Here is a 72,089-nt window from a genome sequence, read left to right as displayed (position 1 = left end):
TGCACAACAACAAAACTTTATCCAGTGCCGTATTCTCCTGGTCACAAGCTCACACTTTAGGACACCTGCTTGTGTAAAACCCTGCAAGACGTCACCACCGACTGACATCCAACTACACGTGATTCGTATGAAAACAACGGAGCACAATTGAAAAAGTCACTTGGAAAGGAGATTGTGAAGCGATGGATAAAAGAGGTGAGAACTTAGCTGTAAATCGATCTGTATATGTGTACGGTACGTCTACAGAGACATCGACATATTATAAGCAAGAAGGCAATCCGAGCCCTTGGTGTTCATGAAATCATTGTTTAATGGTCTCAATAGGGAATCGTGTAATGTGGGCCCTTGCAGTAGAACTGTAATTCTAAAATCACGAGATGTTTTTGTGCTCGACTATGTTGTAGGTGGTTGTTGTACCGTAGCCTAAATGGTGCACAGTTCACACACTCGATTCGTGAACAGCCATTCAAGGTGTGCGCGTATTGCTGCCGCAACGAGAGTGACGAATTGGACTTCACACCCACGCGCATGCTGCCTGAACACTGCAACCGCGAGACAATGAATCCGAGGCTTTTCTTTCGGGTCGAATCCTTGCAGCTCCAGGTAACAAGTCAGGACGACAGATGGTGACCACCAGCACCAGCAGCAGCAACAGCGGCGTCGGCAGGAAACAACCCCAGAGGTCATCTGACCTCGTACACGGCACGCTGTCTCCAGCGCGCCTGACCCGCGTGTGTCGCTGGCTCGTGGATGTGGAGAGGAGCCGGGGTCAGAGAGAAGGGCACGAAAAGATCACCGACTCCCGTGCGTCGTCCACATTCAGGGGTGCTGGAGAGACGCTCGCAGTGGCCGCAGCACTGACCCACAGGCAGTTCGCAGCACGTGCCAGCTCAATGCACGTGCCCACGGCTCGTGGAGCCACAACAACAACAACAATAATGCAGGGGTGCTTGGAGTTTTTGCCCCCCTCCCACGTTCTCATCACCGGCGGCAATCGCGTGGAGGGCTCGCACGAGGCGAAGGCACCGTCGTCGGTGCGCGGACGCGGTGCCGATCTGCTGTCATCCGCACGTGCGAACGCGCGCCCTGTCGTGTCGGGCGTCGTGGGCAGACGGGCCCAGAGTGTCAGAGCCAAGCCCGGCGAGGTGAAACGTGAGGCCACAGAGGGCAATTGAGGACACGCGAGAAATGGACTTGGCCTGGCTGCGTCCGCGTCTTGCACAGCACATCACCTCGACTCCTCCGTGCGTGTAATTCAATCGTCGTAACATGCCCCACTTTATATATTAAGTGAAAATGCAATTCAGCTTCCACCTGTGCTCTTGGCAGATATCTAACCACCCTATCTCCATTAAAATAACATATGAAGTGTTGCGCTGGGCGTGTTGTCTTTACGTATTGCATGTTTTCCATCTTTGATGTACTAATGTATATAGACATAACTGTGCCGTGTTGTCATGAATTGGTTGGTAATGACCGATTTCCCTGATCAATATTGATGTTTTATGGCGATGCCTACTTGCTGGACTGCTTATGTGCTGATCAATGCACTGTTTGCCCATGACGATGTCAGCAGGCTCCATGTGCCTAATCTCCAGTTTTTGAAGCTCAGAAGCAGATCGATGTGCAAGATGTTCACCTGCAGGAGCCCAGCGTACTCCCTGTGTGTGCAAGTAGTACAGCAAGTGGGTCTCGTACAGACTGTGTGCACAGTTTGAGTGTGATCATTTCCTTCGTGTTGATTTCCTCAGAGTCCTCTAGTTTTTGTCAACATGAAGGATCCCTGTAAGATTGTTGTTTAGATTTCTCCAGAAGGAATTTGCTGGATAAGGTACAGTACAGGGTGCTTAAATATGTGTTAACACTTATATGGGACTATCGTTTTTAATGGAAAAAAGAACGGATGATACACTTTAACATTGATAACAAATGTATGTTAATAGCTTCAAAGAGTCTCCATTTGTTCGCCATCATTGTCAACACATGCCTGGAATCTTCCCCAGGTGGTCTCCAGAGCCAGGAGGCACATTTATTGTGGTATTGTTGCAATGTCTCAAAAGTGTTAAGATTTTTTTAAGCATCCTGTATAGGAGATTCAGTGAGGCTTTCTTGGATGAAGACAAAATATGTCACAATACCGTTAAAATTATCCTTAAAGACTCTGCCGTACGTCCAACATCTGAATGTGATTGTGACTCAAAGAGGCAGAGTGATTACGAGCCCTCGTCATTATCCCGTGTAATTATGATTCACTGCAGCTGCGCACAAGAGCAACCCAATTATCATTAACGAGCCTACAGCATTGTGTCGAGAAGACTGATGAATGACGATTCTAATGCAGAAGGCCTAACCCGGACATGAATAATTTTAAAAGTATGTTGGGTGATGAAGAATTTTGAATCTACGTTTATCAGATCACTGAAATATTCACTGACATGCATGAAACGCCCGTTGTCTGAAACCCCATGATAAATAGGAGACTGCAGAGCTTGGAGAATTTTTGGTGCCAACTCACCTCCTGGCTGCCTTCCAGTTTGTCAGTGGTTCCTCTGCGATTCTGAGATGCAATGTGCATGGACGCTACATTAAACTATACATTATTGTACTTTGGTTGTCAGTAGATAATACCTAACATTTAAGTATTCTAAATGATTAGCAGTTGCTTTGGATTTTCTAAACATTCGAGTTTTGGGTTTCGTGTGACTCAAGTGTGATTATTGCAAGTTATTGTTTATACAATAATACATGTGCCCGCAATGAAGTGCTCCCCGTCCATGTCTCCAATTTCACGGAGAGGTTTCTGAAGAACATGCCAATGGAAATCATGGGATGTTTGACGTGAGAAGTCTTCGGTTTCGTACGGAACATGGCGGGGTGGTACTTTTACGTTCCACATCGTGCTTCCTGATGCTGACATCTGACGCCAGCCACCCATCTTTGGTTGAATCAATGTAGGGGAAGCCCTGGATATCAACACATATTACCTTGCCACAGATGAAGATGGGCTGAAGGTGGAAGGTATCGCAAACTTAGCGGTGCGCTAATTCCAGCACAGCGTGGAGGACTTTATCAGGCTGATAGGTACTATGGTTCAAGGCCGTAATTATAATACATATTAGGGGGGACACATCCCCCCCAATAATCAAATATGCTCGAAATGTCCCCCCCAATATATTGCTATAAACAATATAAAAAAATTGCTATGCTATGTAAATAAAAACAACAATTTGCTAAACCTTGGCCACAATATCTGGACTTGTCTTCATATAACAATGCATAGATTTATGTTTATATGATTGTGGTTATGGTTGTACTTAATCCCTAATCTTTGCCATTACATACAATGAAGCAAGAAATGGTAAAAAAGAAAAGAAAAAAAACAGCAGTGTAATACAATACACTATTAGACATTATTAAAAAAATAATAAAAAGTCCATCCCACGTGTTTGTGATTTTTTATATTTTAGGCAGGAAATCCGTTTTCAAATTTAGATTTTTTTTTGTTTTCTGGGGGGGGACCCCTAGACCCCTTGGAAGATTTGGTCCCCCCCAATGTTGATTCCATGGCTACAGCCTTGCTATGGTTAGCACCTTCAACTCAAAATTACACGGTTTAAAGCTTATATTCCAGTTGGTGGTCAAACAAGCCCAACACTCCTCTGGGAAGATTTAAACGATTACCGCTGTGCTCGTCGATTAATAGACTGGCTTCTGCTAACGGAGTGGTGGGGTTTTTACCACTGGCGGAAGGCCATCTAGAGATGAATGCCACCTCAATGCCCATGTGGACAAGGATACATTTTAACTTTTTGAAATGATCAGAGTCCGCTACTCTGAAGGCCAGAGTTCAAGTTGAGTTGCACATGTTCTTTAAATTGTTGCTTTTGACATTTAGTTGCGTCGTCCAGTCCCTCTGTGGAAATGCCTCTGACCCTCTCCAGCCCACCTCTAAAATTGCCTTTCATTACAGGCCTCCGTCTCCCTGCGAAGGACTAAATTGCTATTCATTGTAAATAATTGCACGCCATTACATCAAATTTTCTTGTAAACAGTTACGCTAACAATGTAGACGAAGGTGCATTTGATGCAGGCAGGGCATTATGGAGCTTTGCATCCTGCGCGCAACAGGTTGTGGCCATTTGCTACTATTGTAGCGTAGCGTTATATCTTTATTATTAAATTGCTCCACGCACTTACCAAAATGTCAATTTGTGAGTGCCTAGTTATTTTTTGGTCTCTTACAATTGCACTCATTATACCGCTCTTGTTACACCTTCAAAATATGAATCATCCATTTGTGCAATTTGGTCTGTTGCTTATGTAAATGTTGTGCAAATGTATAATACGTGTTGTGTACAGTTGGCGGTATCGGTTGCACTATTGTAGAGAGTGGCTCCCACCAATGAAGATGGTATTTTCACCGCGGGCTCCACCATAATTACTTAAGTGGGGAGACTGACTTTTACGCTTTACTATAAACTTTTTTTTAACCAGGTAAGGCCCACTGAGCTACATAGCTCTTTTTCAGAAGCGACCTGGTCACAAATGATAGTTCAATGAAGTGGCTTATCATGTGGAAATGTATAGCAGCCAAACACTCGAAAACGCATGTTTGTAAATGTGGAGGGGAAAACCCTGAGAAAAAAATCCATGCGACCACGACAAGAACATGCAAACTCCACATATACAGGCGTCAGGGTCGGGATCGAATCCAAGAACCTCCTGTATACCAGGTGAGATGTTATATTCCCTCTTCCAGATGCCGTAGCTGCTGCACAGTAGACACGCGATCTCCATGACCTGTCCGAACAGCTGTGGTCAGGCGATCACCTTGGTCGCCTGACCACAGTCTTAAAAAACAATGTTTATTCAGGAAAGCTTCACTGAGTCTCAAGACTATTTTTAATGGAGGATCCTGCTTGGGAAGTGTGAACAACAACTAATTTAGATTGTTTTAATTGCTGCTTCAGTCGTCACCGGGAAAATAAGCCAATGAAAAATACCTCTGACACGAATGCTTGGATTGAACACCACAACTGAGTGACACGCGGAGGTGACTTGAAACTGCGTAGGCTGCGGATAATGAGAAGCCATGTCACACGTGCAGCTCTTGACGTCAGTGCCGCACAAACAGCGCGCGTGTGCGTACTGCTTGAGGAAGTTCAAGGACTTTATTTGAAGCGGCTCCACACTCACGAACCTACGGTCCCGAATATGAAACAACAGAAACTGCCCAGAACTGCAAAACGTTGTGTTCTACAAAACACCTCGACGCACTTAGGAGCTAGTGAGAAACACTGGGTGCATCTCACTGCTGCCCACGTGCACTTTAATTAGCCTTGTATTGTCATAACATTTGGGCTGAATATGAATGTGTATGCACTAGAACATTGTCACATTCTCAAACGCACAACTGACAATCTAAAGCAATTTGGTTAAATAAGGACATCAAATGAATTGCAGCTTCGAGGAGAGGCTCGGGATTATTAGTCATCATGAATCCACCGCTGGATGAAGGCCTCTCCAAAGCATCACTATTTCTCATGGTCTTGCGATGCACCAATCCGTCAAACACCTGCGAAATGAGCGGATGTGATTACTTCATCACAACGGGGGATGCCCTCGTAGACTTGTTTTCTGCCACTCCACGTTCATCTCAACCACCAGCCACGATCCCTTCTCGTGATGTGTCCTTCCCAAGCAGTCAACATGATGTCTCTAACTTATGTCCTATTCTCTTTGCCAATGTCCAAATTGATGATTACATATGCCATAGGTAATAGAATGTAAAGCGATTAGTTTGTTGTCCTTCCCACGCACCTTCAAATAGCACGGTTGGCTATGCACGGTGTGAAAAAAGTAAAAAAGAAATTTAAAGTAAAGTTTTCAAAAATCGCTCTTATCTGCTCCTGTATGCCTCTATTTCCCATGATTTTGAATCCTGACCTCCATTAATAAATGTCTTAAGGTTACATCATTTTACATGTCTCCGTGTTTCTCTTGAACAGATATTTTCAATTATTTAGCAAATTTGTTCATGATGAGATATTATTATTCCTATTTTTCTTCAGCCCCAGTTTTCAGCCTCCTTTCTTATGTCATGTCGTTCAATTCCATTGTTTGCTATTACGACTAATCATCACATCTGAGATGGGTAATATTTTCTCCATTTAAAGTAAATGTATCCCTTTATTTCTGTAGCTGTTCCCATTTTGTAAACTGTTTAAAAACATGTTTTATTCAGGGCTGTGCTTATGAGAAATGACTGAATCAATTTCCACTGATTAAAATGTCCTTTTTAAAGAATAATTTACAGAGGTTAGGCAATAATAGCATTTGATATTCATTAGCCTTTCCCAGAATATGATTGATGGTGTTTGTTCGTTGCGAGAGAAACATTTCTTTAATGCATCTTGCTCATGCGGTGTGGATGGCTTATACATTTTAATTACTCTGTTTCTAGCGATCTCCATAAACAATCATTTATCTACGTGTAATAAGAGGCGAATAAGTATAATTGTATTAAGTCAGTTGTATTAAATTTCTGAATACACGTATTGTAGAGGTCCGCTGATATTGTTGAGTGTTAACACGTGGAAAGCGTAATTAAATACATGTATAAACGCGCAACGCTTACAACCCAGCTTACCACGAGTGTAAGCTCTAATAAACAGTCCTGTCTCGTATTTTCTACTGAACTGGTTAAATGTCTGTAAACAGCCTCGAACATCGCGCAGTGGCAGTGAGTTCCATGCCAATGGACTGCCGCACACGAAGCTGCAAGGTGCAAGTGCGTGGAATTATAACTATTTTCATTTTGCCAGGTAAGGTCCACTGAGCTACATTGCTCTTTTTCAGAAGCGACCTGGCCACAAATGATAGCTCAACGAAGTGGCTTATCACGTGGAAATGTATAGCAGCCACATACTTGACAATGCACGTTGATTCTAAATGTGGAGAGAAAACCCGGAGGACCCAGATAAAAAATCCTCGTGACTACGAGGAGAAAATGCAAACTCCAAATATTCAGGCATCGTCAGGGTCTGGATCAAACCCACGACCTCCTGTATACCAGGCGAGGTAATTAACATCTAATCCTTGCGGCGCCCTGCATGATCGGGGTCACCATAAACTGCCGAACGAAGATGGCGATGATTGACAATGTCGTGAACCGGCACACACATGTTCATCAGATAATGGGGAGTGGATTGGTGTACACGGCAGTATACGAATGTGCACATCTTGTAAGCAATCCTTTGTTTAATTGGCAGCCAGTGCAGGTCATCATACGGCTGAGTTCAAGACAGACTGGAGTGAACGTAGATCGACGGCACTGGCGCAGATGAAGACACTATCAGAATTCGTTTTCATGACTGGTGATGAATGCGTGGACTAGTGTCTTAGCTCCATCAAGTCAATGAACGGCGCATTGTACGCAGCTGCTGTCCTTAGTAATAGCACTTTCCCGCCAGACGTTGTGTGTAGAGAATGTCAGTGCAGGATCAAAGTTAACATCCCAGGCAATTGACATCAGCAGACAAGTGGGATGTCTGTGCCTGCTAGGGTGGTGATCCGACACTAAACCTTGGCGAGTTGCTGCCTGGTACCAAGCCAAACTAATTGGCTCGAGGAAACTGTAAAATGGAGCAGATGCAGAAATACATACGTGTGAGGGGGCAACACTCTATCCCATGCAGATTGAACAGGTGGAGTCCTCATTTTTGCTGTATCGCCTTCTCCTGGCAAGCTAGGGGATGACACCTCAACATCCACGGGAACGTTTGTGTGATCCAACAACCTCCGCCTCCACAGTGGTCGATTACAGGCACGTGGCATTGCCGGCATAGCTGGATGTTAGAGTATAGATTTGAATTAGTGTAACTTTTAGTGGTTTGAGAGCATAAATGTTAGCCGGGCAACTCTATCCAATGTACCCTGAAATCCTAAAACTTATATACAACACCACGTGAGTTTGTGAGTCACCCAAGGACATGAAAGGGTGACAATAAAAGCCTGGTTACATTAATATTGGACAGATAAAAGAGTAGTACAAGCAGCAAAACATATATATATACTCCCCTCCAGAGCCCATTGAAGGCAGAAGCACAAACAGCCAGGCTTGTGAGTCTACTCACAAGACACAAGACGGTAACAATAAAAGCCTGGGGACATCAATAAAGGACAGATAAAATAGTAGCAGAAATAGCAGTAATAAATAAATTTCCTCCGTAGCCTCTTGAGTGTAGGGGCACCTGCAGCCGGGCTGGGCAGAACGGGGTTGGTCACGCATGCGCCTCTTCTCCCTTATATAAAGAACGTCGGCTCAGCGAGCAGAGAAGTCCCCCTCCCAGCCCTCGTCCCAGTCCTCGTCCCATCCCTCGGTCGGTGGCCGCTCTGCTCGTCCACACGCAAGGCTGCCCCAGGATGAAGAGCACACGGGTCCTTCTGCTGCTGGTGGCGCTCGGCTCGTGTGCGTGCGGAGCGTCTGTCAACTGGAAGTCCCTGGAGGACCCCATGGCGAGGGAGATGGTATGGATCGCTTAACAACACTATTTTGAAGTGTGTATCCCCAGTCATTGGTTGCATGCAATCGCGGATGTGTTTGACACAGCTTCTACCTGGTCAGGTGTACAGCCATTGTTTGGAGCGCTTGACTCACACAATTTACGGTGAAGAACACAATTTTGGTGGGGTTGTCATAATCGTTACTACTATGTGGGACACAGGCGGAATATTTTAAACTCCATTCCAGGTTTCAACAATTTAACAATCAAAATAAGTGTGCAGTGTGTTATTGTTATTCAATGTATATCCGTATTGAGATTGGTAAACCTGTGAAGGTGGACCACGGGGAGATGTGTCGACTAAAATTTAAGGGCGGTCTTGACTTAATCCGCGGTGGCTGGGAGACTGAATGGAGTCAGTGTGGCTGGACCCTCAGTTGGTTCGTGCTCCGGTCTAAAATGTGAATATTAGTTAGGGATACCATAATCAGTGTGAATTATATTTGCAGCACCCATTGTGGAAAATCTGCATCCACTGACCCTCCTTGCACTATATCCATGCTGCTAGATTCCAGATGCTTCTTTGAGGTGTGGTAATGGTTATTTCAGGAGGACCATTAACTTTTACGCCTTTTGGCGTCCTCTGGTCTAACACCATTTGCGACGAGGTTCAACAGAAAGCTGTCTCTGGTGTGGACCAATCAGTTTCAAAGACAATGCATATAAGTGTTTTTTTTTTGCATTTTGACCACAAGTATTGTGGTTAATGCAGACATGATTCCTTGTGAAAGGTTTCAGTTTGGTGTTTTAACAACTTAACGCCTGCTTTGTTGCCAGATAAAAGGGGAAACCCTATTCTCAACACCCATTCTTAGGATATTTTATGGAAAATTAAGATGTTAACAGGATTTCATGCTAGATTTGAAGCTTTCGTGACTGCAAGGATTCATATTCTTAGGTTTTTTCGGTAAAGTCACGTAGGTAAAACATCAAAATTAATGAAAATAAATAAAAATAAAAATCACGACGTTTCGAAACGTCGTGATTTTTATTTTATTTTCATTAATTTTGATGTTTTACCTACGTGACTTTACCGAAAAAACCTAAGAATAGGATTTCATGCATTATACTGGTCTCATCATTTCCTCATGTACTGTGATGCTCTCAATAACGTGCTCAAAAGCAGGATTTTTCTCCTTTGATACGTCATGCTAATTGGTGTATTCATATGTGTGTAAATCTATTGTGGCAGCAATGTTATACTGCTAAAGCAGACCGAGTTCAGATCCTGGTGACTTAGATAAAATTTGAATCAAGGAAAATAAACAAATGGCAAGCTGTGCATGAAACTGTCCTGGACTTCACGGTTTCCAGTATTAAATGAATGCACGGTGGAATATAAGAGCATCAGTAATGGGAAGATATAGGCAGCAATGCTAGTGCTGACCATATCACCTCATCCTGTGCAGTGCTGGCCTTGATAGGTCACCAACAGAATTTGAACTCGGGTCTTTATAAGGCTAAAACTGTATTTGTCTGTTATGTGTGCCTGTGCAGTTTCTACGGACAATGCAAGCATTTCTTTATGGCCAAGCCAAGGACGGTGAGACAGGTGGACCACCGGTGTTCCCATCAGTCTGGCAGCCCCGACGCCCACCCCTCACCTTCCCCCCGCAGTCTTATATGGTGAGCACCAGACACTCAGGGCAAGCCGTGGGTCTATTTTATGGGACCAAGGTTTCCATTGAGAAAGGGAAGCGGCAAGGAATGATTGGTTTTGAATGAGTCACCGGTGGCTAACAATATATATAACGGCGCAGCTCTGCAATTACTTGCTCACACCACTGGTGTTGAAAGGACTCCACTAGAGGGAGCTATGGAAAACCTGTCCGGGGGGTACTTAGCCTACTCTTCCACACTAGCCAGATGTCTTGGAAGAGGTCAGAGTACCCACTTTATCCCGCTACACACGACCTGCCGATCAACTGTGTACCCATTTATTCTGATGGATGGACAGAGGCAGTGGGGATTGTTTCAACTGCCGTGCAAGGAAATTGAACCGTGATCTCTGGATTGCAAGCCCGATGCGCTAACCATTAAACCAGCATCCTCAATGTCTCCGCACCTCCGATTAGCACGGTTGGTGACGTACGGTGCGAAAGAAGTTCAACATACATACTATTGCTGTTCTACCTGTGATAATTTAATTTAACGCCATTTTCAATTGTTTTGTTTTTCAGATGAAAAACTACTTCAAACCGAAACAAATGTCCAAGATGAACGATCTTGTTTAAAGCATTCTGTTATCTTTATGAATATCTGTGTGTGTGCATGTTTATTGTTTAATTTGTTGAAATAAAACAGGCATTTCCCATTGCCCGCGTTTTTTCCATGAAAAATAACAGTGAAAAATGTCTTTATTTCAAAAATATTTATATTCTGTTCAAACATTTATAAAAAACAATTATACATCTTCTTCCTCTAGTTTAGACATTGGGTAAATTTTGCACATAAAGAGAATGCAGCACATACCAACCGATACACACCCAAGGCAGTTCTCACCCATATGTGTGCAAACAGTATCTGTAAGAATTTTTTTTTTTTAATCATTGAAGACCACATTATTAACCGTGTAAATATAACATCAACCATATAGTGTCCCTCGAGATCTATATATCCACTGCACATTATGTGCATGACACACAGATTACGCCAGGAAATGAAAAGCAATCAACATCAAGATAGTGCAAAGTGACTGTATAATACAAATAGAACACATCACCCCTATGCCATGCAGGTAACTCTTGTACTTCTGAAAGAGCTTTCTGGCAATGCTCAAGGTGTCTCCCACGGGTGCTGTGGGGTATTTCTTCCCATTGGACACAAAGGCGCTCTCCAGTAGGAAAGCCTGCGCATTAAACTCATCCTGGTGGAAGGGCAGTCCACTGCTGATGCTCTCCACGAGCATGTCGACAAAGCGCTTCCAGCGTGGGGCATAGTAGTCCTGCACCAGTCCCGCCCATTGCTTGTTGCCATAGTCAAGGATGTTGCCTTTGGGTCCCCACAGCGTGATCTGATTGCGGGCGTTGAAGTCGTACATGGCGGCCTCTGAGGGCGACGTGGCCATGGCAGCTGCATCGCGCAGCCAGCGACCCAGCAGGAAGTGACCGTCGCTCGCCAGGAGGGCATCCAGGTCAGGGAAGAGATCCTCGACAATGACGCCACTCGCCTCAAGCAGCTCGCGGAGAGAACGTGCGGCAAACGCAGAGCGCACCCTCTCGTAAAAGTGAGACACCAGCAGCTGCATCGCTTGCCGACTCACGTCCGTCAAGTCGTATAGAAAGGTCTGACTCGAGTCGAACTGCTCAGAGGCATTCAGCAGCAGCTTCCACGCCAGGGTAAGGTCGCTGGCATTGTACCACGTCGCCGTGCTGAGTTTGAGTGACGGTCGCCACACGAGCGGGCTCCGGTTGTGGTCCACAACATCGGTGGTGCAGTTATAAACACTCCGGAAGAGCAGCCTCCACGCCGCGACGGCGTTCGCGTTTGCCACTCCGTACCTGCGTGTGCCGTAGTCGCCAGCCCAAGTCGCGAGGTCCACCGGCTCATCGCTCCACCCCTTCTCATTCATCAACTCGTACACCACGTCGTTCTGCTCGATGCCCTCAGGAGCGAGTCCGGTGCCCACCATCGTGGAGCCCTCGAAAGCGCGTGCGGCCGCCGGTCCCGTGTTCACGCTCTCCACTTTGCCAAATAGACCGTGGTTCCCCCCGAAGTTGTGTAGCATGCACCAGATGAACGGCTGGCCATAGAAGGATTCTGTCATTTTGTAGACAGGGAAAGTTTCCGCGAAAAGGTCGAGTACCAACATACTGCCTTGAGGGACGCCCTTAAGCAGAGCCTGGACTTGGGGTGGCTGCCAGAAGTCTTGGTTGTGGTAGAACAGCCAGCCTTGCATCAGCCACACTGCTTTTCTGTCCACTAATTTGGGCGAAAAAAGAAATACAAATTAACCTTATGGCGGGATCCCGGGGTCCCGTAAGCCCCCGGCTCTCACGTAAACTGCGTTGCGACGTAATTGTATGTCTGTTGAAGGTGAACGATACGGCAATCTGTTCCTCTCGACGAGCTCTACACGATGCGCTATTCAAAGTTGTGTTTCTTGTGCGCATTCGTCTTCGCTGCGCTTGGACGACATGACAACAGACTGATCCGCGCCAGGTGGGTCACGGCGTTTATGTGCGCGGTGGGACGGAGTCGCCAAAAATAAATAAATTAATTACGATTTTGCCATAAGGTTCCAATGATAAATAAAAATGCTGTACACTTGTAGCAATGAAATTTGTTTAGGAGCTTAATATTTAACGAGAAAAGTGACACAATTTACTGACATTCGGGTTTAAATATTTATGCGGTAATATAATCTGGTGGAATGGTAGTGGCAGACTACATGACTGGCTCGCGGAAGATTGAATATGTTAATCCCAGTCAGGAGTTGACCCACCACCACAGTCCTCCGAGGTTTATAAAACGAGTACAGTGCCACCTTGTGGGAAGTGAACGATGGTTGCGCTTTGGAGAGAAAGGAACCTAAACTAAAACAATTTTTTTTATTTTACCAGGTAAAGTCCATTAAGCTGTATAGCTCGTTTTTTAGAGGCGACCTGGCCACAAATGATAGCTCAACGAAGTGGCTTATCATGTGGAACTTTATAGCAGCCAAATAATCTAAATGCATGTTTATTCTGAATGTGGAGGGAAAAACCAGGAGGGCTCTGAGAAAAATCCACGAGACCAATGGGAGGACATGCAAAGTCCAAATAGACAGGCATCAGGGTCGGGATCGAACCCACGGCCTCCTGCATACCAGGGGAGGAGGATGCCATCTAGCCACCGCTGTGCCCAACTGATTTAGAGCCACCAATTATAACATTAAATGACACCAGGGTTACTGCTCGTTTGAGCAGAGGCTTTGTGACGTTGTGCTTAGAATAAGTGTATGTATATTCTTGGTTCTTTCGGTAAAGTCACATAGAAGGGAAATAATAAAATAATGACGTTAGGAAAAACCGCCACTTTTTTCAAATTTTCTTGCTGTGGATTTCACACCTGATGATGATTGCTTGTGTTGCAGTCAAAACGTCGTGATCATTTTTATTTTTTTATATATTTTTTATTTTATTATTTCCCTTCTACTTGACTTTACCGAAAGAACCAAAAATATGAATCCCTGCAGTCACGAAAACTTTAAATAAAAAAAATAAGTGTATGCTTACGAGTTTAAAACAATAAGGTGGGTAAAGCATCAGGTGCGAACCGCTCACTCCTACCGGCTGTCATGGACTTGTAAATGGAGGCGCTCAGGCTGCCAAGGTAGCTGGGCTCCGAGGAGGAGGGTGTGTTTTCGTTGAAGGTATCGGCACTGTACACATGGTCTGTGCCCAGCGTCGCGATGATCCTGGAAAGGAACGCACTGCTGATGGTGCGGAACAGTGGATCCTCTGGGCTCAGCAGGAACGTGCAGGAGCAGTTGCAGTCAAAGTGGCCCCACGTGCCCAGACGCGTCACGTTGGCCTTTGGAAACACCCTGCAAGAAAAATAACACATGGCATCATGCATGACTGGCCTCCTCCCACACAGTGATCGTCCTTAAAAGTTGTTCATTACAATGCAAATTGCTGCTCCACAGCCGTTAATAGCAATACATGTAAAACCTCCACAGACCTAGCTGAAACATTCAGAATTTTCAGTTTATTCCTCGAGTTGTCATGATTGCAAAAAGCAGTCATATGATAGTGTAAAAAATAACATTTTAAAGTCAGAAAATAACCATCACAAAAGTCGAAAGGACCACATTATCCAGAAAATCATTTTGTTTCACAACACATCTCTACATCCTCATGAGGCACAGCCCAAGTCTTGTGACCCGGCGTGTTGGCTCACCGAGTGATGGCCTCAGGAACATGGCCAGCAAACGCGGGGAGGACGGGCATCATCCCAAACGAGCGCATCCGTTTCACAATCTTGATCTGCAAAACAACCGCATCACAACAGCCTCACTAAAAATCACAAGAGTACGCGTAACGTGATTCGATAATGTTCAAAGCGTGGGCAACCGAACAGTGTGTTGGTTTGAGTCTGGGAAGGAAGTATTGCAGCTTCGTCTGTGTGCCTCTGTTACATAAACATGCATGGGGAAACATCCAGAGGCAACAACCTGAAGGGCGAGCTGTCCTTGGTGCCAGCTCTGCGGCAGTGGTCCTGCCCAGCTGTGCAAGTTGCCCATGCGCTGCCAGGCCAGAAAGGCAGGGCCCACCATGAACGCATCGAACTCTGCCTGCGTCAGCCCCAGCGCCAGGTAGACCTGGAGTCACACGCGAGGGAACAGCGATAGTATTAGCGTGAAAGAGCATCAATGCCAAGGCACAAAAACAAGGGCATGTGAAAATGCACTCAAACAATGGAAGGTTCTGCACTTTTAAAATGGTGTAACAAAGGTCAGCTACTGTGCAAATACGTAATCGCAGATACAATTTACTAATCTGCACAAAGGTTATGTATTTACAGTACATACAGTAGATACATTGTCACATGAATTAATGATTTCTCAATCCAACTGAATGTGCAGTTCGAAGGTCTTTATTCTCAGAGCAGTATTCCACACTGGCAAGCAGAACCTTCTGCCAAATGGCCTCCTGTCCTGTGAGGGCGAGTGGGAGGTTGATGCCATTCAGGGCCATCCAGTCGATCTCCTGCTGCCAGCGCTTCCAGCTCCACCACACAGCCGAGTAGCTTGGCGTACACACGTTTTGGTAATAGCGGAACCTGAAAGTGCACAAGCCCCGGGTTAGGGGTCAGGTTTATTTACATCAGGGTTCAGCCAATGTCCTGTTGCTATGGCTGCAAAAACGACATTTGGAGGACCAGGGAAAATGTCAGATGAGGTGCCCTGTGGCTCTTTCTGAGGTCCATGATGTCTTTTCTGATGCCACCTTAGATCCGAGGACTGGGGCAAACAGATCCACCTGCCCCCGAACTCGATCGGGTCATGTCAGCATCAGGCTAAATGCAGGACTATGCTCTCTTGGTGTTTTAATCGGGGTTAATGTCAGTAGGATGTGGCATTGTTTCTCCATCACCACATAACCGTGCAGGCTGGTGGGCGAGGTTTAAAGGATTAGATGTTCACTTGAGTGTTGGGGTTAGAGGCAGGGCAATATTCTGTTAACATTGTTCCTTTGAATAGGGATAGATTTAGGACTGGCCAAACACGCCTCTTCCCGTGAACACATCATAATTAGCGTAGTTGTGGAGAATATAACAAAATAAATAATCACATCTTCACGTGTCTGTCCCTCCACGTAAAATAAAGTCATTGTTTACACTTCCCATCAACCACAATGGCTTCTGAGAGTACACAATGTAAGCAACATTGTGGTTCAACACAAGCAAACCTTTTTTTAATCAATACTTTAGGACAATTATATGAATATATATTTAGTTTCTTCACGTTAATGTCAGTGTAATCATTAGATGCAGGTCCATGTCTTATATTGTCCTCTAAGCGGGTGTTTCAGGAGCAGTGTGCCAGGGTGAAATTTTCTCGATTTTGCACTCCTATTTGGATATTGTTTGATGCTGTAACTTGCCGACCCGAACACACGAGATATCTGTGAAAAACAGCTGCATAGCTCATCGGATTCCTCCAGGATAAATACACATTTTTAATCTAAAGGGGTAGGTCAGTGTCAGGGCCCTGAGGTGTGTCGGGATGAAGGGCAGGGCCAGTGTCAGAGTGAAGGGCAGGGTCAGTGTCTGGGTGAAGGGCAGGGTCAGGGTCAGAGCGAACGGCAGGGTCAGTGTCAAGAGGGAAGGGCAGTGTCAGAGTGAAGGGCAGGGCAGTGTCAGGGTGAAGGGCAGGGTAAGTGTGAAGGGCAGGGTAAGTGTGAAGGGCAGGGTCAGTGTGAAGGGCCAGGGTCAGAGTGAAGGGCAGGGTCAGAGTGAAGGGCAGGGTCAGAGTGAAGGGCAGCGTCAGAGTGAAGGGCAGGGTCAGAATCAGAGTGAAGGGCAGGGTCAGAGTGAAGGGCAGGGCCAGTGTCAGAGTGAAGGGCAGGGTCAGAGTGAAGGGCAGGGTCAGTGTCAGAGTGAAGGGCAGGGTCAGAGTGAAGGGCAGGGTCAGTGTCAGAGTGAAGGGCAGGGTCAGAGCGAAGGGCAGGATCAGAGTGAAGGGCAGTGTCAGAGTGAAGGGCAGGGGCAGTGTCAGAGTGAAGGGCAGGGCAGTGTCAGAGTGAAGGGCCAGGGTCACTGCCAGTCAGTCAGTGGCGGTGCTGTCCCCTCCCTCCTCCTCCCCCCGCTCGCCTGTTGGGGCTCTCGACGCGCACGAGGCCCGGCACCCGAGGCAGGGGCCTCTGCAGGCGAAGCTGCGCCCCGGACCACGACACGTGACAGCCGCAGTGGCGCTTCAGGAAGAAGTAGAAGCCCGAGGCGGCCGCCACGCCGCTGCTGCCCCGCACCTCGAGGCGGCCGTCGGCGCCGCTGTGCAGCTCGAAGGCACCGCCGGGTGCCGCGCGGGCCACGGCCGGGTCCACGGACACCGAGAATTCGCCCGACCGGCCCGGCAGCAGCCGCTCGATCAGCAGCTGCACGGCCCTAGACTGTGTGCGCGGCTCGGTGGGGGAGGACAGCCCGAACACCCCGGACCCCGAGCCCGACTGGCCCCCCGGAGAGCCGAACACGACCCCGAGCCGGCAGAGGAAGAGGAGAGGCCAAGCGAGCCCCGATAGGGCCACGCGGGACCGGGTGCCAGGGGGCCCGCCTCGGTCCGGCGGGGATCTCGAGCGGAGGCATGGGGACATCGCAGGGAGATGGGTGATGGAAGCCAAGATCATCCACCACCACCACTACCGTTGTCCCTCTGCTTCTCTCTCCTTCCGCGCACCCACCGTGTTCAGGGCGGAGCGAGTAGAGGAAACACGCACGCAGAACCGCCCTGAAAGCAATGCTGGGGGTGGGTGGGGTGGTCTCACTTAACATTTGGGGGCATGGCTGGTTTAAAACAATGCACAGACGTGTGTACAATGAGCACTTGCCACCGTCATGCAAAGAAACCACCGACATTTCACGAATAACTGCATTGTGAACTTCCGTGTGTTATTTGAAACGTATGCTTACCTGGCCTGCACTGGTTTATGATGGTTTGTTTCGTCATTTACAGATTTTATTATTGGGCATGGCTGTGTTACATGGGGGTGTGGGGGCATTGCTGGGATCAATTTAAATCTCAAAGGTAGGGCCGATTGGGATGTAATTGGGTCTAGGGGCATGGCTAGATTTAATAGTCATCAGATTATAACAGATCATAGCTAGGCTCCACGTGATGGCTAGGTTTACTCACGGGTCCATGGACGAAGTGGTGAATTCTGACTATCCAGCCCAGCGTTCTTCATTGCTCGGCCCGCAAGCCACTTGCGGCCTTTAGTGAGGCCCCTGGTGGCCTTCAGTGCGGCCCCTGGTGGCCTTTAGTGCGGCCCCTGGTGGCCTTCAGTGAGGCCCCTGGTGGCCTTTAGTGCGGCCCCTGGTGGCCTTTAGTGCGGTCCCTGGTGGCCTTTAGTGAGGCCCCTGGTGGCCTTCAGTGCGGCCCCTGGGGACCTTTATTGAGGCCTCTGGTGGCCTTTAGTGCGGCCCCTGGTGGCCTTTAGTGCGGTCCCTGGGGACCTTTATTGAGGCCCCTGGTGGCCTTTAGTGCGGCCCCTGGTGGCCTTTAGTGAGGCCCCTGGTGGCCTTTAGTGAGGCCCCTGGTGGCCTTTAGTGCGGCCCCTGGGGACCTTTAGTGAGGCCCCTGGTGGCCTTTAGTGAGGCCCCTGGGGAACTTTAGTGAGGCCCCTGGTGGCCTTTAGTGAGGCCCCTGGTGGCCTTTAGTGCGGTCCCTGGGGACCTTTATTGAGGCCCCTGGTGGCCTTTAGTGCGGCCCCTGGTGGCCTTCAGTGCGGCCCCTGGGGAACTTTAGTGAGGCCCCTGGTGGCCTTTAGTGCGGCCCCTGGGGACCTTTATTGAGGCCCCTGGTGGCCTTTAGTGCGGCCCCTGGTGGCCTTTAGTGCGGTCCCTGGTGGCCTTTAGTGAAGCCCCTGGTGGCCTTCAGTGCGGCCCCTGGGGACCTTTATTGAGGCCCCTGGTGGCCTTTAGTGAGGCCCCTGGTGGCCTTTAGTGAGGCCCCTGGTGGCCTTTAGTGCGGCCCCTGGTGGCCTTTAGTGAGGCCCCTGGAGGCCTTTATTGCGGCCCCCAACAATACACAAATGTGAAAACGCCTCATTATGCTGCAAAACCGAATGGTTTCAAATGTGTGGCGGCCCTCACACTGATGTCTTATCGGCGAAAATGCTCCCCCCTCGCCCCCTCTAAAAATTAGTGAAGAAAACTGGTCCAGCCCATAATACATGAATCGTAACTGTCCAGTCCTGATTAGCACGGTTGGCTAGGTACGGTGCGCGAAAGACGTTCAACATATACTCTACACAGGGTTTAAATTGACGGCTGTGTACGAAACACCACCTCTCACGAGTTTATAATTAACTTGCCATGTCTTAAAGATGTACTTCCTACAATGTTATCCACCTACACATTTTTATAAGGTACAGTATTTTAATGAGGACAATAGTAAAGTGTTTTTCATGTTTTTAAAAACGTTTTCTTTTTACCTTTTTTTCTCCGCTTGTGAATTATATTTTACAAGGCGGAGAACACTGATGGACAACTCTTGTAAGACACACCTGGGAAATGTTGATTTAAAAAACAAAAGACTGGCAACTTAGGAGAAATAAAAGGTTATGCAACCAAAGATGTGGTGTTAACGTGTTTCAACCAAAGCTCTATATAAACCCGTGCCACCAGTTGGCAAAATACAGGCCTAATTATGATATATCCCTCGTGGGGAATCTGCAGTAACACTTGCAAAAAAAAACCACATCCAACAATACATCTTCTCAGTAAATTCTAGATTTTAAAAGCCAAATTGTATATTACAGATAGTCCACAGTATTTTTTAATTGGAAGAAATATATAATTTTCAATTGGCTACCTCCATCACGTCAATGTAATGCACCCTCCAAAGTGGATTCATTTTAAAAGCAGAGAAAATAGGTAATGTAAAGCACTACTGCAAACATGAATTAAAATGTTTGATTAAAGTGTTGGGAAATAAATCAATACATTTCATGAATTAAAGCAATATAGAACTCTTATTACCCATGACCCTATTATCCGTGGCATGTTGGTTCCACAGAAACTACAATTATTCGTGGCATTCTATTTAGTGCAATTAGTTTTTCCCGTCCTGCTTTGCGGAATGGCTTCCGATTATCCACAGAATATATAGGGTTAATCAGCAAATTCATCCTATTATCTGCAATTATCCACGATTTCCCCCGCAGATAAGTAGTCAATTTACGGATTGCACAATGGATAATAGTGCATCCGATATTCGTCCCCACATCACCACGGATAAGAGGTGTTCGTGTTCTGTATTTGCAAAAGAGTGCACACCCGATGTATTGAACCCTTTTCCAGAAAATAATATGAAACACGCAAGACGCACGGGCTATGCAGAGTTTTACTTTATTGTATTCAAGTGGTGTACAGTGTTTTGATTGGACCATAGTGTTAGAAGGTGTGCAGTCCGGCACCTTTACTGCCGGGGTGGGAGGTGGGCCGATGGCACCACACAGCCCAGCCCTTTTGTGGAATGATGGGAAGCATTTTGCAGACAAAACACAACGAAAAGTATACTTCATTAAATAATACATCCAATAAAGCCCAATTTTGAAAGCAGGAAAAATGATGCCCCGGGCACGCACGCAGGGAGATATCTGAAAAGGTGTGTGAGACCACATGCTCAACGTTTCAAACATTTAGCAAAAACATTACACATTAAATGCAAAGAGATACTTTCTGTCGACGTTGTGAATTTTCTTCAACAGATCATGAATACAGATTAAAAGCTCTGTGACAATCTTGCAGAAATAAACTGTCATTCAAGGTGAATCGTAAGTTTTTACATGATTTACTGTGTCTCACTGGCAATTCTCAGATGATACACAACACATCAAACATAAACATACTCAAGCAGCAACAAGCTCTTGGGAGGTTTGCAACGTTGTGGCATGGCACTGCATTACAAAATAAGTTGTAAATAACTTTCATTCGATGTGTGTGAGCCACTCAGGCCTTTGTGCCAACATCAATTCTCAGAGCGAATCTGTGACCTATTCCATAGAGGTCAAGTTACTGCAACTACCGTACGAGAGAATAATACATTGCTAATGATGCTTGTGTTTTTCATTTGCAAAAGCAATTCAGATTATTTTTAACTCCACTCCGCTGCAGATTCATTTTTACCATTAATCAAAAAGAGCTTATATGCAACGTTTCAATTTAATCTCCTTAAACTGGAGACACGGTAAACGTGATACCTGCGAGGTGGAAGACCTCTAGAAATGTAATTAAACACGGTCCTCGTAGGCAGTGAGGTGTCCAGTACCAAAAGGGCCCGTGACACACGAAAACCATCCTCACCGCTCACTCCCACTTCTGACCAATTTTCTGAGTTATTTGCCACAGATGTTGCAACTGGCAAACCTACACTAATGCATTGGAAGACTGCACTCAAGAGATGCAGTAATGGAAAAAAGGCATGGGTTGTCGCTTTCCGATTTTCCTGCACGAATATGCACAAAAGAACCCATATCAACCGTGCTTTTAAATGCGGAAAAAAATTGGCAGGTGATAAATTACTCCCAAGAGCAAATTCTAAAATAACACATCAGTGAGCACGAGTGATGTCAGCAATGTGAGTTCCATATCAATATTGTTGTTTGCAACTACAACTTTGAAATGCATTACATGCCCAACACTATCTGTGTTTACATCCAGTATTATGTTCATTTTGCCATGGCAGCATTGTATAAAAACGTTTTACTGAACATCATAATGAACCATGCATAAAACTAAGACTTCCAAACACAGTCAATTAATTGCACCAAAGAATTACTGTGATTTTCCCATTTTTACTTTGCATTACAACGGTCAACTAGCACCACACAGCGGCAATGCAGAAACGAAACATTTACATTTTCGAGTATGAGACTGAAAGCAAAACAATACAAAACGACTTGAAGATACTATTTTCTAGGCACTTATTTTGTGTACCAACATTGGCAGTAGAGACATTTGTGCACCCACTCTGGCAGCAGAGACAAATCATTCTTCAGCAAAAGTCACTTATTGACATTATTTTGAAGTAGCACAAAGCATGCCTTTGCATGCCAACGAGAACGGCAGTGATCTTGGCTTGGTAGCCAATCTTCATTGAGTAAACACGCATTCCAATGGAAGGCCATGAGAAATAACAAGGCAGTGATCTCTGGTTTATGAAATTCTTTAGACACGTCGTTATCACGAGAAAAATCACAGGACTTAAATACCCCAAAAAGGCACCATTTCTACTTCTCCAACATTGTTACAACAAATTTAAGATTTTAAAATGTTTTTTTAAACACACGTGAGCAAGCAATAACAATTCCCATCAAAATGTTGATGATGACACAAGTTTTGAAACAAATTTTTTTTTGATTTTTGGTAATGACAGTTAAGACCGTTATCTTAAACCCTTTTGCGGCAGTGAGGCAACATATGAGTCGGGTCCCATGACGAGACCACTCTCTGGTTCGAAGGGTTCAAGTATGGCTGTTGATGCTGCATCCAAAAGGCCTGGTTACAGGCCAGAAAATATTGTGTCTCCACTGTGGTGCAGGTTGGAAACAACAAAAACCAACGTGTGAAGGAGCAAACGTGAACACATAAGGCAAACATGTCAAAGACATGCAATTACCATCATCACCCTGCGACTCTTGTTAGCTGGTGATTTTTAAAATATCACTACGCTTGTACAGAAGTTGCATAAACATACAGCCTGATTGTACACTCTTCTTCCGAGACAATGGGATAGTTAACGAACAGCTGAGCAGTGTACATTTACTGCGTTGGCTCCAATTCACGTTTAAACAACCTGCAGCTCAAGTTTAATCTAATGAGCATAGTATGCACAAACACAAAAGCAAACCCAGACCAAACCACCAAGGCCCTCCTCCTTCACCTCGATATGGAGGCAGTAATTCTGTGAGTAGAGCAGCGACTGTTACGGTTGAGCCTCTGCAGCGTTTATCACGGAGTCCGACCATCCGCTTACAATTACTGCAGTGTCATTCTGTACAAGAGCTCTAACACCTTTAGAGCTTACAAAAGTTGTTCCTGACAGTTCAATAGCAGCGTTAAGTGATTTTTTTTTACGTTTTATGTTTTGATGTACACAATAAATACCTCATCTCTAATATAAGCTTTTCCGTGTATTGAATTGGTTTGCTGTCTGCCCTGAAGTGTATAAGGTTTTGAATACCATTCCCTGTGTTCATGTGCATGTTAGATCAAATAAATAAGCCGGCAGTGGCTGGAGCAGCTACTTTGGTCCCTTTAGGTACGTTTGCGAGCGCTGTGCCGTTAGTTTTACCGTCTACATTGAGGAATTTGGTTTTTGCAGAACCGGGACGAAAAAAAAGATAACATTACAATTCCAGAGTCTGAAACGTACACACAGACTACTACGACATTTAATTGTGCAAATTAAACTGATCTTGTTGTTGTTGTTGTAGATAGCTGCCTGAAAGCACATGCAGGTTTTAGAAATGGTTTTCTAATTATCCAAGAATGGAAGTTAGTATGTTAGCACACAAAAACATCCCATTAGTTGCAGGTCGTAATATAGACACAGCGCATGTACTTATTAATCGGTTATAAAACCAACGGTAACATTAACAAAATGTCCTCTATAGTTTTGCATGCAATGATAAACCTGAACTGCATAGTAATGTACAGGTTCTACAATACCGCGATAGACAACCTGACAGGTGTCAGATTGAATGCTTCGAGTTTAACATTAGCACAGCAGTGCACGTACAATGCAATGCACAAGCAGCTGCTGGTGCGAATATTCATGCTACCCAAGAGCGCATCAGACTACACATTGACATTACGATCAGCTACATGGACAGCCTCTTAGGAACGGCCTGAGTACAGGGCACCAGGCCACCCTCCCTCATGTGACTGTGCTCCATGACCAACAGGCACTTGTTTTCTGACTTGCGCACAATCAAGTCAACCCCTCCGAGAGTCACTCCGGTCCAGAAATCAGCGGCCCAGTGCAGCAACAACTCCACGAAAAGAAACGGTGTTGGATGCACATCACAGGTTTCAAGTGACCCTGAGGAGGGACTCCCCCCACATCCTCATTTAATGCATAATTGACTTAGCAGAGACCATCAATGTTAATTGGAATTTAAATGGCACCTAGTTCAAAGGGCCAAAGGTATAATGGTGCGGTGCCACGACCATTGTAACCACTTTATGCTGTCCAGGTCACTATTCTGTAATGATTAACAGTGTGTAATACCAAGCGTAAATTTAAGGCAATTTAAACACCGACCTATTTGGTGTTTTAATTTTTTTCGTCTTGCCATTCTCACCAGTATCAGCCCAGTCTCAATAATAGGCAATACTGCAATAACGCAGAAGGCTGTCACCTCCACGTCTGCTGGCATTCAGGGAGAACAAATGCATAACATCTTTAGCCCAGGTCTCTGACATCAGCTGGAAGTGCAGCACTGGAGAAGCTGATTCAAATGCTCTACAAATTTAGCAAGGCACTTTAGCAAATGTATTGCCTGCTGAATCAAGATAAACTATGCAATGGAAGCAAAACTCACAGTGAATAATTGGTTTGATAATCAAGATTCATTAACTCCCAGGCAAGGCACAGATGGAGCTGCACATGCAAGCTCCTATTCTGGAAGCAAACGCACCCACGCTGGTTAGTAAGTGTTTTACCACAACATCAGTTCAGTGTGAACTTTTATATCCTTAAAAAAACGAATTGCAAGCCATATAAATCGCATATTTACTGTAAAAATAGTCTGTCAATTATATTAACGTCTGTACCCATGTGAGAGCGTGAAATTTAGGCCGACAACATCAAGATTGGGTCGGGTGGCAGAGTGGCTTGAGATGTCCTGACTGGCGGCGATTCCTGGTGGAGGAGTAACACTGCAAGCTCCTCCACTCTCAAAACTCCTCGCTTCTTTTTAAAGTTAACATTGATTGATCGTATTGTGTGAACTCAGTTACAATGCAACTGTGATGACATGGGAAATTTCTATGTTCAAAATAACGAGTAAAATTTGGGTTGAATTTTTAGTTTTTGGCACAACAAAGCAAAAAACGGTGGGTTTAATAAATCAGGAAAATGTTAAATTATTTAGCTTAATGATCAACAACACTTATCCAGTATACAAAAATACAACTCCTGAATAAGTCAGTTTTTACAGTTGGCTTCAATCCCAGACAGACAGCTGACATGGCAGTGAAAGCTTGTCGGGGTAATTTATTGATAAAGCGACATTTTATGAATGTGCCTGTGTGTGACATTCGGGAAGCATTTTCCAGGCAAGTGCGAGCAAAATAACCCTGCTCTTCAATTGGATCGATCCTGAAAGGGAAAATCTATAAAAACTCCTACAAACATCACCTTCTCTTCCTCCCAAACACATTCCACTATGACCCTATAACGTAATATTATTCAAGTAACAAAACTCTCATTTTTACACATGTGATCTATGCTGGTCAACTTTTTTCAGACTATTTATGCGCGTTCAACGCGGATGTATATGAATAGCCAGGTACGTGTGTCAACTATGCAAACTATGCCCACCATGCCGTCTTCAGACCAATCAAAAATGCATTGGCCTTGCCCCTCACCTGCTCTTCATGAATGTAACAATGCCATGAATGGCCGAGTAACCCACCAACTAAAAAAATTATGATGCACCCCCCCCCCCCTACCACTATCTCTGTTGACCTTGAAAGTAGGCAGATGCCCAGGTTGGACGGTCACTTCACGATGCAGCAAACACAAAGAAGCAGCAGCAGCAGCTGAGGCCTCCAAGAGAGGAGTGCATTATTGCGAGAAGTCCCACTATGATGAGTTTGCCAGCTGCCACCTTGGCACGCAACACTCACACAGAAGGGGGAAAAGTGGACACTTCTGCTCAGGCCCTCAACAGGGCACACGTGGCAGGGCAGAGTGTAGGAAGAATTTGCCTGTGTTGCTCCCGGGCAACCCTGCTAGTCACAGCTGATACATCCTCAACACCTTCTCCATACATTACATCGTCTGAAACACTGTGTTGAATTACACTGCAGTCACACACAGCCACTCCCTAACGACTTACACATTTGGAATATTTTTTTGTTCTCACAATTCTCCCTCTTTCGTGGTTTAAAGGCGACGCAATTGTAAAAATAAATTACTTGATACAAGGAAATAATTTAACCACAACCGCGCCTTTTTGCCTGTGCTTTCAGAACCAAAAGCGAGCCTCTAAGCCTATATCTTTGTCAAAAGAATGAGCAGTCATCCCAAAAAGGAATGCCATTTGTCACTCAAAGTTGGCCCTATATTGATGGAATTTTGCTTTATCACTAAAGAAAAGGTGTGGGTTCAATGCGTTATATTTAGAAAAATACATAGCTACACATTCGCTGTGGTTAGAGATCTCACCGAGATCTGAATTTGCACAAACTTTGTGTGAATTTAAGTCGTTCGAATTATAGTTATCGCCATTACCGACGCTTCCATCAAACTCCCAGCAGAGGTCGCTGCTCTTCCATGGCTGCTCGTGCACAGTCCTCACCAGCCAAGGTGACGATGGCTCCCTGTAGAGGACGATTCATCCAGAGAGGGGTGGTCCTTCTCCTCTGAGTTTTGCTTTTGAAACAGCAGCGCTGACGTCCCCACAGCCTCTGCCAGCTCCACATGACACGACCACCGCAGCTGGCAGGCGAGCAGCTCATGCCCTCCCCCCACCCCGCACCAAAACCTCCCCAGCCCACTGGCTCACCTGCACGCACCCTTCACACTCCCGTCCCCTACCGCGGGTCGGGAGGGGTGCGAGGTTCAGGAGGGCGGCGCACTCTCCGCCTGCCGCTCGGCACGGCGCAGCGGAGGGGCCGGGAGGTGAGCGCCCTCGCACTCGGCCTCGCCTGCATCGGAGAAGTACGGCTGCTGGAGAGCGCTCAACGCAGAGATGCGCTTGCTCGGGTTGAAGGTGAGCAATTTCTACAGGAAGCATGGTGCACAAAGGGGAGAGAGAGAGATAGGATGCGGTCATTGTGGTCAGCGATGGTGTTGCGATACCAAGTGAAACGTTTGTGAGAGTGCTAAATAAAAATAGGAGGCATGTAACAATTCTGACGTTTAGCATACACGGATGGAATCATTGATGTGAGAATTTATGATTTACAATGATTGCAAATTACGTGCGATTTACATGCTCTTAGTTTTAGGCTAATGGGACAATTAAAACTGTCCAAATGAGACCAAAAAAACGAGGAACAAATGTAACGGTAAACATTTTCCCAAATAATTATTCATTTAATTGTAACCCTGTTTCAATTAATCCAAACTCTGGAGGGTTGAATCACTAAAGGCTACAAAATAAAGTAACAAGTGTTTAAAAATGTTTTATTTCCTGGCAAGTATGGCTTGATAATCTTTGGGCCAACTCAACTTTCAGAAGTATTTCAGGTATTCCACAATATGGGAGATATGGACATGTTTCATGAAGCGATATAAAAACTACGGATGAGGAGACCACAGATCTACAAAGACATCGAGGATTAAAAGTGCACCACTAGCACAGGAAGACTTGCAAGTGTGAGGGTCCAAATTTGACAAGTTCTATCATTTCCTCCAAATTAGTGGCAGTCTCGTGCACCAAGTCACTCTCGCAAATTACACTTCTCTTGGTCTCTTAAGCTCTCACCTGGTTTAAGAAATTAAACTTAAAACTTGAAACACTGGGTAACACTAAGCAAACCGTCATTGTACGAAAATACAACAAGAACAAGGATGTGTATACACGTAGGCGCTGGTTTTCTGCACAGATCACAAAAGATGGCATGAAATAAAACGTAAAATTACGCTAGATCTACTGTTGTTATCTTAGTGCTGGATGTGCTAAACGGAAGTGCTGGCGCTGTGATGAGAAGTGGGAATGTAGCGCCGCCGGGGTAGAACAAGCCCCTCTCACCAGCAGCAGCTCCTCCCCCAATGGGCCCATCTCTGGCACAACGTTTTTGAGTGCCTGTGGGGGGCGGTAGGCAAAGGAAGTGTACGGCAGCGACACGTCCTGCGGCCAGTCGTCCCGGTTTGGCAGGCCCAGTAGACTGCACACCATAGAAGCGGCAGCAGCATTAATGTCGGAATACATTTTCAACATTGCCATCAGCATCGACGTCAGCACCATCACAATCAGCGTCGTCATTCGAATCAGCATCATAATCAACGTCAATTATTCGTGCCACAATCTGCCTAAGTATAACATTTCAACATGACCACCTGCGGCAACAGCCTTTCCATAAGCATCATCATCAGCATCAATTTTCAACGTGACTATCAGCATCATCGGCATTAGCATCAGGGTCTGCATGTGCATCAGCAGCACCAGCATCTTATGTTGCTTGAACAGTAGTCAGAGACAAAGGGGCATCTAAGCTTATTTGATATTTATAGAGTAACCTTAACATAATTACAAAAAAAACGGTATAAACAAATAAATTATTTCGATGGATAGGGGCGTGCAAGGGATGAGGAATGGGTGATCATGGTAAAGGATAATTAGGGGGTGAGGAAAGAGTAGGGGAGGGAAGAGAATAGGCGATGGAGGTAAATATGCAGCATGGGTATGGAAGAGCAACATACTCTAGCTGGGAAGATACAATTGGTATGATGTCACATATCATGTCACAGAGTGACGGGGATTCATCTCAAAGAGCACAGGGACACGCACGGCGTCCTGTTCTTGTCTGCCAATGCCATGACCGTTGCTTGTCTTCCAATGAACACATTCCTGCGGAGGGAGCTGGTAGGAACGTTGGGTTGCTCGGTCAATGGCCAGGGTCAACGGCGGCGTGGTGTATTCCGCAATATGGCCGACTGTGAGGGCGGGCACAAGCCCCACCCCTCCCACCCAGCCCCACCCTCCCCACCCAGCCCCTCCCCACCCAGCCCCTCCCCTCCCAGCCCCTCCCCTCCCCACCCAGCCCCTCCCCACCCAGCCCCTCCCTGCACGACAGACACAATAATCCCCTGTGGGCTGGTGTAACCAGGAGGTTCCTACCAGTAACAGCCACTTCTATGGGTCCTTTTAAATTCCATTGACTTGGCTCGCGATGTGGAGAAGTAGTCATTTACATTCCAATGATACCCCTTTGAATTGGTGTCAAAGTGGCCACATTTGCTGGCTGTTCATTCACCTGCTTACGTTTCAGATACTGTACTTGAGTTGATGTATTTTGAACTGATGCACAAATAAGACACGACAGTTCACCTTCATAAATTGCAATTCCTTACCAAGCTGCACAGAACACAATTCACATTCTGCTGCTGTGTTTTCATTTCCAGTTAAAATGCACGTTGCAAGAAGATGAATGCGCATTGACCCTTTTTGAGGAGAGCTGCTCGACTGTATACATGCATTCGCATTCAAGTGGAACACGCATGGTACCTGTGCTACTCAGGCACCACATTGCTTCCTGTGCTCCGGTGTGGAGAAGCGAAGCAGTGGGTGAAGTGCATGGTTGAAACCAACACGATAACTCAAGGCATTTCCGTTGTCAAAACAATTCTAGAAACATTATCATTTTTGGCAACTGGGCTTGTCACGATCGAATCCTACTTGTCAAATGGGATGGATGCTGCAAATGCCCCCAGGGTGGTTCAGGCCACATTAGTCAGGTCGTGGTTTCTATTTTAAGTTTATAATGGAAGTTGCTTGTCCAACAGTTTTGCACTCATCAGCTGGGGCAGGAAAGGGCCAGTTAAACAACCCAGGAAAGGAGCAAAGGTCACAACCTCTAACCTCATACCCCCACTCGCCCCGCGTGTGCATTTCCCAGAACTCTCGCAGGCAAGCGGTCAACTCTGCAATTGGTTCATGGGCTTCGACACGTTGACCAATCAGGGCCGGTCCCATTCGTGGGGCACACCTCGCTCACAGGTCACAAGCGGGAGGAAGCTGCGGAAATGAAGGTCAATCTGCTGGACTCCACCTCCACTCGTGGACACCCGTAAAGCAGTAATGGAGCCGTTAATCTCTCCCGAGGAAGGCGCGTCCCGTTTAGAGGGAATTATCGGGCAGCAAGAATGTGAAGCAGGAGTTTACTCCCAAGTCACAACAGTGATCCAGAAACTGATTGGTTGAATGCACACACAGGCAGATGATGTTAAGTGACATTAAACTCACGTGTATCTCCACAAGTATATCTCGCTTCCATTATGGTCACTTTTATATGACAGAATATAACATATCCCGTGCTTAACATTACATTATTAATTGAGCAGCTGGTGAGGATATATATTTAAAAAATAAGTTTGTACCTAAGACTTTTAGATTCAAATAATGGCAGGCGGAGCAGTGGTATAGTGGTGAGTGTACCGTGGTATGAACCCCACAACCCGAGTTCAAATCCTAGCCAAGGCTAACATAATCTATGAGTGATATTAAAACCGTTTACTGGGTACTGGCATCTCTTCCCCACCCCCTTCACCAAACCACACTGACCAGCGTGGTGAAGTATGATAACAAAAAACCAACATGGGTGACACGGTGTGAGGAGGCCTTCATCTTTTGGTGGATTGAAAAAAGGGCTGGAATTTAATAAGATGCCAGCAATTGGCTTTTTTCCTGCTGAATGCTTCTGAAGTTTTATAGTGCTCTATTCATGAATGGAACAGACCACGCTGAACTTGATGTGAGAGCTGCTCATGCCTGACGTGGGGGAACGGAGGATTGCGTATGCACACAGGTACCAACGTGTTGACATGAGAGAGGAAGTCCAAGGTGAAAGAAACATAAAAACTAGGACAAAACCTGTGAGTCTCCCCCCTCCACGCTTGCAAAGGCAGGAAGTCGCGAGGGCTCGTAGATAAGCGTAGTTAACCCGCAACGGACACTTTTCCACCACCACCCAGGCCACACCTCCCCAGTGCTGCGCTCTCGCTGCCCCTGCCTCATCCCTGCCTTCCCTCCCGCACATGCATGGCCGCAGTGGCGGCGGCGCCATCACATGTGCTTGTGCTGTGACTCGGTTGTGCGGAATGCACTCAATCCTTCGGTTGTGAACAATGATATGGATGTTGATTGCTTCAAGTATTGTCCAGGCAACAATGGAAAAATAACAAAATGCTGTTGAAATAATGTGTTTTTTTCTTTTAACGAAACAATACTTACTCAAAAATCTTTGTCAGCTGATCAAAATCGGAGCTTCCGCAGAAGAGAGGCCTGTGAAGAAAAATGAGACACTTACTATAAACAGTGTCTCGGCTCCGAAAAACCAGGCTGCAGTCCAAGCCGTTAAAAAAGTGGAACTTTTTCAAGTAATAATTTAATGGGGAGAGGTGGCATAGTGATTAGTGCACTATGGACCCAACAACCTAAGTTTGACTGCCAGCTATAGCTAACATCTGTGGTGTGCAATATTTAGACTGCTTCAGGGCCTTCCTCCATGTGAATAACCAGCCCTGCCGGGCCTGTGCTCATGGTATGTGCGGCGAGGTGGGTGGTTCGTGGCAAAGATACCTGCGTCTGAACATCTCGGCAAAGATGCAGCCAACGCTCCACAGGTCAACGGTGGTGGCATAGCTCGACTGCAGCAGGACCTCCGGGGCACGGTACCACAGCGTGACCACCTGCAGCCCATGCCGCACATGCACACACAAGCACACAAGCGCACACACGCATGCACCGTTATAAGAGTCCTTGGACATTACAGCAGTCACCGCAGGGACGGGAAGCACCTCCCACGCTTTCCACATCCGCCAGTCCGCTCCGTCCACCTGTAGACATTGTCTAACGCCTTAGAAACACCCAACGGTCACGATCAGTAGACCCAAAAGAGGAGGCCACATCTGGGCACATAATGTGGCAATGAAAAGGGGTCATGCTGCATTGTCAATACCACTAACATCCCCGTTACCATGTAGCCATGTATGTATGTTAAACTGCTTTCGCATCGTACGTCGTCAACCGTGATAAACGGAGGTGTGGGTGAAGGACAGTCTGTCACAACCATCACCACCACCATCCTGTCCATCTTGTGTGTTGCACCCACCACAGTGAAACGTGGTAAATCGTGATAGTTGTATTCAAAATCAAGACGTCACCAGAGCCAAAACTGTTGATGCCACCTATGCGTCGGCAACGCTTTCGACCTTCCGTCAGATTCCGCAGTTACTGCACAGTAGACACGTAACCTCCAAAATCTGTTCCCCACAGTATCCCACCATCGGGTCTTAGGTCTTCCCCTTGACTTAAAACTAAATCAAGCAATCAGAGGAGTCTCAGATTTGTGGTACGTATGTCAAGTCAGCAGAGGGCCACAAGCTACGTGGTATAAATAGGCCTGTTGCTGAGCAAAATCCTCCCATGAGTCACAGCGAGAAACGCAGCTTTGGCACTGGTGCCGATAAGAGGTTAAGCGTGTCATTGTGCGGTGGTCAAGGCGGCTTGTGGCCGGCCTTGCTGTTGACTCGGCAAAATTGACCTCAATCGGAAAAGCTTGCCTTCTCATGCCGGGCCTAGGCAGCAATCGCTGCCATTCACATTTCCATTGCCACACTTCTGCCCTTCGATGACTGATTTGATGATTCAGAAATGCATTCAAAATATATTTTTTACTTAATGTGTAACAAATTAAAGAACCAATGGATGGATGCATAGCTTTTCTCTTGGCTAAGCAACTTGCAGAGCTTCTGTGATGCTGCTAACAGGTTTTGATGGTTTTCTTTGTAAATTTTCTGAACGGTAAACATTAACACCACTCAATGTGATGTGAACATTTCACACCAGTGTGCAAGTGAGTATGGACATTGGAATAGTTTCTCTTTACTAGAGTTCACGAGTTTACCGCATAAACATTCTCTGAACATTAAATGAGCAAAAGAAAAACACCCATGGCAGCTCACAAAAACACAATGTGAAAGTTACACACGAGTCAAAATCCAGTGTTAAATAAATTGCTGAAGGGAATTTCCTGCCGGAGAAACAAAGGACACAGTTTGTGCAAATGCGCTCACACACCTAGTGCTCTCACTGGTATACTGCTGCCAATTTAACTGTTCAGACCAAAGGAGAAATTCATCTCTTTTTTGGATGCGATGTTCAGAAACGGCGCACAGGACTTCCTGTTGGAAGTGTGAGTGGCACGCATCTTGGCCAACTCAGCCGCATTTGCAATCCTAGGTTTCACAAAACCATTAAGCCAACAGCCGTGACAGTATCTTGACATTATCTGGCACAGTGACACTCACACTGTCATGCCTCATCACTGCCAGGGGGATTTTTTTCTCTCCTGACTTTTGAAGACTGTCATTTAGATAATTTGTGCAATTCAACAATACACTAAAGTAAAAAAAAACTCATCTGTGAAGCATTAAGACTTTGTGAACACTATCAAGAAAATAAAGTTGTTAGACCCTTTACACTTTGAAACAGAGGCAGCTCATAGTGGTAAGCCAGAATGTTGAAATGTATCTGCTGAAATTAATGCTGTTAATAAAGCAAATTGCTCAACAACGGGGCGTTTGGCGGTGGCTACACGATTCGGCCTCTTTATGCCGAAGGCTTCTCCGCTCCGCGCCCCAGGCCGCCTGCACTGTGGTCACTGCTGCTGCGCTCGCTTTCAAAGAAAACCGGTAGTGGCCCCGGCCGGGCGAGGCACAGTCGACCGCGGCGGAAGCTGCAGCCCTAGGCCACCACTCGCAGGGAACATCCTGACAATTATCGGTCGCAACACGCGCGGCATCGCACGCTCGCTCGCGGCGCCGATATCACGACGCCAGAACCCACAACGTTGCAAACCCCAACCAATCCGTTCCTCTGCAGCCACCAGTGCTTCAACCGAAGAGGCTTTCTCAGAAATCCCACAAACGTGGCAACAAGCCACCCCAGCACTCTCCCACCCGGCATGGTCTTAACGAGAAAACGGGACTCCCTAGAGACCGCAGTTACAATGCATGGGATCTAAACGCTACCTTGTTGCACGACCATATATACAATACCGCAGGAGCCAATCATGCACCAGCTGTGGCCTCGTGTAACCTTCACAAATATAGATATGTCAATCAAGCAGCAGTGAACAGAATAAACACTAAAAGCAGTCTCTGATTCATACACAATCTGTACTGTATGATGGTGATTGTCATAATTTTTTCATTGTTCAGTAGATAGTTAATGCTTTCCAGATAAAGGCCTCGACGTGCTATTGCCTGCAGTCATGCATTCCCTCCGCATCGGCATGAGCTCTACCATCTAGGATTCCCACTCAGCCCTGTGCGATCTGGAGCATCGGCCTCATGTCTCTGCTGTAGCATCTCTGCTTTGCCAGATAGCCTGCGCACACATGCCTCCCTGCACAAGAGGAAGATCACCACTACAGGAGTACTGTCATTGGCTTTTACGGTCGATCCAGCAATATTGGCCGATGAATCATCGCTTATCGTGTCATGCCACCGAGTGGCCGCCCCCTGATGCAGTTATCCTGGGTTAGTCACGAGTACAGGTTTTGTACGACCCATAACTACGCCCCCATCACTGCCAAACCACCACTGATGGAACTAAGCACAGGCTCCTTTTGAGTAGAGAGGCGAATGGCCTCTGTGCTCAAAATAACAGTTTCTGCATTTCATTTCTCAGTATTTTCTTTCGATTCCATATAATTCAGTTCCGGGCCAAGAAAACCGCAGCGTATTTTTGCAATGAGTGGTGCATCGGGTGGCAGAGCCGGGTTGGGGCTGAGTACGATCATCGCCTGTTCCCTTCCCCCACCCTCCCCACTTACTGTGCAAACACCATCGCATCCGGCGTGCACCAGCTGGCTGCGTGGATGGAGGCCCCACGCGAGCTCCAGCTCAAAGGGCGGAAACGGAGCAGCGGCTCTTGAGTGCATGACTCATAGCCAGGACCACGCGGCTCCGGCTGCCAGAATGGGACCCATGATCTTCACCCCGCAGCACCGCGGCATCGCACACACCGCACAGCGCTTGGCGGAACAGCACGCGTGCCGTCACGAGCGATATTGGCAACAGCGAATACTCGATTTTTATTCGTGCTAACAACGTATTGTCCACTATCGCTGAGAACGTTGGCTTTGCTCATAACCAATTACTGGGGAATGAAGAGAAAATGTTGGATTAAGCAATACATTCGCTGAAATTCAGCACACTAAATCGGGTATGTATCTGTTGCAACTTATTCTTTGTACAAATTGTTCCATCTTAATTATCATGCAGGCACATAATTATCATTCAACATTGCTAAACGTAGCGGGCTGTGCCCCCATAATAGAACAATTAAATAACCACAGATGATTTTCATTGTCATGATTACGCTTTGCTATTTCAAGAGGATGCAAACTTTTTCCACAAAATTGAATGAGCTGCAGCTCAATGTAACCATAATTCCGAAGCGATCACCTACCATACTTAAAAGTGAGTTCGCACGAGTAGTGATGCAGTAGAACAGAAGGTTCCCTCTAAAGGGCAGAGAGGCGCTCAGCGACACCGGCTAAGGAGCTGCGCTGCTCACATGGGCAGCTTGCCCGGGCAGGCTCCGCACTCGGCACCCACCGCCTCCATCACCGCCAACGCATTGAAGCCTTCACGTTGAAACGTCTGCTACGGCAGAGCTCTGCCTGCGCCTGTTGCTGCCGCCACTGCCTCCGCCACTATTGCCGCCGCCGCCGCCGCCGCCCCTCACTGGTTGCGTACCGATCGCGATTGCCGTGAGTACCGCACGGCATGGCTGCCCGGCGCGCAAACGCTCCCCACTCCTCCCCATCGCAACTCGTGCTCAGGATGCGCCGTTCCGGGGATCACCTTCCATTAGTTTCCGCTAAAATCTTCGACGTGACTGCCGCAGCCACCATCGCCCACCTGCGACGTTCCTAAGAGCGACGTGCACGGTAACATCCTCGCGGTGACATCCTCGCGGTGACATCTTCGCGGTAACATCCACACGGTAACATCCACACGATAACTGGGTAGCGGTAACATCCATGCCGCGGCGGGCTTCTGGTAGTATCCACGAGGACCTAAGCCGCAGTTCGCCATTCACGGCGCACAATGAGAATTGGCGTCGCGATCCGGGACTACTTGTACGCCGAAGTGCGTAAATGCGTGGTCCCGTCCTATTGGCCTGACCCGTAAATACGATGGCGCCTTGCATTATTATTCGTCGAAAAAGGCTCCCACGCGAGTCGTTTCTACACCAATCTTAACCGAGCCAAGCCGCCCGCCTGAATGTCCTATTAGGGCAAGGGATGCGACCGGGACCTGTTAGCGATGCACTTACCTAGGGTGATGCATTGATAGATAATCTACCATTTTATAATCAAATTCTTACTTTTTTCTTAACAGGTGAGTGAATATTCTTGGTTCTTTCGGTAAAGTCACGTAGAAGGGAAACAATGAAATAATAAAAACAATACAATTCTCATGACGTTTCCACTGCAACACAAGCAATCTTCATCAGGTGTGAAAAACACAGCAAGAACATTTGAAAAAAGTGGCACTTTTTTCAAATTTTGGCACTTTTTTCAAATTTTCTTGCTGTGTTTTTCACACCTGATAATGATTGCTTGTGTTGCAGTCGAAACGTCGTGAGAATTTTATTGTTTTATATTTTTAATATTACATTTTTTCCCTTCTACATGACTTTACCGAAAGAACCAAGAATATGAATCCCTGCAGTCACGAAAGCTTTAAATCAGGTGAGTCAATATTGCGAATGTGATGGCTCCGTATCTTACAGAAAAACAGAGGAAGATGGTAGCAATGATGAAGATTCAAACATCTGTGCCTCACCCTACAAATGCACTGTGTCTATTCCAGGAAAAAATGTGGGGCATACACCGACGCAAAAGAAAACTATACAAATTCCGTAACACCGGTTCAATTAAAAACGTGACACTAAAAACAGAGTAAAAACCCTAATGACTGAGAATGTGATGCTTGCAGGAGGCCATACTTAGCAACCCTCAATCACTATCTATAACTGTCTAATTTTCCCATATTATTTAAGTGGAGTATCTATAAATGGATCACCCTGTATTAATGTCAACTGGTTCTTCACCTGCTGCTCAGTGCAGATTGGTGAAGGAGGAGCCCAAGACTAATTCTTATATTATTTGCCAACTCGATATCGTACATTTAAGAAATGTTATTTTATGAAAACATTTAAATAGTTTAAACCATGTCAAATGATAAAAAGAACATCAAACACCGGGAGGTTTTTCAGATTTTTTTTCTGTTGAATTCAATCAAAGTCACATGATACTTTGTGCTACATACACTGGCTGTACAAGTCGGCAGATGTTTTACTTTGGGGTTTTTTAGATGTTTAAAAATTGCATCAATGCAGGGCCCACAAAATGCAAAAAATATTATAACGTCCTTACTAGGTTTTACGTTGATAACAACTTGCCCAGATTGCGCTGGTAGCTTAAATTATTACTGCATCCAACAGGAATACTTGAAAATGAAAAGACATTGTTTTTCTTTAATATGTTACATCAATCCCTCAAGCTGATCATCCCCGACTCAGCTCAATATCAAACACATTGACAGTCCATCCACCTTCACCACGATCACACAACTCCTCTCTACACTGGCACGTGACACAGGTTTAACTGAGAAGGCCAAGATGACAGAAGATGTCCTCGGCACAGCTTGGCTACAACACAATTCACAACAGAGTCTGGCTGGACAAGTTCCTGGGTTCCAAATCGTCACGACAGTGGACCAGCGTGTGCTGCACTGGCTGTGAAACTTGCCGATGTGCACATGCTGGATACTTCAAGACAAATTAATCACTTACCGTCCACGTCTAGCACCTGTTCTCCAATAATAAAAGTGCATAACTGGAACCGAATGACAACAAGCACAAGCGCGATTCTCTCGCAATGTTTAGCAGGTGGAAAACTGACTGCCAACGCAATGTCAGCAGAGAATTGGCCGCAGGTGAAAAAGGCAATAGATAATAATTGAAGAGCGGCAGGCAGATAGAGAGGTGGCGAAGAGAAGCAGCAACAAACATGCAAGGAGTAACTCAAAAGATTAAGGGAAACACAAAGGTGAGGAGTGGCAGGTAAAGGGAGTCAGGTGAGCGATGAGCAGCAAGTGAAGGGCGATGGACGGGCGAGAAGCGTGGAGTGAACAGGCTGGGGGGGGGGGGCAGGTCTACGCACACACACACACACGTGCGCACCGTCCTTCCCTGCGTCACACACAGGAAGAGCCTTCAGGCAAGGTTAGGTCTCAGCTGGGTTAGACCAAACAGTTTTCATGCCCCTCAAGGATAATTACCAGACTTTGACTTTTATTGCAAATAAGCCAAGCATTTGTACTGTTTGTGGTGCTTCAATGTAAAGGTTCCCTAAGCGCCTATCTCCTGGTTTGCTTCCATGTTCTCGTTGCCTGAACGTTTGTGTTGTTTAACCTAAGGCACTGGGCAATCCACCCCTAAATATGTACTGGGACTTGGCGAAGCTCTTTTGATAAAACGAGTAAGGGACAATTCTAGATTTTAAGCTTTCGTGACTGCAAGGATTCATACTCTTAGTTCTTTCGGTAAAGTCACGTAGGTAAAAAATTTAATTAAAATTAATATTATTATAATTTTATTTTTATTAATTTTAATTTCATTTTTTACCTACGTGACTTTACCGAAAGAACTAAGAGTAAGGAACATTATTGTCATTCAAATGGAAACAGTGGCGCAGTGGTAAGTGCCCCGCGCTAGGATCCCGACGACTTAAGTTAAATTCCCCACCACAGTTAACATCGGCAGCAACTAACAATCGAACCGCTCCTGCCTTCCTCAACCCCCTTTTCACCAACAACCTGTACCGACCAGCATGGTGAAGCATGGTAAAAAATAAATATATTACCAACATAGCCTGGGGATGTCTTCATCCAGCAGTGGATTGAGGTTTGGTTTAAAAATGTTTACTATATATGAAAGAAACCAAATAAGGCTGAGCACATTCTAGATTTAAAGTTTTCGTGACTGCAAGGATCCATACTCTTTGGTTCTTTCGGTAAAGTCACGTAGGTGAAAAAATAAGAATAAAATTTGAAATAATCAAATTAAATCACGACGTTTCGGAAGCAACACAAGCTTCTGTCATTAGGTGTTTCTTACTATGGTTGTCCCCACATGATGACGGAAGCTTGTGTTGCTTCCGAAACGTCGTGATTTAATTTGATTATTTTTATTTTTTTTCACCTACATGACTTTACCGAAAGAACCAAAGAGTAAGGCTGAGCTTGTAATGCAGTGCACAAGCGCTGCATTGTCAGCACCAGCCGGGCACCTACCCCCTTTGCGCCGTCATGTGCCTCAGCAAGGACTCTGCATCTTCACCCCACTCTGCCTGGTGCTCATTCACAGATGCAAAGTGCCCTCGAGCGGTGCGTTGGAAATGCAGATGTTCCATCGTTACACTATATTTTAGTTGCTATAAAAATAAATTTCCTCAACGAGCCGTCTGTTTTGAGTTACTGTTGAATGTGATGCACATTAACCCACTTTACTGTACCACTTCCTGGAGCTCATTGTTATTAAGTCACTGATTTGTGTCTTGATTTAAGTGCCAAGTTAACCCCTCTGCCATCACTGCATGTTTAATTTAATGTTGCACATTGAGGTGAGGAAACACTCAGAACGACAGCATTGGATTGACACCGTTGCTCGTGATCATCACATAGTTATCTGAATTCCTGCAGCGCAGCCACGCTAGAAATCTCTCGTGGAGCTCATCATGGGACCTTCGGCGCCGAGTAGTGGATCGAGATGACTGGCTTCCCTGAAGGTTTGCAGGTTTTAAGTTACTGTGCTCCCCCGAACAGTGCCCGGGGGCCAGCAGTTGGTTTAAAATGGTAAAGCTTGAGAAGTAGAGATGAGCCGTAACTTTTCAAAGAATAAAAAAATCTGTTGGCATCTTTCACATTTAAAAATGAAAAGTGGTGGATTATTTTTAACGGCAAGTTGGACAAAGAGAGATTTTATAGCAACTCTCGGACCGAAATGCACTGATGAACAGGAGATACATCTGTGCGAGCATTGCGTAAAGCCACACTTTGACCACACAGCAAACAGTTTGAGACTTGGCACGGGAGACGGGGAAAGCGTCTGGGCCCAAAACTCAAAGCTCAAGTAATTTGTGTTGTTTGCAAAAGGCAAGATTTACATTTTCGCACGGACCAAAAAATAATGCGCCATTGCCATAAAAAGAAAACGATCTGGGCGCTTTTATGGTGTCAACGAACAAGGCACAATTTGCCGGCTCGAGGCCATTAGCTCCACTTGCATCTGTAGGTGTCGCGGTGCCAGCGGGCGGTGAATAAGCCTCCATTCACTCATCGCCAAGGGCTCCGGGCCATTTCTTGGTTCATCACCCTAACATAATCTCAACAGCTGTACCGAAATCATGTAAACAAGGGCGCTTAACAAAAGAGATGCTCCAGGACAAAAATTTGTACAACTGTTATACATGTCCTGTAATTATATAATTACAGCCCTTTGTCAGTTCACTGTTAAATTGCTGGATTAAGTCATCCCAATGCCACATCAGTCATGGGTGTTCATTGACCATACTTCACCACGTTGGGCAGTGCGGGTTGGTGAATAGGAGGTGCTCAGTAAACACTCACCACTGATGTTACCAGTGGCCAAAAATAGGACTCAGGCGGCTAGGTTTATAGCTCAGTGTGTGAATCGCTGCACTCTATTTGGAATAACACTGCTTAGGACTCACAAAGCTGAACGTGATCAGTCGGCATCAAGTTATAAATATCACCAAGATGAAAGATCTCCATATTTTGGCCAACTAGCCTTTGAGCGTCTTTTTACTGATCCCTCAACTATTAAAACCATTATCTTTAAATACACATTGTTTTAGCTACATTCATTTTGTTTTGAATGTAAGTTTCAAACTCGTAGCAGAAACATATTTCCATCAACTGATGGAGATGAGCCGTCATCACTGTTCATTTTATCTAGGAGACGCTTTCACTTTAAAGCATTGCAATATCTAAAGAGTGAACGTGCAAACACATCTGCCTTACCACCGAGGTAAGAGCCATCTGGAAGCTGTAGATGCGCGCGAGGCCAAAGTCAGCGAGCTTGACCTGCCCGTCGCTCGTCACGAGGATGTTCTGGGGCTTGAGGTCGCGGTGCACCACGCGGTGAGTGTGCAGGAAGTCCAGCCCGTTCAGCAGCTGGTGCATCATATCCTGGCCACCACAGGGCACACAAAACGCATCGGCATGGCGGTGAGACAGGAGGCGTTAGCTGTTGACGAGCGCCAGTTTAAACGCGTTCGCGTATCAAATGGAGAAGCGCCAAGATTCTAGGCAGAAGGCACCGCACTATGTGTATCACATGCATGGTGGAAAATACAGAATTTCCGTTTCAAGTGTACATGCACAGCTGTTTATAGATGTAATGAAATCACTGCTGGTAGCGTGCCCATTTGACAATGCTTTCCAGTAATTCTCACGCAACATCACGTATTTAACCAGAGCGCGCCCTTATCGTGATGAGGTTATTTATTTAGTGTGGTTATACATGCTAACGCAGCATCGCTACTTTGTTATCCTCGCACAATTTGCTCTTTCTCTGCCAAACGTGGTCTTGATTATACGTGAGCTCCGAAGGGGCTACACGAGTGGTTTGTGTTATACTCCTTTCCGAGACAAAACCGACATTATTTTCAACAACAATGTTGCCATGGCTTTTGTGATGAATGCACTTTTCTAAGGCAATTCTGACATGTGGTACAAGGCTCATCTTGAAAAAAAATTGTAATACTAACGGGAACGCGACGATGAGAAATTCCGCATCGCACATGGCCACAAAATATGATGATTTTGTGATTGATGTGCCTGAGCCAGTAACCACAGACACCAATTTCAACATCACCTGTTCCATAAACTCAGCCTCAAGAGAATCGACAAAGCAGGCGAGAGGCAAGGTGTTTCAGGTAAAGTAATATAATCGCAACATCACTTTAAAACAACAGCGCTGGTACTTGAACATAACCTTGCCTGATTAAATCAAATTCATATAAAGTAAAAATGTATTACTCAAATATTTAGCTACGTGCCTGCCTGTCCGTTACCACTATTATTATGTAGTATAACAATCACGTGGATGATAGGCTTCATGCACAACACTCTACAAGGGTCATCATTGAATGAAAACCTATTCTATAAGTACGTGAGTGACTCCAGGCTAAACAAACCGGATGATCATCCAACACTGGACTTTCATTCGATTTCGTGACATTCTAATTGTAAATCAGCAGGTGGACACGGCAGGGACACGGGCCGCAAGGCCAGCCTGCCCGCGCTATCACGAGAGCCCCTGTCTGGCCTCGGAGACTCCGTCGAGTTGAACGGTTTGGGCCCCCCGAGGCCAGGCGCCGGCTGCGCTATGCTCGCGTCGTCGCATATAGTGGCGCGTGAGCGGAACCGGTGCTCCCCAACTGTGGGGCCCCTGCCCCAACACCCACACGCCCTGCGCACCACCACGGTCGAACACATCTCTCCAACATTCCTCCTTTATGAGAAACCTGCCTAATGTGAATCAGATGGATGGAAGAACAAAATTACAACAATTACCGCATGTCTTTCTATTCAACGGCCTCGCAGTATTTTTATTGGCGAGCAGACCTCGATTGGGCCCTCTGAGCCCTAGGCATTTCCACCGACTTTTTAGGAATCTTCAGAAACTGTGTTATAAAGCACATTTACAAGGAGATATTTAGAGCAGCAGTTGGCTCACTACCAACACTGCCAGAATGAAGAAAAAGGGATTTATTGTATCACTGGGCTCTCAAGAGGTTAAATAAAGGCAACAAAATACTACAATGAAACTCCTTTTGCACACAAGGCTTCTCAAAAGTGCTTAAAGGTAGGCAATCGGAACAACTTATGTGCGCTTGATGCAAAGGCTCGTGTACCACTGAGCATCCCTGTCCCGCCGCAGTCGCACGAGGCGATGGCTCTGTGCTCCATGAATTGATGGTGGGGGGGAGGGGGGAGGAGCTGTTCAGACTCCTGCCACGGATGGGGCAGCAGCAAGGAGGAGGGGAGAATTTTAGTGCGCTGAGGAAAGCGGACCCACCACGTCGGAGCTTCCGCTGCCAGAGCAGGCCGCGCCCGGCAGCCCCAACCACGTGGCCCTCTCTGGCCCGGCCGCCCAGCCTCGCACAGCCGCCGCTTTGTGCCCGCGTCAGCTCACATTTTATTAATTATGCCAAGAAGTGGCAGCGGCGCGCACAGCCACGGGGACCGGCAGCACCAAACTCCGCTCCGGCAGAAAACCACAGCAAATGAACAGCTGGCCCGAAATGTTAATTATTTATTTAACGGACAGAGCATCCGGGCCATCTGCCGTACTACAATTGTTTCCCGTCCATCTCACAATTCATTTGCGGGTTTTTTTTTCTTGATCTCTCTCTCTCTCCTCCCCCCACAATTTGGCAGCCTTCTTTTCTGCTGGTGGCAACGCAGTGTCCCGTGCAGCTGTCATCCTCCTCCGACAGTTACCTCCTGACCCAGCAACCGCATTTGTAGATGAGTGCTCAACAGCAGGTCCATTGAGCACAGAGTGCTCTAACAGCTGTTCATTCAATTGTCCAGCTTAGGAGTTGACCACAAAGACAAGTTTTAATACCAATTCGAAAGGCTGTAAAAATGAACCCAACAACTGAACAGAAAAGCAGCTTCTCCGACACAAGCAATTGAATGCATTAATAAGTAATCAACCCCTATCTATATTTTATATCTCAAGCCAACTTTAATTGTAGTCTTGCTGCCAATTAATTGTCAAATTCATGAGCACGTGCCATTTAAGTTCACAGCTGTCAACTGGTACAACAATGCAGCGATGGTGCACTGAAGTGAAACTCCCCACGTTTGGATGCGCACTCTTAGGGGGCATCACATCTATTATAAAAGCCCGGCGTTCCGTTTGTCCGTCAACTAAATTATAATAACATTTCAGAAGGCCTGAAAGAAAAAGTTTTAGATATTGGACCGCCCCCCCTCCCCCCCCAGAAGAGGGGGTAAAAAGTTGATTCAACAGGTTTACAAAAAAAAATAAGTTCACCCCCCTCCCCCCACAAAATGATTTTCACTCCCCCACCCCCCCTCCTCCCCAAAATAAATGTATTTTGTAGGCAAATATGACAACACACCCTACATAAAATAGTCAGTAGTATCTGCACACATTGGGGGGGGGGGGAGAAGAGGACATCAGTGGGGGCAATAGGCAAGGCGCCAAGCGCCAAGAAGCCAACCGCAGGAGCTTGAATAAGGCCGTAGGCCGCTGAAATTGTAGTCAATAGAAAGTGACGAATACGGGACTTCGTGTACAACCAGCCTGGAGCAGCAGCCGAGGAAAACTTTTACACTGGACCAATGGCCGAGGAGAACCGAGAACGCAGGCAGATGCACATCCCCTTCGTTGCTGCTATCAGAGTGTGGGAACCAATGAGTCCTGCATATTCATGTGGTGCTAAGCTTCGAGAGAGCTGGTGGGAGAAGGAGGAGCGACGAGCCGTGGCTGCAGCGAGCGACTTCTCGATCACAAAACCGCTTATCGGCAGCGTGTGAGCCAGGTGCGAGCTGTAAACTTTTATGTCACAAGACCACCGGTGGTTTTGTCACACCTGAAAGTGGGAAAATGGGGTGTGGGGCCTGGGAGCAGGAGACGCGTTTCCCTTCCACCAGTCCCAATATGACTCTTTTACCGTACTCTCGTTAATAAATACGACTTCAAAAGAGGGGTGCACTGACACCTTACATTTTCGCAAAGAAGCCCCTCTATAATACCCATGATCCCAGAGGAACTGTAAGATAACAGAAGATTTTCGTCAGCGCTTCTTTATGGAGGACACGTTATATTCACAATTTTCCTTCCTAATTATTCAATGAATTTTTACCACTCTGGGTTGTGATTTGATTCAACTCTCATTTTTAATAACGTGGTGCATGCAGTGGCCACTTGTGGCTAGAAAGGTTACGTCAATCCACTGTATGCAATATATGTAAGGTTATAGATATTATGCGATGCGCGCCTTAAGAATCGACGTAAACATTTTTATTGATGCAGCCCTAATACTGAAATGTAATATTTAAAACAGGCATCCAAATTGGTAGAATGACATCTCTCTTTTCTTTGGTAAAGTTTGAAGGGCGTTATTGCTTTTAACATAATTTGACAAGAGACAACGCCGCTTGGTATAGTATAGTGTCCTCGGTGTTTTAAACCTCTACTCCAATGCAATTGCAGCATCTCAACCTGTTCTCAATTCCTTCATGCAAGGCCCATATATACCTTCAGAACAATGCCACTGCAAACACAGGTACCACCCCACTGCAAGCATGTGCGACCAAAGTCGGTGTGAAAGGAAACACATACAATAGACTGCTTTGTCCTGCGGAGTGATTTTATGGCGTTCAAGATAACACCAAAAAAAGTTAAAATCGGAAAATAAACACACACTTTACACCCACTGATAAAATTCATTGGCCCATTGTACTGATGTATTCCAGTGGGGGAGGAGGGAGAGTCGTAAACAGATGTACATGAAAAAAGAGCATGTTCAGTTGCTAAAGTAAGCACACGCACACAAAGCCACTGCACAGTCTTACATGTGGGGCAGCCAGTGCATAACCTTACAGCATTTTTCTTATCAAAAGTCAAAGTGATTTCCTGCTCAAAATATCATTGAGCCAGTGTTTATCACTTGCTTACATCCCTGAGCCAGTTGTGGAGATTCCATAGTCATATGGGCGCGACAGAGTCTCTCACTGTTGACCTCCATCATTTTCTTGACCCCGAAGGGATGATGGGCTGAGTCAACACTTAACCAGGATTTGAACTTGAAACCTCTTGATTGGGGGCTTCTCACTCTACCACTGAGACACCTGGCACAATTTCATATAAAGTCCCTTATTGAACATCTTCACCAAGGGATAGATTAAGAAGAGATAAAAATTGCATTTTTTTAAATGACCTTCAAGCAACATGTTACTTACTGGCAATGATGATGATAACACGTTAATATTTAAGTTTTATTTTGCCAACCAAATGATGCATTTTTGCAAAAGTCAACAAGTGCCACAGCTATTTCACACCGGCACGACTCCCATTATCACTCTCAACACACGCTGCAAAAAACATATTTACAATTATTCGCAACTCTACAATTACTGTAGCCGAGGAAGCTCGAATCTGCATCAGTGTCCAATCACAGAGCAGATATGGGCAGACAACTGTAAGAGAGCTCTAGCGAGGCGTGCGTGCCACACGCAGCAAAGAAGAACTACCCACGGCGATCGCCGATGGCGAACCGTCAAGGGGGAACCCGAGTGTTGTGGTGTAAGCACGGCTTTCTGGCCGTCACAGGTGCAGGAAAAGGCATTCGAATTTCTTCATAAGCAACGCGACCCTTCGTGTTGGAGAACAGTCCACGGGGCTCTCGGAGGTTTTTACCTTTATCTTGTCGGCGGGGAGGCCGGGCGCGGGCGCCTTCTCCAGGTAGGTGGACAGGTCCTGGTCCACGTGCTCGAAGACGAGCGTGAGCCTCGTCTCGCGGTCGGTGCGGGACGTGGCGCAGACGTCAAACAGCCTGGACACAAGGGCACAAGTCGTATGTTTAACTGGGTGAGCATTCAAGATACCATGAAAGTCTCGTTTGGGTCACTTCAATGACAAAAGCATAACAAATAAAATTAAATACAGCAATGAAGCCAACATAAATCAAGAGGAAAAAAACTGCGCCATATGAGTAATACAAAAACCCCATAAATCTATGATGAATAAGAACTTAATTTTAACATAAGTCGGCTCCAGCAGATAATGTTTTTTTTTTATCTATGGGACCCTTTTTGCCGGTATCAAGATAATGAAAAAATAGGCTTTACCCTTTCCGGTAGATAATAAAGGTGTTAAGATATTCAAACATCAAATAGACACCTATTGCAAGGCATGAAGTCTGAATTAACCACACGTGTGTCATAAAACATGCAAAGAAACATGCTATGATAATGTATGCATTGTCCTTGAAATTGACTGACCTACACTAGAGACTTTTCTTTTCCTTTATGGCCTTGTCTCACCAGTGTTAGGCCAGAGAACACGAAAGCCGCACAAAGCAATGAAAATACATTATCGAAGCATGTTTTATGAAATGGCAGGACAGTAGGTGGGTTTTTAAAACAGTCTGTGTTTTAAAAATAGTCCTGAGACTCGGTAGAGATTTCTTAGACAAATAAAAATATAAAAGTTTCTTGAGACCTATTGAGGGTTTTTTTCTGGATAAACAATGGACATTGTCTTATTAAGTAATATCTGTGTATATATACAGATGCACTGGAAACATGTGCCACAAGCACATTCCTTTTGTGTAATTGTAACCAACATTCACGACCACTACATATTACAATGAAGCTATAATTATTTAATTTTTTAAGTGTAATTTCCCTCAAATTTTGTCCAGACTGTGCTATCGGTTTCACTTCAAAAGGTGAAGAGGCCATTCGAATCTCTCACAGAGCAGTGCAACCCTTGATGTTTAAGAACGACCCACGGAAGCGGATGTCACCGAGCTACCTCTGAGATCCCTTCAAGTGGTCTCCGGTCCAATCACTGATTATTTAATGCTTCACAAGCCACTGACTGGCGCGGGTTAAACAGCACAACTATTTGTGAAGCTGCGATTTAAAGCTTTCGTGACTGCAGGGATTCATCTTCTTGGTTCTTTCGGTAAAGTCACGTAGAAGGGAAATAATAAAATAATAAAAATAAAACATAATAAAATAATTCTCACGACGTTCCGGCCACAACGCAAGCAGCCGTCCTCAGGTGGAGAACAGGCCTGTCGGAAAGACAGCGTCTGAATGACAGACAGACCTGTTCTTCACCTGAGGACGGCTGCTTGCGTTGTGGCCGAAACGTCGTGAAAATTATTTTATTATGTTTTATTTTTATTATTTTATTATTTCCCTTCTACGTGACTTTACCGAAAGAACCAAGAAGATATTTGTGAAGCGTTTATGGACACAGGCACAACAGAGCTGGCTGCTAACTCCTCATCCTACCAGGCTGGCGTAAGCCATCGCTCGGGGCCTAACTGCAGCAGGTCTTCCAGTGGAAAAAATCTCTGCGAGGAGGCGCAACAAAGACGCTGCGGAGAGAACCTGCTCGCATGGACGCACACACACACGCATGCACTCTTGGCTTTTGTATATTTCTCCACCATCCTGGCGACCAGGCTGAGCTGAGCGTGCCGGTCATGGATTATCAACAGCTCCGCTTTGATCTGACTCTCCAGCTCACCCGGACATGGAGTGCAGGAGTAGGGCTCGAGGGGGTAGAAGACACCTACAGAAGGGGCTCTTTATCTGCCTGGTTACTCCTGGCAGGCCTGGTGTGGTCGCCCACAGAGATCGCATGTAAGAGATTGAGATATCAGCAAACACATGCCACTTGTTTTTTTTCTAGGAGGGGGGGAGGCAGACCCTAATCATTCATTCAACCGCAAAAACAATAGCAGGGTCTGGCCCCTGCTCGCTGCTTCACACCGACTCCTATGGGGCCTCTGTTAGGAACCCTTGCCAGGAGCAAGGGTGCTGCACCATTTGCAACGTAGCAACAGAGATGACCCACGGTCAACAGCCATCAGCTGCAAGCAATTCAGAGGTCACCCCAGTGGCTTTGCATTTCAGTTGCTAAAATTAGCCCTGTATATACAACCTCTGAAGCAGGCATGTTTGGTATTGTCTCAGTATACAATGGTGCTACACTGTGCCAACAAAACATAGATACTGAAGTCTCAATATATGAGTCAATGGCTGGCACTCGTGTGGTTTCCTATGAATGTTATTTAAAATTGGTTATTTAATAATGTAATAGACAATTCTTATCGTATAGATGAAATGGATACACCTACACTTGTACTTTTTGTGGAAAATTAAAACAACCACAATTTTTTGGGGGGGGGAAATCCCTTCATTGCAAATGATATATATCGTGCAGTCACTCATGCACGTAGGAACATTGGTATCTTTGCTACAATACACACATTGGTACATTCCACGATATTAGATTAATCTAACTAGAATATCAGTGTAGAATGAATAAATCGTAGTGTCAAAGATGGAAAAAGTGAGGGCAGGGAGAGCAACATGAGATAAGCGTCATTGCCTGGGAGGCAGGGTTCACCCAAAAAGACACGCGCCGGTGAAGAGCTGAGCACACGCGGGGAAGGAATGGCATTTCAGGATGGAGGGAAGATGGTCGTCTCTTCAAAGGTTAACAGCTCGGGTTGTTGAGGTCATTGGAGGTGGATAAAGGGTCACGTACAAAGCGTTGGGGGGTGGGGGGGGGTAGCGGATGACACGGCATCCTGCTTAGGGACTGAGGAGCCGCCCCACACACAGCTCAGCCTCCTCCTGCCCGGTGGCAAAAGTTGTGCAGGTCACACGAGTATTTGGCTGCTATAAATTTCCACGTAATAAGCCACTTCATTAGGCTATCATTTGTGGCCAGGTCGCTACTGAAAAAAAGAGCTACAATATATCGCTCAGCGGCCCTCATCTGGTAAAATAATAATAGTTTTAGTTTAGCTTAGAGTGGGCAAAAGAGATGACAGGGCAGCTTCTGGGGTGAGACCAGTAGGACGGGAAGAGGCTGGAATCCAGCAAGAAGGGGCAGGTGGCCGAATACGGCCACACGTTGGTGCTGGGATCAACTTTGCACCGCCCTGTGCTCAGTCGCCTGCGTTAAGACTTGTGGAAACCCGGCAGGAACTGAAGACTGTTGGTGTAGTTAGCAGTGGTAGTGTGCAGAGCAAATGTAAAAATGTTTTGTTTTTCTGCTCAACGATAATTGTAAACGTCTACAACCAGGTGACAGCCCTTGGATAGAAGACCATTGAGAAGGAGACCAGGCCAGATGGGAATGTGGCAACGAAAGCGGAGGTCCCGTGGCTGGTACAGTGTGGCAGACACAGGAAATCAGACGGTAAAAGCTGAGCTTATGACCAGACACATGCACTCATGCATACGTGTGGGAGCATACACACACTGGTGCATGCAAAAACAGACACGCTCAGACAAAGCTCCAGACATTTGCAGTGAACCAGCTGACAAGGCACAGCGAGTGAAGGGACAAACCAGTGAGATGCACGGCAAGTTCAAATTAAACGGGAGGTGGACTGGACCACTTGGAGTGGTGAGCATTGGAGATGGCACAGGGGCCCCAAGGAAGCGGGGTGGGGGGGTCGTTCCGCACACACGGGAAATGGGCCGTATTCAGCGGTGTTGGTGGCAGCGGTGAGCTACGGGGAAGCTGTTAAAAGAGGTGCGCACTTGCACTGGGGCCGCACAGGGACTACGCCAGAGAGGGGCCACGGCAGGGCCGAGCAGTCGGGAGGGCGAGCTGGAGCGAGTAAGCGAGCGGAGCGACAGCGGCAGATGCTTGGCAGAGGCAGCGGCCGCCAACCCCTTGGATGGCCCCCACAGGAGGGGCCAAAGCGGGTTAACTGCCGCCATAGCCTGCAGAGTGCTGGGTGTGAAAAGAAGACCAAATTCAACATTTTCTAATGCGTGAAAAAAAACGGCCTGCAAAAACAATCGGCCAGCTTAAATGAATGGGAGCAAAGGCTTTATTAATCCTGCACTACTCGAAACCTCAAAGCTATAGTTTAGGAAGCACTGCATTGCACACACTGGTCAATGTTCTCACATTTTCTGACTAAATGCACTCGTGTATGGAAGAAAAATAAGCCCTATATATATTTGACGATGCCAGAAATTCCCCTCACAAGCGAGCGGGTGAGCAAACCCTCAAGTGTAAAACACTGCAACCTGCACTCGTTGGATTGCTCCAGATGACACACGCGGGGCGCACACAAACCCCTTCCTGAGCAGACACATTCCCGAGAACAATCGCTTATCACTGGCGCTCAGCAGTCTCGCCGCCACCGACCACTATGCACCCTCGTGCTACTGCTGCTGCTGCTGTCAAGCACTCCACGCCATAAGCAGTGGCTGCAAGCTCAAGCCAAAGTGTCAATCCTCTCCACGACCAGTAATGTATATTCCGCATTTCCATGGCAAGGACCAGTCTTCTCCATACGACAACAGTCACGCTAGAAAAGTATTATAGAACTGTACATCCATTACAGTTCAACAGTAATTTGAAGCCCGACCAATCGATCAACTTATCTTGTATAATTAAAGGCCGTGTTATCATGCGATTAAATATGGAGGCAAATAGACGTATCTCTACTGGGGAAGTACTTTGTCCCTGAAGATACATCCTGGATGCAAAACAAAACCACATTTAGTTTTCACTTCGTTTTCTCTATTACCAACTGGAATTTGTACTGCGTGGTGCAGAACCGTAGGCCCAGAAGACCTGGCAAGTGTTGCCGTGCAGAGGCGACGCAAATGTCCGTGGAGACATTATGAGGGTGGCAGTGCATGTGTCAGTGTGCAGCAGCAGCTAGAAGCAGTAGCAATAAGTAGCGTGCCCCTTGGTCCCCATGCTGTTGCGAGCATCACATCCATGGGAGAGAGGGAGCAGTGGCACCGTCACCGTGCTCCGCTAATCACAGTGCGGCTTCCCACGCAGCGAGCAAGCGAGCCGACAATAATGACGGGAGGATCCACAATGCCACTTGCGCACAGCTCAAGGAGGAGATGAACTTGTAAAGAGAGAAAGACAGGGCATCGTATGCCGTTGTTCTCTTTCGCACACTGCTATCTCAGAGCTATTTTAAAATGTGTAACTTTTTCTCAGAGGGGGGAAAAAACCGACAGGAAGCCGCATGAGCAGTTCTAATGCCAAAGACGATGATTACTCAAACGCCACAGCCTCGTGCCTCACCACCAGCGCCATGAAATATAAAGTCACAGTCTGAGCATTGTGAACATTTAATCCTGAGTTCAATACCAGCTTAAAGACCGGTCACAAAAACAAACCACCCTTGTAACTGATTTTGAGGACATCGACTTTAGAAAATATGAGTGTCCTGGTTCAGATGCAGGAAACATCTTTCCACAGAAAATAATATTCCGCTAAGTATATTGAGCACGTTGAAAATGGGGAGGAGAAACTGCTGGTGAGAGACGGATGAGAGAGATTTATGCAGGAATGGGATGCGGTTGATAAGAAGCTACCGATTGGGATAATGTGGAAGATTGAGTAAACAGAATCCCTGCAGGTTTATCTGACATATCACTCCTATGTGAAGTTATCTCTTGCATTTCAACATGATGTTTAACGGCCACTTGACTAAACACAAATCCAATTTCTGCCAGCATGAAAAGACAAAGTGTTCTGTTAACAAACAAACCTCAGCACATTTCGTCTGGACAGAGCCTAATTGCACAGCGAAAAATATTCCCCTTTCCACTGGCGCATTCAAGCCGAGCCAGTGCAGGGCTCTCACGGTACTGGTGGTTCTTCACTAGCTATTAGTGATGGCTAGAGCCACAATCAAATCGTGGTTATTGCCATTAAAGACATCTGAAACTGGCTCAGGGCGGGGGGACAAGGTAGGGCCACGCTAATGACACGTTCATTGCGCGAAACATCAGTCAGCACAACGTGAGGAGACGCCGTCATCGCGCCATCTATATGCGTCTCGACTCGTTCGTTGTGTGTGACGTCAGCAGCACAGCCCGGCTTTTGCAGTGGAAAAACAACTTGGCCCCTCCCGAGTTGGCTCAGCACGGCCCTGGCACGGCTCGGCTTGGTTGCACGGTGGAAGAGGAACGACGACCTGGAAATACTTGGTGAAATTAAAGTGCGCATGTCGTACAAAGTGCGACTCGGCCTGACGAAGAGCGACCAAGGCCGAGTTGTGCGAAGACTCGCACAGGGATTACAAATGTCTGCACTCAGCATCTCCATGTAGAAACGCCACAACTACTGTTGCCAACTTGGCAAACATTCTGGCCACATCTGGATATTTTTGATGGTCGTGAAAATATTTTGGTTTCCTAAAAAGCTGAGGTGGTAGCTCTTGAAAACTGTTTCAATTTAGTGCCGCAGTGATGAAAATGTAATTAGTAACATGCAGATTTAGTTAAAATGCACGAAGGAGCAGGTTTGGGGCGCCACGGTGGCGAGACGTTAACTACCTCGCCTGGTATGCAGGAAGTCATGGGTTCAATCCTGACTCTGACGCCTTTAAATTTGGAATTTTCATGTTTGCCCTGTGGTCGCGTAGACTTTTCTCCTGGTCCTCTGGTTTTTCTCTCCACATTTAGAAACCTGCATTTAGAGTATTTGGCTGTTATAAATGTCCACATGATAAGCCACTTCGTTGAGATATCATTTGTGGCCAGGTCTCTTCTGAAAAATAGCGATATAGCTCAGTGGGCCTTACCTGGTAAAATAAAAATTGTTTAGTTATCATAAAAATAGTTTAGTTTTAGCTTTATTAAAATAGGCAGCGTTATAAATGTCCTATCTGAATATTTACCAAGAAGAAACATTCACTTGCGAGTTGTAAACATGTCTTTTTCAATGGGGACTGGGAAATCTATAATTTTTTGCTTCATGTAATTTTCAAGTAATCACTGATCGACTTTACACAAATTAAAAAAGTGAAATGAAAGTGCGCATGTCGTACAAAGTGTGACACGGCCTGATGAATATAGCCCACTAAGCCTCTTCTGAACTCTTCAAATGTGCCACAACCTTGCTTGGAGAACACAATAAAGGGTGAGTGGGCTACATTGTCACATTACACCTACACAAGATGACTATGTAGTATCCTGACCGTCAAACAAACCAGTTTAATATCGTTACAATGAACACATTTTGTGATTATATCTGATTGGCCATTGGGAAAATTATTCTTGCTGAGACAACAACAAAAATGCACTTCACGTATGATGTAAACGTGCATGCCCTGCCACTGCTGTACTGTATGTGCTTCAAATATAACGGTCAGGAGATCTGGAGAAAACAACACAAAGGAATAAGCAGGGCTAAAATCCAGCACTAATGGTCAGAAAGTAGGTTTAAACATGTTCTGCTTTAACCTTATGACATCAAGCAGAACAAAATGGTTCAATCATGCATAAGAACCACTGCACAACTCAACATATATATATCTGACATAAAGGCAGAAATCCACTGTATAGCCTTTAACAGACTGTTGGGGCAAGTGCTGCTAGCGAGCACCTATTAAAGCCAGCACGGCACAAGAGAGGGTGGGTGGCCGCAACCCGGCTTCCTTTGTCTTCCTAGTGGCGATGTTTGCACACCACATCGGCTAATAATTTGAGGCTGAGTAGACCTAGGGGAGGCCCAGGACCAGTTCAAATAATCGTCACTGGTGTTGGCCATGAGCGGGAACTGAATTCTGGTCGCGGAGCTCGTAACACAGCGCACTATCCACTACACTACCGCTCCCCATATGCACGTACACACATACATACATAAAGACGTGCCGTTCTTTGTGTGTTAATGGATGAAAGGGGATATTCGGCGAAATGCGCCAGCCTTTCCTCTCCGAACCCCAGCAGCCGCATGGTAAACTGCAAGCTGTGTCTGGAGGCTTCGTTTGGCATAAGGAATAGGGTTAGGCCAGGAATTGTCTCACGCCACAAAAATTCCAAAAATGTCAGCCAAGCAATGTAAAACCCACCAACTGTAGCAGTGCTGAGCTATGTGCTGGTAAAACATTTGTGACATAGACCTTTAACCTTGCTTGTCATGGCCACGATGCTCACAGCATTCCCAGAGTGTGCTTCTCACATCCAAACAATTAATACGTACAACATGCACACATTATCTTACGTTGACATTAATTATTACGACTGAATTCATGTTGATTGTTCAAATCAATAATTAATGTGGATTGGTTTTGACGGGCAATTCCGACACAAATTAAACAGTTATATAATATTTGTTGTTGATGACGACATCAAATAAGTCAGTATAACGTGCGTTTCAAATTGTGCTTTGGGACAGTTTGCATGGTAAATGCAGAGCACACAGAATGCAGTCTCACATTTGTATGACAAATGGCCACAAAATCTCGGTCGTCCACTTAAAAGTTCACACTGAAGAAAACCTCTTCAATGCATAGATGCATGGAAAAGATGAATGCATCGATTTGGCAGCCCGTGTGCCTAGCAGGTGCAATGTCAGAGAACTGCACATTGGACTCTGACATGTCGATGTTTTTCACCAAGTTTTCAACAGCAACTATGGCAAAAAGTGACTGGAAGAGGCATCAGTGGGAAGGAGACGGGCGACTAGGCAGGGTTCACTGTGACCACAATGAGTTACGCATTACGCATGTTCCTGAAGCCCCCACAGCCACAGGAAAAGACAAAGCCCTACATTAAGAATACTGGCTTTTGCGGGTTTACATGATAGAATAATCTCGCGTGGTCGGTAAAGTATTTAAAGTCGTGCATTACGCAAACGGCAGAGGGTGGTGAGTCACGGTGAAAGGGGAGTGTGGTGGCGGCAGTGTCTAGCATGTTGCGCTGTGTACACACAGCGAGCCCCTGCTCACATCAGTAGCAAGTGATATCTGAATCGGTCTTAGCATTGGCTAGTGTAAAGTATGGTGAAACGACCCATCCTGGTGTGGGGAGGCCATTATCCAGCGGTGGATTGACAAATAGCTGTCAAATATTAATTATTACACTAATGAAGCAACAGAAATATTTATTTATTTCTAAAATTGCCTGATGCAAAATATGAAATTATCAGCCCAATGAATCTAACTTGGCATAAACTTCCTCAAAAAGTATGTGGGAAATATTTATATTGTGTTCATCTATTTAAATTCATTTAATGAAAAAGAGTTACTCTTTCCTTTACCCAGGACAGCCTTTTGGAGTCTGAAGACTGTTTTTCAGGAGGACAAATCTGTATGTAGAGGTCAGTGATATCCTTGCTGTGCTATCTACTGATCACTTTGCAGGCCAGCAGGTAAAGATTGTCACATCACAAGATGCTCTCAGACCACAAAACCCAAATTGTACATTATCTCATTGGATCTCGGAAGCTAAGCAGGCTGGAGCCTAGCTTGTACTTGGATGTGAGACTGCTCAGGAGGGAATAATAGGTGATATCGGCTTGGGCTACAAGATGGCCAGGAGATGAAAACATAGAAATGGATTAAATATTTTTTGTGCGGAGCTTTGCATGGTATTATCTTGTCCACTTTGGTATTCTCTGGGTACTCCAGTTATCTTCCACATGCCTAACGCTCGTTAAAGCAATTGACCAAACATCTCAATTCAGGACTCCTCGAAAAAAGCACCTTTAAACACAGTGTGGCTTTCATGTGTAAATAGCGTAGTATTATCACTAACTCGACATAATCCACCAGCCCCACCTCCAGAGCACTGTATAGATGTCGCGCATCACGGCCACCACGCCTGCTACAATTCCGAAACGTTCACAGTCAGGGGTGGTGGGGCACTGTGTGAGATGCGCACATCCTACAAGCGGGGTTTACGCGGCGTGCGGGCGGGCTGGAGGGCGGGTGGGGGACAAGCAGCCTGGCGATCGTTAGCTGAGGAATGCACGCCCTGCAGACTTCCCATTGTTGTGGCGATCCTGCTCGTGTATGGGAACACTGCACGCGTGGAGCCGCACCCCCGCAATGCTACACCAATAAGAAAGGGGAAACTTGAAAGGGCACTTGTGAAGTCTCTTGTGTGGCCCAGCGGACAATGCAGTGGTGGGTGACCACAGAAAAAAAGAGTTCATGCATTGTAGATTAGAGGGGGGCGGGGGGGGGGTTTTCTTCCTTTTCTTGCTCTGCACGTCAAAGCAATTTGGTCTACTCGGGACACAAGCATAACGGAGTGAAATCACGAACTCCAAGTGGTTCACAGACAAGATAAAAAAACACTTTTGCTGCCATACATGTTGAGCCTGATGCAAGTGTCAGGGAAAACGGCTTTTTTGGGTGGGGAAGACACCAAAATGGCAGCATTGGCAGACACTGCCATGCTGCCAACTCAGGAAAGAGAGCTTCGACATTGGTTACTGAAACAAAACCATTCCCACAGCACTCGCAATTGAGCATCTGAACCCGAATATTGTTTTATTGCACTGCAGGGGCATGTCAGAACCTCAAAACTGCGGCGTGACAAAAACGAGGTGTATACTACAATGGCACTGGGAAGCCTGTCGGCAAGCCAGTCATTATCCTCCCGTAGATTCTGGGGCTCTCCGCACCCGTCACTGCTCAAAACGCCATGCAGCATTGCTGCAGAATAATGGTGGATAACAACATCGGCACCAACAAAGAGATACATCAGTCATTATCAAGGTAATACATTTTAAAGGTAGCCAGAATGATGGGGGAAAATTACAGAAGAAAACAAAATACGCAGATGCTTGATGAGCGGAGCAGACTGGTAGATGAATGCATGTCAGAAAGTATGCTCCCCATAGTGAAGGAAAGAAATGTTTAAAACATAAGCGGAGTAACAATACAATATAATTATTCCCTCTTCTATAGCAAAATAGAGGAGGGAAGCACTCACGCTGCCTGCACGGCTGTTTAAGAGAAGAAACTTAAGGATCATATTAGGTAATGTGATCAAGTGAGATCTACTAGAGCAGTGGTTCTGGACCCGCGGAATCAAGGTCAACCCTCAAAGGATTTTCTTGGATCACCAATCAGAAAACAGATGACTGTGAAAAAAAATTGTATACACAATCGTTCCACAGACCAATGTTCATAGCCTTGCAGACCACCAGTGGTCGATGGACCACAGGTAGGAAACCACTGTACTAAAGGGATGTCTGGCTTTGGGATGGCTTTCCTAAACACAGTGGCAGTATGTGCAATACAGAATTTTCTACTCGAACTACAAACAAAGACAATGGACGAAAAAACACACAGGACTGGTACGTCCACGGACTGCATTTATAAACGGGCGACAAAAAGGTTTGTGATCACGACAATACACACAGCGGGACAGAATAAAACGGTGTCGGAGTTTGCCCACGCATGCGGTCACAGTGGAGGATGCAGCGCATAAGCGAGAGCAGGAGGGCCGCACGTGTCGCACAGCGGCCAGGGCGAGGGGCAAACACCAACCTGACGACGTTGGGGTGCTCGAAGGTCTCCAGCTGCCGCAGCAGGGCCACCTCACGGATGGTGGAGAGCGGCATGCCCTCCTCACCCGTCTGTACGCGCACCTTCTTGAGGGCCACAAAGCGGCCTTCATTCTGCAGGTCGCGCGCCTTGTACACCTGTGCCGTAAGCCCCCACGCCGATCTCCGCAATGGGCTCGTACTGCAGCCGGATGTCGCCGCCGCACTGTTCCATGCCGCCCTGTGTGCCTCCTCGCTTGCCTGAAAGACAGCACCAACCCGCTGCTCGAACGCCAATCCGCTGTCGAATGACCTCTCTGCTCGGAACGCTGATCCGCTGCCGGATCTCCTCTCTGCTGGAACGCCGATCCGCTGTGGGAGTCACCTTCAGCAGCGATTACAGAGTACGGCGTTTACTGCCATCCGTCTGTCAAGAGACGCTTGTTTTGACAACGCTGCAAAGTTGACCAATTTGTGATCCATCCAAGCGTGGTTCCTCCAACATCGGATAGAACATGAAAGGCTGCCTACAAAAGCCAATATTCAAACACTGCTTGAACTTCAAAGTGTTTCAATAGCTCTGGCTCTTTGTATTTATTTAAATCTCAAATATGTACACTGTATACACAATACATATTTGAATTCACTGCAAATCAGGTTGGTACAACATGATCCTGATAACAAAACCGGTGTGCCTCCCAACTCTCATTTTGCTCCCAAGCTTAAGAACAACATGTCACTCACTGGACTATCTTCACTGAGCCACCGGCTGCACAGCAAATAACAAGGCGGCACATGCCACAGCAAGATGCCATGCATGCCTGCTGCCCGACATGAACACTGTCACTTTCAAGTACTGCAGGACGGGGGTTTGAATAATCCCAGTGTATTCTTCAATGGAATGTTACAGTCCCCAGCCTGAACAGTCGAATCACAGACAACATCAAATGCTAAATAACACAACAATTATCTGGGCGATTCTAACAACCAACACGGCAAATAACAGATTAGATTATACTGTCCGTTGATTTATTACTTGAGATTTATTACTCTTGCAAGCGGTTTACAGTTTTACCCGTTTGTTATCATATATACACATTCACTTTATAAGCTGGGAGGTCAGCAAGGGAGAGAGTATGCCAGACAGGCAGTGGTATGAAGAGGAAACTATCTGATTGTGCCCTGCTGTTCTCAGCATGAGTGAACGCTGTTATACGTCAGATCGCAGCCGAGACCGTGATGAAGTCAGCGCAGATGGTTGCCACTGCCGTGAAAATGACGTGTTATGTCTGTGTGTTTTATCACCACACTGCACCCGTGGACATATCAATCTGACAGCGGCTTGAACGCTGCTGCGATTGTACAGGAGATCTTACTTTTCCCCCACTCGTAAACATGGGTTAGTTTCCCAAATATTTATGGGGTATTGGTTGTCAATGAAAACGAATGCAAGATCAAACGTTACAGCCCAGTACTGTACAAGGCAATAAAGGGAAATACATACACAGTAAATTCTTACCCATGGAAGCAGTTTTGGAAATTAGAATTCTACATGTGATTTTCACCTTTTGTGAGACCATGTACAATGCTGTACCTGCATCGGTCGAACGCATGGCTACTGCCAGGTGTTTATATAACATTCGTGTCATAGCCCCAATAGAGTTTGCTCCTCCGTAATTAAAATGAAAAAAACGTTGGGCCCTATCAATGTTGGGAGTTTCCTTGGGTTTATTGTTGCAACTCGTGCTTTGTAAATCCCACTAGTCAACTCCAGAAAGGCCTCGGATACAAAAAGGGGGCAAGTTTGTTTACAACACAGCCCTCCAGTGTTACCAGAGAAACACAAAAAATGTCAAATATTTTCCCAGCTCCACAGGGCACCGGTCAGACTCCACCCCCGAGGGAGGTGTGATCGCGGCTGGCGAGGAGAAGCAGGATTCCAGGCAAATCCCCGAGCCCAAGACTCGGGCTGCGCCTTTTTGCTGCTGCCGCAGGCACCAAGTGCTCACTCACGTGACAATCCACCACCACCACCACCACCACTAAAACCACAACTACCAAAACCAACCGCAGGAACCACCTGGACCGGCAACACTGCCACCACCACCATCATCACCACTCACCTCTCATTCCGTTTGCCTGGTCAATTCGCATTGAGGCCATTTACTTTACACCGTGTGTAGCGAAGAGCCACTGGGCGAAGCACGTGCTACTAAAAGAACAAGGAGGGGAAAATACCTGAGACTCATTTTTAAAGACTAATCTATGGGGTACTTTTCAAGTAGCCCTGAATTTCCATTCACCTTACGTGCGCTACAGAATGATTCACACGTGAAGTCAGAGGGATTCATGAAAACATGCCAAGCTCGTGTTAACGTGGAGGCTGAAGTGATGATTAAGTGGAAAATCATTGCCGGTAAATAATGGTCCATTTACAATCGGTTCTCTGGTTTCCTTTATTTGAATAGACAAATTGGCCTTGAATAGTTTCTACCATTTGTAGGAGCGATGTGAGAGGCAACAATATACATTCAGGTGTTTTCCAGTTCGCTTTTTGTGCCACTAGAACTTGTGTGCACGAGGGAAAAAACGGTGTCTGGACGGAGAAGAAAACCAACGGGCACAGAGACGACACCGCCTGGAGGAGGTGGTGGCGTTATTTCAGGACATCCATTTTTAGGGCTCAAGATTAATGTCGCGATTAAAAATAGTAAAATAGCTTTTTAATAGCCCGGTATCATACCACCCTCATGTTAAGGATTTGTGGGGCATGAACCCTGTTTAGATGCAGGGTTATAAGCAGTGTTCATTTATGGCTGTACCAATCAAGCACAGCACAACTATCAGCCTGGGAATAATTTACCTTAATTGTTAAAAAGCAGCAATCCCCTGCTGTTTTTTTCTTCATCACAAATCCACCCACAGCTCTATTAAATTTGGTAAGAAAAATACACACAGACTAACTCAAGCTTGTTGGACCTTCCCAAGCCATTAAATCAAGAGCATCTCGTAAATTAATGAGATAATTCTGCTAAATTTGGCCTGAGCTAATAGGTCACGTTACAGATCGCCGTCCCTGTGGTCCACCCCCTGGTGAACCGGCTCTGACTCACTGCAGCAAACTCCTTGCGGAGGGGGGGGGGCAAGGTGTTTGTTCAGGGTGTATAGCAACACGAGACACATGCACCTCACCACATAGCCTGCACTTGCGTTGCGAAGGCAGATGTTGTCCAGATTAACAGTACGCTACTCAAAAATCGTACATTTGACATTTACATTATGGCCAAAACTGATCTTTAAATATACGGGCACATTTAACTGTGCCGCGTATTAATAGTGCTTTCGTTTTAAATAATATTTATTTCACTGTATTTCCTGCATTCTAAACCACCTGTTCACTAATCATAACTTGCAATGCCATCGGTTTAAACAATACTGGCATTGCAATGAAACAATAAACGGTGGTCCTGCATCAACACTCCCTTAAACCAGTTTACAGCAAAGTAAATAACTCGATATTTACATGTTTAGTATTCTGCAAAGCAAAGGCCACGTAGAAAATACGACTCATAACGCCATGAAAGCCCTTAAGTAGTGTTTGATTGTAAGAGTAATCGGACTTAAACTTTCATGTAAGTTCTAGGTACTACTCAGTATGCTTATTTTCACAAGTTAAACTTCATCTCCGACGAATACCTTTTAAAGCTAATTATAATAATTCAGTGACGAACATGAAAATTATCACGGGTCGTATATATAACAATAGGGCTGGGGAATTTACCACGTCCACATGCAGTATACCTAACCACGCAAAATACCATTCTGAGATCATCAATTCCAATAAATGTGCACATATTTGTAGAATAAGCAAAATGCCACGCATGGAATTTTCCCACAAAACGTTATATTCCACTAAAAAGCATGGGTAATGAATTCGCCTGGGATTTATTTAGGGGGAACACATTTCGATGAAATTGCACTGCACACTACGTTAGCCCGTGTGTGAATATATACCAAAGTGATCTGCGACACACAGTCGTCCCTCCTTCAATGTGCATATGAATAAAGTTACATAATCACTAAAAAACCCATTAAGGAATTGGCCAAACAGCCAAATGCAGGACCCCTTCTGACTCATGCCCCACATGTTCATGAACCACACAGCTCGAGGCAACCACCGGCACTCCATTTCCACAACTGGAGTTGCCAATTGGAGCAGAAGCCTGCATTCTTCTGAACTATTTCTTTTATAGGGCTGGCCTGAATTCCACATCAATATTCAGACACAGCAGATCTAGGCACGTATGGTAAACACGAGCGCAACTCAAGCGATAACTCAAGTAAAATCATGGGAATTACACTTTTTTGTTGCTAACTTCAGTTGTCTTATCAATTGGGAGTCCTGGGCAAAATCGGGCTCGCTCAGGTGAACTCAAGTTGGCTGTCCATGCCCGCGAGCCATTCGTTTGGATGACGATATTATGATGAATATCGTCCCACTATGAAAAGCTAACAGACGCTCATGGACATGTTTGTAGCTGATCGCTATGCGTTACGGCACTGATCAAATCTGTGAATGACGAGATCAAAAAAACCCATCACAAGATAAAAAAAATTACTTGTTTTAATACAGTAACGATTAAACAAGCACAAGGCGAGCACTCACAGCCTGCCGTTGTCCACACTGCAGCAGCCTGAGGCCACGCATTTCCCGTATAGTAACAGTATAAATTGCACGCCTGTCACATTCCTCAGTAACCTAAATAACTACTGTACACATTGTATGAAACACGAAGACAAAGATTCCCCGCGTAGCCTTTAATAGGCTGTTTGGGGCAAGTGCTGTTAGCGAGTAGCACCCATGAAGGCCGGCACGGCACACGAGGGGCTGTGGGTGGCCAACACCACCACGCCCGGCCGCCTTTGTCTCCTGCACAAGGTACTCATTTGAGGCTGAGTCGACCTAGGGGAGGCCCACGACCGGTTCAGATAATCATCACCGGGTGTTGGCCGTGAGCGGAAACAGAATCCGCTACGCAACCGCTCCCCTATATGAAACACACACACACACATCCTCACTCTCACTTCAAAACGATGTCTCTCTCGGTCCGTAATTATCCAAACTGTGTGCAGAATATCTCTGCTGCTTTTCACTTCTCTCGGCCATGTGCGTGAAGTGTACACCACGCATGGACAAAGACACCCCCCCCAACCCCCGTGTAGCCTTAACAGACTGTGTGAGCACATGCTGTTCGCGAGCACCTATTAAGGCCAGAACGGCACACGAGGGAGTGTGGGTGGCCAACAATCACAAGCGGCCGCCTTTGTCTCCCCCAAGCGGTGTTGTTTACATACCACACCAGGTACTCATTTGAGGCCGAGTCTACCTACGGGTGGCTTAGGACCGGTTCAGATGATCGTCACTGGTGTTGGCCGTGAGCAAGAATCGAACTCGGCTGGCCGGGTCCGTAGCGCAGGGCGCTAACCACTGCACCACCGCATCTCCACACACCTGCAAAGACAAATATCCCCCGTAAAGCCTTAACAGACTGTTGAGCCAAGTGCTGCTAGCCAGCACCTATGAAAGTACACACACAAACACAGGTGCACAATTACACGTGCCCGTACGCACACACACCGCGTATACAGATGCATGCAGACGAGGCGCACATGGGTGCAGACACACAGACATGGGGCCGTCCATAAATGACGTCACGCACCTCGGGGGGGGGGGGGGTCAGACATTTGTGACGATGGGGGGGGGGTTGAGAAACGTGACGTCACATCAAAATGCGCAACTTTAAATAAATACAGACAACACGTTCTACTTAATTAAATATACTTTTTTATAAATGCTTTCTTCTACATCAGAGTGCAGCGCCACATTAAATACGCACTACAATGACAATAGTTTAAAACAATTTGAAGCATGTTTTATTTTTGGGGGGGATGGAGGGGGCAGAGCTTTGTGACGTCATATTTGAGGGGGGGGGTCTGACGAAGGGGGGGGGGGAGGTCAAAATTCGTCCAAAATCGCGTGACGTCATTTATGGACGGCCCCCATGTACGCACGCAGAAAAGGTCTTGTAACATTTTCTCACGTCCGCGTGTACACAAACACACACGTACAACAAGCTCACCCACTCACTCCTCCAGTATACATACAGCGTGCACACGTGCCAACCACATACTCACGTATGCACACACCGTGCATACAAACGTGGGCGCGCACACACACCCACACGCGCGCTGTGTACACAAAGACACGTGCGTACACATGTATGCACACACACTCATAGCAGACAGAAGCTATTGCTTTCACTTACCAAGCTCAGTGAGGCTTTCATTCATAAAAACACAGCAGCCTCTCACACGCACATTCACACACGCGCCCCCCTCCTCCTCCTCCCCACCCCTTGGGCATGTCCACCCAGGGAGATGTGGAGGCACAAACGCTCATTAAAACTTAACACACATACATTACATATACACATACTCTACATGCATTCATATCGTGCGATTAGTTTACACACACCACTGATATCTAACGATCCACGCGTACTTTTATTCTCAACAGGTTGGTTTGTTGCACATCTCACGGAGGAACAGTGTTCAATTTGTAACGAGCCAGATGTGAGAAATCTAAGGCTGAACGATTAATCGATTTCAAATCGATTATCAAATCGCGAAGGCTGCGATTTGAAAAGTCATATTACTTTCTTATTGGAATTGTTTTATTTTTATTATTATAACTCTATTTGTTTAACTTAACAATTGTTCTGTTTGATTGTTCTATTTCAATTAAAACATTTTAATAAATACATGTTGGAAGCGATTCATGTATTTTAAATTCTCATCCTTGCATTAGAATATATAGAGCAGTTCATATTTTGATGGTATTATGTTGTAATGCTCCATCACATACTCTTTGGTTCTTTCGGTAAAGTCACGTAGGTAGAAATAAAATAAAACAAATCACGACGTTTCGATCGCAACACTCCAACGCTCCATCACATGTTTTAAATAGATTACGCAGTGACTATTGCACTGAAGCAAATCAAATCGCAATATCTGTCAGAAAAATCGCAATTAGATATTTTACCCAAATCGTTCAGCCCTCGAAAAAATCCCGTCACCAACAGAAACAACTTCGGCCAACACGTGGATAGTTATTTTGTGCTGCTGTGGCCGCATAAGACCGAGTGAGACAGACGTTGTATATGCAACACAAAGTCGTTGTGTGTGCCTAAATCTCGACGTAGCAATGCGTAGACTGTACCGGGATGGCTGGAAGACGTGACAGAGAATGTAGTTTTTTTCTCAATTAATTGGCTTTCATTTCAGTGGGGAATCTGTAAATATCTCGCTATTTGTAATGCACACACGCTCGCACACATAAAATACACGATGCTATGTGCACAACAAACGAGTGCACATACAAATGAAGGACAATTCATGTACGTGCAATGCAATTAAGTGAACATGCAAATAGTTTGGAATGAATCACTGTAGGTGGTGAACTTTATTCAACCAGGTGAGAACAACCCCTTTGAGGCTGAAAGGCTCTTTAAACAAAGGATGGCCTGAATTATGCATACCGTACACATGTATACAGCACATGTATACAGCACACATCAGATTGTAAATGTTGTGGCTTGACTCTCCAACACACCGGTGTGCTGTACCAGTGAGCTGTACTAGTGACGAATTGGCCACGTTCTGTTTACGTGACAACCCTTTCTAGTTGGCTGTGTCGGGTGGTGGCGGGTTTTAACGACACATATTTACGCGATCTAGCCCCAAAAAAAACTATTATACACAGATATACGTGGGATTGATGGTCTAAAGCAATCTATTGAGAACTTTACTTGCAAACAGACAGGACTGAATTATAATGATTATGTTTCGAGTTTTTTGTGATATTGTGCTCGTGGCACTGCCAACGAAGTCACCAAAAATCGTGTTTAGGTCTGAATTAAAGTTACTCACCAAAAGGTCAGACTGAATTAAGTTTCAATGACTTTGACACGGCACATGCTGTACATACATGCACACCAACATTTGACAACTCCATTTAATGCACTGGGTGTACGCACCCATTATTTTATAGCCGAGCCGACCTAGGGGAGGCCCATGCCGGGTTTAGATAATCGTCACTGGTGTTGGCCGTGAGCGGGAATCAAACTTCGTAATGCAGAGCGCTAACTACTACACTACCACTCCGCACACACAAATACATAACATATATGCACAGGCACTGACACACGCGCCCACACTGACGCCGCAATGCCCGGGACCACACAGGTAGTCGCAATCCGGCTGCCAAGTCGTGCGGAATGTCACTGTGTGTGTCATTGTCATTATTCTCTGCGCGACTCAATAAAACTAGTTGCCCGTGAACGGGACGCTTTAATGCAATTAATGCGGGCGAGTGGGGAGACGTGGTTGGGGAAGGGGGGGGCAGGAGGAACAGGAGGAGGAGGAGATGGAAGACGGGAGGGGAATGAAGAGGAGGAAGGGGGGTTCAGCAACGGGGGAAATACAAATGAAGAGGCACACAAGGAACAGAAGGAAGAGTGGGAAGAAGTTTCATAATTATTGGGAGGATGAGCAGAAACAGCAGGGGAGAACAAAGGGGATCAGGAGAGAGGGGGGGGGACAGCAGGAGTGAAAGGCTGAGCAAGGGAAATAGGCGAGGGGAGCAGGTGGTGCATGAGAAGAAGGAACAAGCACACGAGTAGGAGGATAAAGAGATGAGAGCACGAGCAAGGGGGGCATGAGTAGAATGGGGAAAAGCAAAGCTCAGGAGGAAGGGGGCATAAGCAACAGAGAAAGAAGAACAGGAGGGTGAGAGAAGGAGCAGGAGGAAGATAATAATGAGGAAGAGGGGGGAGATGGAAGCAGCAGTAGCACATGGGGCCTCGCCAGGGAAGCAACTCTCCTCTCCCAACAAAGTTCGCGACAATCCCCGGATCACGGACATTTCCGCATTCCCCGTGAACAAAACCGGAGCACACGACCTCCCCCCCCCACCCGTTCCCAAGGCTCCTCAATAATCCTGCCGGCCCCAGACCCGGCGAACCCCCATAGACTGACCCAGAGACCCGCAATGACCCCACCCACCTCAATGACCCCTAATGCCCCAAAGACCTCAACGCCAGCAAAAGAGTCCACAGCAAACACTGTGACCCAAATCTTCAATAAGGGCACAGTGACCCTAAGACCCCAAGGAGCACATTGACAGAAAGTACTCTGAGAACTGGCAAACTCAAACCACCAACAATTTAAAAAGACACCCCACCCCCTCCCCATCAAATTAACATCCCAGAATCAAGCAACTCAAACTCAAGACCCCACACGAGGCAAGGTCCGCCCACCCACCCGGCACCCCCTCCCAGCCACTCCCAGCATCGTGGTGTCCCCCTTCAATCGCACACCCGGCACATAATAGGCAACAACAAAACACAACTCTACAAACACATCAACTCACACAGGATACTCACACGGTACACACCGACTCACACAAACTTACACACAAACTCACAACACAAACTCACAGAATACACCAACTGGCACCGCATAACAATACACTATTTCACAGAACTCAAAACACACCAATACACCAGCTCATAACGTTTTAACTCTAAACACACCCACAACACACATCTCACCACCGGAAAAAACACTCATAACACAGCGCACTCAAAACACACCCCATAGATACAGAGGTTGATAACACACAAACTCCTCACTTCTAACATCGTGGCACCACGCTTTCCTTCACTGCTGCACTCCATTTCATCTTCACAAGAACTCACCTCGTGTCTCATACCCCTGCTATTGCTATAAAGCGAGCACACCGCTGCATTATAGACTACACAACTCAAGTATAGACCACCCCACTGCAGTACAGAACACTCCATTGAAGTATAGTGAACATACAATACAGTGCACACCATTGCAAGGCACTACATAGTGCACACCACTACAACACACTGCGCACCGCTACAATAATACTTTACACTATGGACACCACTGTAAAACACTACAGTGCACACCAATGCAATGCACTGCACACCACTGCAATAATACACTACATAGTGAACGCCACTGCAACTCTACACTCACTATACGACGCACAAACACTGCGACACACTGCACGTTGCAAAGCACTGACACTCTTGTTGCATATCGTGCACTGCACGCACGGTGCATCAATTCAGAATCAAAATATGTATTTATACTGGGGGAATCCGATGAGCCACGAGGCTCTTTTTCGCAGCTCGGGTTGTCAAATGAAATCCGCTAAACCGGTAACAGTTTGCAGTATGGGTTACCGGTTTCAACAAGTCAGCAGGAACCGGTAACCGTTATCATTCGAATTTTAGTCATTAATTCGCAAGAGCACACAAACGACACGGCCCTCGTTTCTCGGTGAACAGGTAACGATGCAATTGCTCACGCCATGGCACGCGGAAAAGCCTCCACTGGAGTGAACTAGAGGGGGTATTTTGGTCTACTCTTCCACACTGACGCCAGACGTATTGGCAGAGGAGGGAGTACACAGACTTTACCCCACCACACACGACGATTGACTGATTGTTGAACCAAATTATACTGCTGGGCGGGGGGGGGCAGAGGTTGATGGTTGATTCACGAAACTTTCCCAATTGCTTCACCTGCCGCGCCGGGAAATTGGAACTGAACCAGCGAACGTCGTCTGAATTTCAAGGGCAAGCGCGCTAAACCATCCCACCACTGTGGCAGCTGCCTTCGTTTATCGGTTTTAAAACAAGGTAAACTTCTTGCGCTTATCACTCGACATGTCGACATGTGCGGCAAACCGGTAACCGTTTCCCACGTGGTGTTTTTACAAACCGGTTTTTTTACCGGTTACCGGTAATGCAACAACAACAAAAAATCCACGATTTCAAACCCACGTTTATCTTCATGTACAGTAGTAACAAAATCAAGTGACCGTAACGAAATAACCAGGAATTAAGTTTAACACGGTGGTGGCGGGCTTTTGCACCCAACCCAAGCCACCCCACCAACCCCTAAAGAACAACTCGCGGTGTGGGACGGCGCAATGCCACCACGGTGGCCCCAACGCTGCCCACCGTAGGGGGCCCAACGCTGACCACGCGGTGGCCCCAACGCTGCTCACCGTAGGGGGCCCAACGCTGGCCACGCGGTGGCCCCAACGCTGACCACCGTGGGGGGCTCAACGCTGACCACGCGGTGGCCCCAACGCTGCCCACCGTAGGGGGCCCAACGCTGGCCACGCGGTGGCCCCAACGCTGACCACCGTGGGGGGCTCAACGCTGCCCACCGTAGGGGGGCCCAACGCTGGCCACGCGGTGGCCCCAACGCTGACCACCGTGGGGGGCCCAACGCTGACCACGCGGTGGCCCCAACGCTGCCCACCGTAGGGGGCCCAACGCTGGCCACGCGGTGGCCCCAACGCTGACCACCGTGGGGGGCTCAACGCTGCCCACCGTAGGGGGGCCCAACGCTGACCACCGTGGGGGGCTCAACGCTGCCCACCGTAGGGGGGCCCAACGCTGGCCACGCGGTGGCCACAATGCTGACCACCGTGTGGGGCCCAACTCTGTCCACCGTGGGGGGCCCAACGCTGCCCACGCGGTGGCCCCAACGCTGACCACCGTGGGGGGCCCAACGCTGACCACCGTGGGGGGCCCAACGCTGCCCACCGTAGGGGGCCCAACGCTGACCACGCGGTGGCCCCAACGCTGACCACCGTGGGGGGCCCAATACTGACCACCGTGGGGGGCCCATTGCAAACGTGAAGTCGGTCTTTTGCCGTGTGCTCTATATCTCTCTCCATCTCTCTCCGTACTATAAACCACCACCACCACTTTGCGCTGTTCGATTTGTCCGCGTTAACCCGCCCGTTATCAAACAGCTGCTGGGTGAGCAGTGGGAGATCGATCGATCGATCGATTCTCCGTCCTTCTCGCCCACGTTGATCGAACTCAGGTGGCGGGGAGTGCGCATCGCGCCGTGCGCTCATCCCGCTGATCGCGAACTGTGGCGGAGACCGCTTCAAGTAGTGTTCACGGGCAGACGATGGACTGCTGATGATGATGATGGTGACGATGCTACTGGGAATAATGACCATTGCGATGATGGTTCTGGTGTGTTGTGCTGATGATGATGACGACGACGGTGCTGGTGTTGGCTGGTTGTGTTGCTGCTGCTGATGATGATGAACGCTGGTGCTCGGAGGTGGTGGATGATGAGGTGGATGATGATGATGTGGTGGATGATGATGATGTGGTGGATGATGTGGTGGATGATGATGATGTGGTGGATGATGATGATGTGGATGATGAGGTGGTGATGAGGTGGTGATGTGGTGGATGATGTGGTGGATGATGATGATGTGGTGGATGATGATGATGTGGTGGATGATGATGATGTGGTGGATGATGATGTGGATGATGATGTGGTGGATGATGTGGTGGATGATGATGATGATGATGTGGTGGATGATGATGTGGTGGATGATGTGGATGATGATGATGATGATGAGGTGCGTGTCGCACTCACCGGCTCTAGGCGCACGCTCGCACCGCCACGTGCACTCGCATGGTCAGCGTCTCCCTGCCCCCGGTGCTGGGGGGGTCCCCCAGCGAGGTCTCTCCTTGCCCCTCCTCCCCCCTCGTCGCCCTCCTCTCTCTCTCTCTCTGACCCTCTCACCTCGTCTCTCTCTGTCTGTGTCTCTGTCTCTCTGTCTGTGTCTCTCTCTGTGTCTCTCTGTCTCTGTCTGTGTCGCTCCGCTCTTGGCGGCCACGCGCTGCGAGGAGCCGCACTGCCTCCTGGGTGCCGCAGCGAGCGCGAGTCACTCGGCCGGCCCCGCCTGCAGACAGCCGCCTCCAATGTGCACCCCCCCCCACTCTATACACCCCCCCCACTCCATACCCCCTATACACCCCCACCCCATACACCCCCCCCCCACTCTATACACCCCCCCCATACACCCCCCCCCCACTCTATACACCCCCCCCATACACCCCCCCCCCTCTATACACCCCCCCCACCCCATACACCCCCCCCCCCACTCTATACACCCCCCCCCTATACACCCCCCCACTCTACACACCCCCCCCACCCCATACCCCCTATACCCCCCCCCACTCCATACCCCCTATACACCCCCACCCCATACACCCCCCCCCCCACTCCATACACCCCCCCCCCCACTCCATACACCCCCCCCCCACTCTATACACCCCCCCCCACTCTATACACCCCCCCCCCCACTCTATACACCCCCCCCATACACCCCCCACTCTACACCCCCCCCCCCCACTATACACACCCCCCCCATACACCCCCCCCCATACACCCCCCCCCACTTTATACACCCACCCCCCACTCTATACACCCCCCCCCACCCCATATACCCCCCCCATACACCCCCCCCCACACTTTATACACCCACCCCCCACTCTATACACCCCCCCACCCCATACACCCCCCCATACACCCCCCCCCATACACCCCCCCCCCCACTCCATACACCCTCACCCACTCCATACACCCCCCCCCCCCCACTTTATACACCCACCCCCCACTCTATACACCCCCCACCCCATACACCCCCCCCCCCACTCCATACACCCCCCCCCTCCCCACTTTATACACCCACCCCCCACTCTATACACCCCCCCACCCCATACACCCCCCCCATACACCCTCCCCCCCACTCCATACACCCCCCCCACCCTATACACCCCCCCCATACACCCCCCCCCCCCCCACTCTATACACCCCCCACTCCATACACCCCCCCCCCACTCTATACACCCCCCACTCCATACACCCCCCCACCCTATACACCCCCCCCCCCACTTTATACACCCACCCCCCACTCTATACACCCCCCCCCACCCCATACACCCCCCCCATACACCCCCCCCCCACTCTATACACCCCACCCCATACACCCCCCCCATACACCACCTTCCCATACACCGCCCTCCCACTCCATACACCCTCACCCACTCCATACACCCCCACCCCCCACTTTATACACCCACCCCCGACTCTATACACCCCCCCCCACCCCATACACCCCCCCCACTCCATACACCCCCCCCCCCACTTTATACACCCACCCCCCACTCTATACACCCCCCCCCCACCCCATACACCCCCCCCCATACACCCTCCCCCCCACTCCATACACCCCCCCCCCACTCCATACACCCCCCCACCCTATACACCCCCC

At 47.0% G+C, this 72,089-nt stretch overlaps 2 protein-coding genes across 2 annotated transcripts; both read right to left on the bottom strand.

Moving 5' to 3' along the window:
• Window positions 1-10,895: 10,895 nt before the first annotated feature.
• Window positions 10,896-17,454, bottom strand: NAGLU (N-acetyl-alpha-glucosaminidase). The gene is made up of 6 exons (XM_061557062.1): window positions 16,863-17,454; window positions 15,182-15,329; window positions 14,722-14,868; window positions 14,448-14,533; window positions 13,835-14,091; window positions 10,896-12,485 (listed from the first exon to the last, which is right to left on the bottom strand). Exons 1-6 carry the CDS (start codon window positions 17,390-17,392, stop codon window positions 11,212-11,214), a joined length of 2,442 nt encoding a protein of 813 aa, XP_061413046.1. The 5' UTR covers window positions 17,393-17,454; the 3' UTR covers window positions 10,896-11,211.
• Window positions 17,455-20,097: 2,643 nt separating this feature from the next.
• On the bottom strand, window positions 20,098-70,636 carry LOC133345927 (cyclin-dependent kinase 6-like). The gene is given in 10 exon segments (XM_061557061.1): window positions 20,098-26,721; window positions 27,695-27,830; window positions 30,896-30,946; window positions 31,244-31,353; window positions 40,789-40,956; window positions 46,229-46,364; window positions 57,837-57,994; window positions 57,996-58,093; window positions 63,220-63,344; window positions 70,406-70,636. Coding segments are annotated over 8 exon segments (993 nt in total). The 5' UTR covers window positions 58,068-58,093; window positions 63,220-63,344; window positions 70,406-70,636; the 3' UTR covers window positions 20,098-26,559.
• Window positions 70,637-72,089: the final 1,453 nt, after the last annotated feature.

This window comes from Lethenteron reissneri, chromosome 23 (assembly GCF_015708825.2).
Source record: "Lethenteron reissneri isolate LAM-NWPU_2019-01 chromosome 23, ASM1570882v1, whole genome shotgun sequence".
Lineage (NCBI taxonomy): Eukaryota > Metazoa > Chordata > Hyperoartia > Petromyzontiformes > Petromyzontidae > Lethenteron > Lethenteron reissneri.
Note: the sequence above shows the minus strand (reverse complement) of the source record. Positions and strands in the feature narration are given on the sequence as shown.

Bases quoted from the DNA above. Each gene is read 5' to 3' on its own strand.
- NAGLU (XM_061557062.1), bottom strand. From the start codon at position 17,392: ATGATCTTGGCTTCCATCACCCATCTCCCTGCGATGTCCCCATGCCTC. The intron at 14,869-15,181 runs GTTCTGCTTGCC...GTGTGACTCCAG, and splicing joins AGGAGGCCATTTGGCAGAAG to GTCTACCTGGCGCTGGGGCT. The intron at 14,092-14,447 runs GTGAGCCAACAC...TTTTTCTTGCAG, and splicing joins GTTCCTGAGGCCATCACTCG to GGTGTTTCCAAAGGCCAACG.